This window comes from Lytechinus pictus, chromosome 6 (assembly GCF_037042905.1).
Source record: "Lytechinus pictus isolate F3 Inbred chromosome 6, Lp3.0, whole genome shotgun sequence".
In the NCBI taxonomy this organism is placed as follows: domain Eukaryota; kingdom Metazoa; phylum Echinodermata; class Echinoidea; order Temnopleuroida; family Toxopneustidae; genus Lytechinus; species Lytechinus pictus.
Window position 1 is genome coordinate 13,026,032 of NC_087250.1, and position 72,089 is coordinate 13,098,120.

Below are 72,089 nucleotides of genomic sequence, written 5' to 3' on the forward strand. Positions count from 1 at the left end.
GTTGGTGATTAGATCAGTGCAGGATCTCTTCAGTTATATTGGAGTTAGAGACAGATCGAGAGTTTAATGTTATAGCTTGGATCAATGCAGGATCCTTTGATTGTAAACTTGTGAATTAGAGTACTTTTCAGAATACTTTATCATTTAGAGGTGTTACAGTTTTATTTCCCTTTTAAAATTCATACGTTGGACAATATTGAACTTCGAAGAGAGATGTTTTGATATTGGAGTTTTGTATACTGAAAAAAATTTGTAAATTGTGATTTGGTACACATTGAGTTTTACTTGAATTTTATTTGGAGTCCGCCCATGTGACACCCGGCAGGGACATTTTTTCGGCATCACCAATTTTTCCAAAGGGTAGATAGCTCTGGGGAACCTTGATTTAAGCTACGCCTACCATTGTTCTCTTCATCCATTTCTTTACAATATTTAAATAAAAGAGTTGCCAAAGCTGTTGTGCATGTATAATTTCACACACACATATATATATATATATATATATACATTGAACATGAGAACAATTAGTATAATACATCTTAGCAAGACAATAACTGATCATTTCAAATTTTCCATGTACGTAGGCCTATCGATTACCCCCCCCCCCAAAAAAAAAAGGGATATAGCTCGCTGAATGCTGCCATGCACACGACCTTGATACTACAAGAAGTTAAAGTACTCCATGACGCAATTAACTGTATGTGGGACCATACCAACTTACACGAAAGAAACAACACGCACACGCATGAGTGGTACTTTGTGTCCCCTTGACCGTTTGGAGTACTTTAAAGTGTTTCCGTCGGCCTCAAAAGAGCGCGTTTTTGCTCTGTCTAGTTTTTATATCGATCATTGGGAATGCACAAGGGAAGTCGTTATATATCTGTTTTTTCTTGCAGCATGTTTTTAAAGCCCAAGTAAATCCACAGTAGAACACAACTTAACAAGATGTATAGACCTGATAATAGCTTTATGGGGCGTCTGGCACTTTTTTATTTGGGTGATTTGGTATGTAATTGCCGAATTAAGTAGCTAACCATATTACCATTGATTTAAAAAAAAACACGGAAAGGTAGAACAAGGAAAAATAATTATTAGGAAACAGACGGGATTGATACTGCAGCGTGTTCATCGCGTTGCGAGGACAAATTCTACTTAAGCATTTTAAGTGTGCCAGGTCAATATTCCAAGCTATTTGAACTTGGATCCCACATCCAGAGGTATATCGTCAAGAAAATAATTTGCTTATCCGGGGGCGGGGATAAAGCTCTTCGTAAGTTACGAATGACTGGTTATTCTTGGGGTAAATGATATTAACCAAATGTTCATTGATCAGTGGATGTTCATTTAGCGCCCATCAAAAGGATCACCAATTGTACGTACTTACGAACATTGGCATAAAAGGGGGTGGGGGGGGGGGGGGGCTGTCCCATCCGGCGGATTTCGCATGGAAATATAGAAAAAAAGGAAAATGGCGAAAGGTCAGCAACAACGATTGCACACGATAGTTCTTATACCCCCCCCCCAAAAAAAAAAAAAATAATAATAACAATAATAATATTAAATAAATAAATATAATTAAAATGAAGCGCACATTTGAAGAAATCAATATTCATATACCGTGTGAGTAAAAAAAATCAGAAATCCGATGCATTAATACATTATTACTATATATGCCCTGATCAACATTATTTTCTCCCAAATAATTTGACACCATATTAATGTGGTGTGTGTTAACACTTGGATGATCAGGAGGTATTCTTTGCAGTGATGTCAATCTTGATTTGCGCCCAAGTAAGGCATGCATGACTGCAGTAAACGAATCAAGATGTCAATAATGTCACAAGCCTACAAGGATTGCATTAAAATCCATTTCAAAACAAATTTTCAATAATTTACATTATAGCTGTCTGGTAAACGCTTTTTAGTAACAATTCTCAAGTTAATTTCATTGAAAAGGGATTTACAAATATGTTTACTAACTCATGTATGATTATGACATCATTGGATTCATTCATTGCAGTCATGCCTTACTTCGGGCGCAAATCATCATTTTTCTTAGGGTTTCTGTTACGAGGAATTCATTTATGACCTAAGTTTTTGTTTTTATGTAAGGCAGTCATTGTATTCAGTGGAATTGGCATAATGAGCTAATTAGCATAAGTGATTATAGACTCTTTGCGAATGTACATACAGCAAACACCAAAACATAGATAATACAGCTCTTCTATGGTTTACTATATGACGAGGAATTCATTTATGACAATTATTTCCGTTTTTATGCACTGATATTTACGTAATCAGCATAATTAGCATAATTCACCAATTAACATACATGTGCAATATTTTATTTCTCATTTCATATCCTCAAAACCTGAAAACATGAATAATACATCCATTTAAGGGTTAATATTGCGAGAAATTCATTATGACAATGGTTTTCATTTAATGTTACGGTCGTAATTTGCATAATTAGTATAGCTCACTTATTAATATATAAAATATAAAAGTATTTATGTATCATTTTATATCTAGAAAGTCTAAAACATGAACAATGCAGCTCTTCGAATGTTTTCTAGGATGAGGAATTAATCTATGGCACAAGCCTTCCTTTCTAATCAGTGTAATCATCATTATTAACACAATTAACATAATTTGACCTCTGGAAAGAACAGAGCCATTTTATCAATGGCTCTGAATATAGTGATCCATCCGTATCTTTTTAAGTGTTTACATATTTAATTTTAATTTGTTGTGATTTTTATATGGTAAATAAAACCAAACCAAACCAAACGTGCAATGTCAAGATTTCTTTGTCACTATTTTACCTCGTAAGCCTGAAAAAAAAATACCGCTATTCCAAGGTTTTCTGTGAAGAGAAATTCATTTATCTCACCAATTTTCCTTTTTAAACAAATTTATCATCTGAATTACTAGCACGATTAGCATTATGTGCTAATTAGTATATGCCGTATAGATTTCTTTGCCACAGAATAGAAAGCTTGAAAACAGGAATAATACAGCTCTTCTTACGATTAAATCATTTTTTACACGAGCTCTCCTTTAATAACCAACGAAATCATCGTAGAAAACATCATTTCCAGAATGCCCTATTTACATTTTTACATGACTTGTATTTGCATTAAGTTCGTTTCACTGTATTATATGGAAAGCCTGCATGGAAACTTCAACGATACAGCGTTTTTTGGTTTCTATATGACATGTATGAGGTGTTCACTTTAACACTACTTTCCATTTTACCAATGTAATCAGAATAATATAGGGACGAAGAAATCTATAGGTCCATGTCAATTGACGCACTATGCAAATTATGTCAATTGCGGTGATTGAATTTTGTTAAAAAGGAAAATTAAATGTAAAGTCGTAAATGAGATTCTCGTTATAGAAAAAAGAGTTGTATTATTCATGTTTTGAGGTTTTCTAGATAACACTTGACAACAATGCAATGTATTGCATATTATGTCAATTAGCTAATCATGCTGATTATCCTAACAATGATGAATAAACTTTGTTTAGAAGGAAAATTAGTTTCATAAAAATATTCCTCTAGATAGAAAACCTCAGCAGAGTTGTAAAATCATTTTTGTTTTCAGGCTTGTTTAATTAGATAATACAATGGGAAATATGATATTGCACGTAGGCCTAACGGTTACTTAGCTCATTATGTTAATTATGCCAGGGTGCTACATAAATTTTTAGAAGCACTTGCCCGGTCGGGCAAGTAAATTTTTAAATAGTTGGAATATACTTGCCCAAAAATCTATTTCACTTGCCCCCAAAAATCCTTGAAAAAAGTTTTGCATCTTCAAAAGAAAGTTTTGCGGTTTTATAAACTATTGACCTTTTTCTCTCTTTTGACATGAAGTGTTATTGCATTTCTTTTTCAAAAGTGATTTTATCTTGCCTGTCATGACCAAAATTAGGGTCAATATAATATCATATCGACCCTAATTTTGGTCATACTGTGAGAATTTTGCTTGCCCTATCGGGCAAGTAGTTTTGGTCTTTACTTCAAAGCACTTGCCCGACTCTAACTTTTACTTGCCCCGGGGCAATCGGTCAAGTGCTTATGTAGCACCCTGATTATGCTAATAAAAGCATAAATATTTGTTAGAAAGGAAAACCATTTTAATAATATTAAACCTTAGAAGAGCTGTATTATTCATGTATTCTGGTTTTCTAGATAGCACTTGACAACAAATTCTATGTATTGCACATATATATATATGTATATAAAGCAAAATACATTTATACATATATGTATATATGTGTGTGTTAATTGGTGAGCTAATTACGTAAATGTCACTAAATAAAAAGGAAAACGATTGTCATAAATGATAAATTAATTCCTCGTCTTAGAAAACCATAGAAGAGCTGTATTATTCATGTTTTTAGGCTATATATATATATATATATATATATATATAGCAAAAAAAGTTGAATAAAACAACCGTAGATAGAAAAGTTGATCAAATTTTCGCCCATAGGGCTTCATCAGGAAATGATGAATTTATTAGTCAACAGCACCAAGAAACGCAGTGCGCAAAATGCAAAGCGTAAAAAACAACGCGCTAAGAGGTAAGACGCGAAGCGCAACAGTACAAAAGAAAAGAGAGAGAGAGAGAAAAAAAAAAAAAAAAAAATATATATATATATATATATATATATATATATATATATATATATACAATTACGAAGATATCATTGTAAATTATACATATGTTAAGAATATTGATTATACAAATTATGACAAAAACATTACTAAAAAATGAAAACATTTGCAAGTTATGGAGTCCTTGCCATATCAAACCTTAAAATAGTTGTATTATTTACGTTTTCAGGTTTGTAGATATAATCCAAAAAGATATATGTATTGCACATTGTATTGAGGAATTATGTTAATTGTGCTAATTACGTAAATGTCACTCAATAAAAGGAAAATCATTGCCATAAATGAATTTCTCGTCATAGATAATCATAGACATGATAGAAGAGCTGTATTGTTCATAATACCAGAAAATACGGAAAAACTAACTTTGATTAAAATGAAAACCATAGTTGCAATAATGAATTCTTAAAATGTAGCCTATTATTCATGTTTTCAGGTTTTGTGGATATACATAATGACAAAGAAATATATATTCCACATGAATGTTACTTGGGGAATTGTGCTATGTAAAAAAAGAAAATAGTTGTCATAAGAATTCCTCGTCATAGAAAATCATATAAGAGCTGTATTATCTATGTTTTAGTGTTTTCTATATGTACTATTCTTAAAAAAAAGTATATTACACTTCTAATTAGCCCATTATGCTAATTAAACGTACTGATTACATGCTTCATTTACTTAAAATAAAAACTAAGGTCATGAATGAATTCCTCGTCAAAGGAACCCGTGGAAAATCGTATTCTTTTTGTTTTCATTCTCTAGATTTTTTTTTGCAGTATCTTACTTATAAAAAAAAGTATGCTTATGCATGATGATGATTGTGCTTATTATGCTAATTTAAAAAATGCCCAAGGTTGACAAGGTGGCAACCACTTTTTACTTCAAAACCCATCTAAAACACAAATCAACCAAAAAACTTTGTACTTAACAACTTTCCATGACCTTTGTGATTTTTCATTAGGATAAGCACTATCATTTTCAAATGTAGATGTTGCGTAAGCTTTACCGGTAGAGTATTCAAATTCTAAGAACAAAAGGCATTGTATAGACCAGGTGACTAGAATAGTACATCAGGGATAAAGTTTGGAAATCTGTTTTATTGTCTGCCTTTGGCACATTTGACTATTGTTTAGGCTACTATAAAAAAAAACAGTGATTATGAAGGCTCTATTTATTACTCTTCAGCTTGGATGTGATAAAATGAATATTCTGAAAGGAATACATGAATAATCATCAAATCACAAATGCCTATGTCAGTGAATTTGAAAGCCACCTTCATGGTTTTTCTCAAATGACCTTTTTCTGCTCGTGCGCAGTTTACAACCGTGAACAGGCTTATTTTTTCGAATAATATACCGAGAAGTGCGTATGATACCAGAGAGTTTGGAGTTAATACCAACGAATGGAACAAAAGCATGAATTGGTACCCAATCGAAGATTACATAACTCAAATGACGTGGGCAAACGCCAGAGCGTGATTGTCCACCGGTGTCCACTGGCACTGACCTGATAGGAATCCATGCTATGTACACGCGGTGTAAATTTCACGTTGGCTTCAGTGAGCCCGTGTGGCTTTATATGTAGATATCGCCCATAGCAACTCGCATTCCGCACACAGACCGCATGCTCTTTGCACACGGCCCTTATACTTAGCATAAGCAGTACACCATACACATAGCGAATAATGATGGCGGCTGTACGGTGTTGTTCCTGTTGTGTCGTGTGCATAACTCTTCCTCTCCTCCTCCTCCCACCGTTGTCGGTGTCGGCTGAGGAGGGATTTCCCCGACTTCGAAGACAAGCACACGACCACGAACATGACCACGATTTGGAAGAGAGCTATTTTGCAGGTATAGGAAACTATCTCGTAGATGAGGAATTAACAGCAGAGAGAGCTAATTGCGATTTTGCGGAAAACCACAATGAGAACATCACGTTAACACAAGTCAACATCTTGATTTCGACGCTGTTTGCGAGGGCTGGTTGTGAACACCGCTGGAATGACTGCTCAGAGGTAAGCTTCATAATTGTTATCAATAATTCATTTTAATAAATATTTTGAAAATAAACTATTTTATCAAGATAGCGATATAAATCAAAACCATTGTTAATAATAATTTTAACTCCGTCATCGATATATAGGCCTTTCGAACATCTTGTTTTTAAAACAAAAAAGATATTGGCTATTGCATTCAAAGTTAGTTTAACCTTATAGATTTGCTGTACGTAAATTGAAAAAAAAAAGGAAAAATTTAACGAAACGCACTTAAAAAACCCACATGAAATATGAAAAATTGGACGCCCCATTTAAAACACGTGGTACCAGTCGCCGCGTGGTCATCTACGGACAGTGAACGCCCCTAGATGCATAATGGATAAATTTAAAGGACATAGCCACGTGATCAGTGCGTGGCGGGTGCAAAAATTTAGATTAGAACCTTTTGTGTGTTATAATCACACGCATGAACTATGCATGTGGCCGTGAGGCCTACGTGGGATATGAATTATTCATAAATTGAGTTGGAAGCTGAAATACGCATGCGCTTGCTGCAGAGCCAGAGTTAACGTCCTCGATTTTTTTAACCTCATCCCTTTTACGTTTTAATATGTTTCTTCGTTGCGTTGTACTTAAGTTGAAATTATTGCTTTTAAGAAATTAAACCCTTTGCACGCTGAATAATAATAATTTTTTTTAGGGGGGGGGGTGGAATTGTTTCCATGTTATTTTCTTTAAATAAAAATGTCCATATTGTACCATTGATGCCAATGATTAGTATGAGATTATTGATTATTACGATTGTTGAATTTAATTGTACGAATGTGCAAATGATATTGGTTTTATGAAGAAATGGTGGTGCAATTTTATCTTGTTTAAAACTTTAGCACAGAATGATGTATTTTCAGTAAATATTTTTTTTAATCCAGCCCAGAAACTCGTTATTTAAATTCAAACTTTGTTTCATTAAACATTTTGAATATCTTCACAATTTAATTATATATTTAGACAATTTCTAATGCTAGTTTGGTAAAGGAGCCCTTAATGCAATTTATAATTCATCATTTAAATATTACAAAAGTGTACTAGTCATTAGTTTGAGTTTGATACTTTTCTTCAGTAATTTGTTTTTCATTTTTGGTCTGATATTTTCATTCTTTGTATTATTATTGCTGATCATATGTTATTTCTTTTATTTCGTTTATTGTACTTCCGACTCACTGGACATGCGATATACAGCAGCCACGGTGCTGATTGTTATTATTCTGTATGAATAAATATAAATAAAATTGAATAAGTAGATTATATAATTTTAATCTCCGGCCCCCTCTCGGCAATGTTTTGATTATTTACATAGGCCCTATATATTTTTAACAAAGCCATTTGAACTCTTACAGATTCAGTGGTCAAAATGAGAAAGCTAGTGGCAACAGTACAATATATCCTTGATTTTTCAGTGCATTTAATGCTAAGTTTTATGTAAATGTAAATAAAAAAGGCGTGAATACGCATATTAACAGAAATATTCATCGGACGCCTGTTCGAATTTATGAAATGTTGAGGTACTCGGTAATCCACGCAATAGAACGGTTTTCCCCTTTTTTTTCCAGGGGGGGGGGGGGTCATACACAATAACCGTTTTATATATTATATAATATATATATATCTTTGATTTATGTTTTATATATATATATATATATAAATGTATTTTATATATATACAATTTCGGGGCTAATTAATATTTAGAGCCAAGTATTAAATTAATTGGGATCAGGTGTGTCAGACTAGGAGTCATAATTTTAGGTACCAGATATAATGTAGATATGCCGTTATGGGGAAATCTTTCCAAAAACAGAGCTGCGAGTGAGAATTGTTTTAACTATTTACATTAATACGATCTAATTTTGTGATAGATTTTGACATAATATTTTCCTCAGAAAAGAATGTTATCTGTAACCATATCTGTCCTTTCACATTTTCTTTTTTTCCTTTTTTAATTGGTCGTAAAACTACTTTATTTTGTCTTGTCCCCCTCCTCGATCTGTACGCCAGTAATTAGGGAAGTGACATGCACTTCTGAAGCCGGGATCTACCCCCCCCCCTCCCCTTAAAATAATGGATTTCAAACCTGTAGGAACTAGGAACTGACTTCATTTTAATCTGATTATTTTATTTCAGCCCTACGAAATATATAAACTATACTATATATGTCAACTGAAATGATTTACCCGTCCGAATCATTCGAGAGTTTGCAGGAGTGAATTTAGTACTCCGTTAGCTGATATTAAACTCATCTTTCCATCTAGGCGTTTTTCATCAAATGTGGAAGTATGCTGAGATCATGACGTCTTCCCAACCAACCATCGATGAGTTAAGACCAATTGCATTAACATCATTTTTTGCGAAGATTGTGGAAACATCTATATGCAAAATGGCTTTGGGAAGATATTTCGAACAGATCGAATTGATCAAAATCAGAACGGAAACAGAAATCGAATATCTGCATGTCACTATTTGATTTGCTAGTAGGTCCATGGTTACATGAATTGTTTAGGAATGCTGATAAACCTAAGTCAATATCAACCAACTGATTGATTTTCGAAAGCTTTCCGATCGGATAAATCACAATATTCTTTTTGCTAAAGTTATGTGAAATGCATGTTCGACCTTGTGTTATACCAAATAGCAGATTTCTTAAGTGCTTTGTCATACTTTGAAATAGATGAAGTACCATGGTAGAGTGTAGAATGAATAATCAAACTTCACATACAAATCAATTGCATCAAAATGTTATACAAATAAGTCAATTTCATTTTTCAAAGCAAATTACCTCTTCAACCGCAATTGATATTAATAACACCCCCATTACAATGTAAAGTTCTAGGAATTACAGTTCAGAATGATTTAAAGTGGAATTTTATGTTACCGAAATGATGAAAAAAGGCAACAGATAGTTATACATGCTAAAAAGATTGAAAGCTTACAATCTAACTTAATGTGATTTGTTGACAGTGTATATCATGGTATATGGCTATGTAAGGCCAGTCCTGTGTACCTATTTTCGTTGCTTCTCTTACCTTGAAACAGATAAGTTATTTAAACTGTCAAGAAAATATAGCATGCAAGATAATATTATTTTCGCTTTGAAATTAGAAATTAATGAATTGTACAAAACGCTCTCAACTTAGGACATAATAAATGAATTTGAGGAGATTCCATGTAAAACAAAAAGATTTCAGAACAGCTAGTGCTCTTCTAAGTCTGACAAGATTATTAAATATGTACCATTAAAGTTTGCAATTAGTGTGATGAATGTGCATTATTGTTATCTATCATTTAATTTTAAAATCCATTTTAACTCCATTTTTAATTGCACATATGTAATTTTAATTTGTATATTAATTGTTAATCTTATGATAATTTTGATTATTTTTATATATTGGCATTGTGTAAATTCTCATAAAACAAAGTTAAAAAAAGTTCTCGCCATAAAGCAGCGTCACCGGTCGCCGAGCGGTATCTACAGAGACGCCCCTTGATGAATAAACATTGTGCAAAAAATGGGAGAGCCCGAAAGAGAATTCACTACCAGTCCATGAAACGCCCCCTAATGAATATGCCATTGCGTGTCGGGTGCAGAAAATGGGGGAAGCCCGAAATTGTGCATTTATAATTTTATATTGATCTCTTGTGTTTACAATGTTTGCTATCGTCATTGTAAATGGCTACAGTCTATACTCGATCGTGTTTTGTAATGACCGTAACAAAATTCATGTCCCATATCACCTTTTTTGCTGCAGTGTTCTGACAATTTCGTAAACGATCTGTTTAACGCCCTTAATGTTGACCCGGAGTATGGCCTCAGTGAAGATGTATTCAAAAAAGCAGCACCGCTCTTGCTCTATGCTCTGTACAACTTCGATGCCCTGTGCGCCGCCGGGCCTGGCGGGACAAATCTTGATGAGGAGGTGGTGTACGGGAAGCTTATGTCTGCTGACGTAAGTGGGACGAATTCTACCTTTTCTGAAGGGGACCTGGAAGAAATCTTACATTCGATTAGTGAAGATTACACGGCTACAACCCAAGCAAAGGTAAAATGAAGTTTTAACTTAGAATCTTAAGCCGTGGGCATGGTGGGCGTGGTTAAACTAATTATAGTTTATACTAACACTAACAGTACTATTATTCTAAACGTAACTATATCTAGTAGTATAGTCTACTAACGTTAAAGCCAAGTCCTTTTGAAGCATGGAGACGGATCTAAAAGTAAAATTATGCAATTTTGCTGTTGCCTTTTTTTATACAGTAACATTGTTAACATTTTATATATGCAAGATTGTGTATTATCTTATCGATGATCAAGGATTATTATTATGATTATTGTATTATTTTATTGTTATCATTTATTACTATTTTTATCATCATTTATTGTTATAATCATCATTAAAAGTTTTGTGTGCTATGATATTATTATGAATCTCAAGATCAGGAATTTGATGTTATAAATAAGTTTCGGGATACATTTCAAGATTTCAAAATAATTCAAAAGTTAGTTCAAACTGCAAAGTAGTTTTGGGAAAAGTTTTAAGTCTTTTCAATGATTTAATGCTTGTCATGAGATGTGGCTTACATTTGCTCATTTTTTTTCAGTGTTTCGATGCCACATCAGTCTTTTCCGCTACAGTGGAAAACCATGAAGCCGGGGCGAGCCATTGTGAGGTCAGCGCTGTCTCTGGAAACGTTATCTCAAGGATGTTAGAGGGATACTGTATCGGCGAGGCAAGCTTACCATCTACCGACGACTTCACGGATGTTGTTTTCGATTCCTATGGTACAGATGGAGTTATTCACAAAGAAGGTAACTTTAATACATATTAGTACTAATTTTACTTCTAATAATTAATCGATTCTGATGCTAATATTACTACTACTTATAGTAATGTATAATAATGATAGTATAACCGGTAATAATGATAATAATAATGATACTTCTACTTCTACTACTCCTAATATTGATGATACTTATAATTATAATAATAATAACCAAATAAACAAAACATAAAAATATATAAACTATAACGGTAGATATGGATGATAGAACCAAATTATTGTAAATAATAATGACAACAAGAGTGATCTTTAGATGATAATTGTAGGCTGTTCTTTTTTATTATTTGCCATTATTTGTGGAGGCGTCATGGCGTACTTGGTTCAGTCACTTGACTCTTAAAGAGTTTGAAACTTTATAGTTTCCCTATAACTTAAAGTGTTGTCAATTTGTTTTGATATCAATATGTTACAAACAAAGAAAAAGAAATTTACCTAAAAAGAAAGAGAGAGAAAAAAAAAGACAGAGATGAGGGAGGACTGACAAAAGTAAAGAGGAACATATAGGCCCACACTATTCATATTACAACAGTGCTGACTCTGGGGTGCTCATTCAACACCCATCCATTGGTTTTATTACAACACCTTTTGTTATTTTTACAATGTGTATTGTTATATTAAATCTCTAGGGTTTAATTTTAACACCTCAGAGTGTCATCCTCTAGGGACACCATCAGGTGTCATCAAACACCCCAGTTTTCAGTTTAAATCTATGTTGTCTTTCAGAATTCAATCAGTTACTTTCGGAACTTGGTATCGGGGGCTCCGCGGAATACAACGCTGGTGCTGTCCAAACTGAAGCCCCAGTTGTCATAGGTGACGGCGACCTCAATCGTCGTCGAAGAAGAAACGTGCTGGTGGCAGCGGTGGGATATAAACATCGTGTGGAGCGCTCTGTGGGTGCATCATCCAATAATGCATCATCCGTAAATATGAACGTGTCTGAAGTAAGTGCATATTTGCTATTTAGTCGAGTCAGGGTATGATTTTTTTTTTTTTTTTTTGGGGGGGGGGGCTTTCTTTTTCCACACTAGGGCAATTGCAGAATTTTGGGGGCCTTTTTTCTTTTGTTGTAAAGGCTACTTTTTAAGAGCAATTAGCAACTTATGCAGTAAAATGAAACATCAATACTATGATACTGCCATTGATTTTTCAAATAAGTTTGAGTATTGTTTGTAAAAGATCTTGGGGCGACTCTAGAAAGAATGGTCGCCCCCAAAGCATGCATTTCAGGGGCGATTTTGGCTGTCACGAGGGCAAAATCGCCTGTCGCCCTCATGTAATTCCTATGCTGAGTCGATCACCCGGGGGGGGGGGGGGGGGCTGCGGTAACTTCACCTTGCGTTCTCGATTAATTGTACAGGTATAGTCTTACAAACATACTGGACATCAAAGAAAGAGGGGTATAGTTTGTGTTATCCTATTTTACCCTATAATTCAATTGAGAGAGAGAAGAAAATAAAGCTCATCTCCCCCCATAAAAATATCCCAACATTGCCTCTGCAGTGGTTGATTATTGATATAAAATTCACTAACATAATGAAGACAGAAGAAAGAAACATCATGCAATTGAATGACATCACATAATGTATTGAATTATTATTACCTATTTCATGGAATTAAAGTAACACATCAAAAGTTTATATCATAGTACATCAACACTTTCTGTAGGTTATGTCCAAGTGATAGCCCTAGCTGGAGCAGCAAGATTATGCATAATTAGCTGTTTTGATTTACTAATCCGTCAATGTATTTCTACCAACCAGACATGCTACACGGGGGCGGAACTCCTAGACATTCACGGGATCGACCATGGGTCTGGTCTTACCGAGTCCCAGTATATGCAGTTGTGTCCGTCCTTGATCCAACAGACCCTATCGGGCGTGTGCAGCCAAAATGAAAATCAGACCCCAACTAGTACGATTACAAATGCAGAGAGTAAGTAATGCAATATATCAACAGTTGAAGTGATTACGGTATTGAAGGCGACACGAGTGGGTACCCAGCAGGATTAATTCCTTGAATGCACTGAGCAGTGGAAAGCAGCTGGTAATAATGATAACAACAATGCGCCTCAGAATAGATTATTTCTAGATAGACGGCGCTGTATAAATGCCCTAGGCCTATCATTTTCTTATACCAACATTCACTATCAAATATATCTTCATTATTGAGTGGGCCCACATCGCATATGAGTAATAATGATGATATTAATACAAAAAGCAATTGGTAATTGGAGCTAATACAAAAGAACATTCATTTGCTTATCAAATAAATGATGACATCATCATAGTTTAAACATTGATTCGAAGCAGTTCACAATATAAGGTATATCACAACATCACACTATCAAGTAATGATTATCTTTCTTAAGAAAAGAATGACAATGATATGATAATCCTGGTTTCTCGAATCAATAATGGTGATACTATTACAAATAACTCTAATAAAGCTTTCCTTATTAAAGTAGTTTTGACAACTCTCTGCAAAATGACCTAAAATCCGTTTTTGTCATGTTAAGGATAGTACTCCATTAGGTATTTGTTTTGAAAAAGATGTAAGATTGCCTGGTACATACATACCATTCTGTGATATTCAACTGTAATATATATATATTTTTTCAGTTTGGATTTATGGAAACCTAGCTGTCATCACCATTAGCCTTCTTTCAGTTGTCGGGGCATTGTTTGTCCCCTGCATGTCTGGTTTTGTGTACGAGTGTGCAACACAGACGATGATGGCCCTTGCCGTATCAACACTTACTGGGGATGCCTTGATGCATCTGATACCACAGGTAATTAATAGTCTGCAACCAAAGACTCAAATCTGACACTCAAAGGGGAAGTTCACCCGGACTAAAAGTTTGTAAAAATAGCAAAAAATATAATAAAAGATATTGGTGAAGGTTGGAGGAAAATCCATTTAAGTTTTTAAAAGTTATTAGAATTTTTTTTTTTTTTTGTGACATCATGCAAGCAGCTTTCCATGTATCATGAATTTAAAAATATCGATGAAATGTAATTTTCTAAAAAATTATTTATTTTATCTGCTTTTTTTACTATAAACATTTTGACAGTGTGAACTTCCCCTTTAAAACAATTTCTAATTTGTCAAGAGTGGAGATTGTATTCTCTGTACTGTACAGAAAAGTTTCAGATGATATCATAGCAGAGGACATAAAATAAGGAAACATGCATTAAACCTTTAAACCCTTTAAAGAAAAGGACCTGTCCCTGTTTTATACACAAAGTTTTACTGTTTGTCCTCAAACATGTCAGCATTTATGAAGGCACAACTCTTATGGTTTGATTTTAACTTTGGTTTAACCCTTAAGAATGAAAAAAAAAAATACATAGGAAATTAATTATGTTCCGGCATTTTTTTTGTAGGTATTTGTGAAATGTAAGAATTGATATTTTCAATAAAACTTAGCATTCTACTACATGTAACTTATAACCATTTGGTCTAATCCTCATTTCCTTTCATTCATTTCACCCAATCGACAATTATTTCCAATAATACCAATCACTATTTCGTCTATGACCATCGTCTCATAACCAGTTGGTCTAATATCCATTTCATTTTCATTCATTTTGCACAATTAGCATTAAGTTCAATTAGACCAAATATGGACTAAATGGCGATTGGACCAACTGGTTATGAGACAAAATGGTGAGTGGACGAAATGGCAATTAGACCCCGTGAATAGTGGACGAACTAATAGTAGACCAAATGATAGTAGATGAGTTGGTAATTGGATGTATTTGCATTGAACCAAATAAGCCAGTTCGTAGTTCCTTTTTGCGCATGATCAGAGGAAGGTCATTTGTACTAAAGTGACATGGTGGTTTAAAATCTAATGAGATAAGCACCAACTTTGGTGTCTTGATTATTCATATATTCTTTTCAATTGTGTTTTTCATTTGCATCCACAAAGAACAAAAATGCGTCCACGACTGGTATTTCACTGCAGTTTGTCAAGGACATTGTACAACATGCTATAGTATGCATTCAAAGTAGAAATGCGACAAATACCTTCATGGAGTCTTCAATGGTGTGCTATTCTGGTCACCTGGTATAATTCAATTTCTTCATCCTGCTATGTAAGGCATGCATATGTTATATCCTGCTTTGAAATCTGCCTATCATAATGAAATAAATGAAAGGTCATTTGACCAAAATTGTCCCTGATGTAACTACGAACTGGTCTATTGAAAATAAACCATTAATCAATTGATCTTTTCCCAGGCTATCGGACTACATGCTCATGGTCATCATAACCATGCCTTCCAAGGCCCACTCAATCCTGAGCTAGCCTATGTATGGAAATGCCTTGTCATAGAACTTGCCATCTATTTCTTCTTTCTTCTGGAGAGGTTCTCTGCTATTACTGGCGTAAGTATATAAATAACTGGGCCCTGTATTACAAAGAGTTACGATTGATCCAATCCATCTCAACTGTATGGAAATCCATCCATGCCATAATTTTCTCTACAGGAAATTTGTAATTAGTAAACAAAGAGAACTGAATATATATAATATATAGAAAATATTTTGATCAAACATGCATCTTAGATATTGATGTTGCTGGCCATCCATAGTTGTGGTTTAGCGAATCAATCGCAACTCTTTGTAAGACACGGCCCAGGTCTATTTTCTAAAGTGAGCAAGGACCATAGAATGACTATGAAAGTGTGTATATTACTGTGAGGGGGTATGTTAAGTTAGGCCAAACAACTCGACTTTAAGATATTTCATCCCCCCCCCTCCAAATATTTTTGTTTATTATTATTATTTGTTCTTTATATTGTATTTATATAATTTCATTATTGATTGTTATTTTTTTTATTTGTATTGTTTTTGTTTTCTTTCATGCTATCCTTTTTGTGGATTTATCTATTTAATTAGCTTTATAGTAATCATTGTTTTTAATTTCTATTTTTTATAGTCTTTCAATTGTTTTAGTCCCCCACTAGTAATTTCATATTTTTAGCAAGTAGTTAGGATCATGGTTATCTATTAGTTATTCTAAGAATATAACAGTATTATGGAACTAAGTTGGTCCTTCATTCAAACAGATTTTATCATCATGTCATAGTACACACATACAGCTGTTAATGTGTTAACTTCATCATATTTGCGTAAAATTTATGATTTGTTTTCATGTTCTGATTTTGTAAATTTTGTGAATTTGCATTAAGGAGTTCCTCAGGGTTCCATATAAGGACCTATACCATGAAAATTTTCTATGAAAGAAAAGAAGACCAACATATTTTTTGTGTGTTTTCCTCCTACTAGTACACACATACAGCTGTTAATGTGTTTGGTTTATCATATTTGTGTAAAATTAATTATTTTTTGGGGTAAATTTTGTGAATTTGCGATACAGAGTTCTTCAGGGTTCCTTATTAGGACCTCTACTATAAACAATTTCTAGGAATATGTGTTTTTTTCCTACTATAGTGTGGTCATTCCCACTTGCGAGACCATGGACAGGCCCATTACCTCGACCATGACGCAGGCATGGGAATGGATTCGGTCAAGACTCCTATGAAGTCGTGTCAAGGGTCCGCAAAAGTGTTTGACTCCTCCAAAAGTCTGGTAAGAACACACTAGGTGCCTCTCAAATGGGTTCCATCACATTTGCTCCGGCGACAATTGCTCCGCTGTAAATCCCACACAATAATGGAAAATACCAAATTCAATCCTGGATTGACATCATACCCTTACCCTAAACGTACTTTCATTTAGTCTGATGCCATTCCGTCTTTTCGGTCTAACAACCATTTGGTCCACTAACCATTTGGTTCAATCATCACTTCGTCAAATAACCATTTCGTCTGTAATCATCGTCTTATAAACCAGTTGGTTGAATATCCATTTCATTTTCATTCAGTTTGCACAATTAGCATTGAGTACAATTAGACCAAATGGTATATGGACTAAATGGCTATTGGACCAACTGGTTATTAGATGACATGGCGAGTGGACGAATCGGCAATTAGACCATGTCGATAGTGGACTAACTGATGGTAGACCAAATGATAGTAGACGAGTTGGCAATTAGATGAGACAAATTGGAAATAAACCCACCTAACATTAGACCCTACCGCAACCCTAACCCAACTCCATATCTTAGATCAAATAAAGCCAGGAGCAATTGTCCCCAGAGCAAATGTTGTCTCACCCTCATATCCTCCCCTTTTATATCCTAAGTAGTATTTGATTAAATATTGATAAGTTCAGTCATATATATTCATTTGATTTTGTTTTTGTGTATTTTCCAAACTGAAACGACATTGAATCATGATGATTTTAATTCCTGCGCTGCTAAGAATATCGCACTGTCACGGTTTGTCAAGATGAATGGGGATATGGAGGGAAGGGGTGCATTTGCGATAAATTGAAAAAAAAAAATTATTATTAAAACATGCAGAATGATAATGAAAAAGACGTAGTTCCTAAAATTTAGTACGATTTATGATTAGTTTACGGGACAAAATATAAAATGATCATGGCAAGTGGAATAGTATGGAATTTTCCAAAGGCTAAATTACGTGCACATGGTACTATGTCCGTAATGTGAGCTTGTTCGACTGCTTAAGTGGTTTTCAATAATCCCAAGTCTTAGTCTCAAGATTCCTAAACCCAAATAACAATAATAATGAAAGCTGAATTTATAAAGCGCTTTTTGCCCGAGGATACAATACAAAGCACTACTATTGTTACCCCGGCCTTAGCTGTGCTGCCAGGTAGGCACTGAAGCATTCAAGGAATTTCTTCATACCAGGAATTCATTCACCTCACCTGGATCGAGTGCAGCACAATGTTGGTAAAGTTATTGCTGAAGGAAAACAGGTCATGGCTGGGGAATCGGACCCACATCGCTCAGATGGAAATATGAGAGTCATAACCACTAAACCATGATGCCCCCATGATAAATAACCATTCTCCATCATGCTATATGAAATCATGTGCACAGAGTGGGTGATGTAAAGAAAAGATATCCTCACAGTGAGAAGAGTGATTTCTCAAATAATGTTGAAATTTTATTTTTGCAGGTGAAAGTTGAAAATGGCCTGGAAGAGAAGAATCGCTGGACGAAAGGTAAATTATGAAAAAAAGTGTCTTGAAAACTTGATTACTTTCATGACAGCATGATCTGGGGAGTTTTGTTAACAGCTGCACAGACACCTTCTGTACTGTGGATAATCTATTGTCAGATTCCCTTCGTAACAATAAAGTCTTTGACGGGTCGTTGAAAGGTAACAGCAGTTTCGTCGGTGACTCTGGAGCAACAACATATTGGTGATTGTTTTTTTTGTCAGCTCTGAAATGTCGATGAAACTGCTGTCCTGATTCACCGAGCCTTGACAAAGGCTTCATTTGATTTGACTTGCATTTTCAATGCATTTGCTGCGTTGTAGATTCATTCTGCATTGCGGAGCGAAAACTTCCAATTGCCTAAATGACAAAATGTATTATTATGGTAGCAATGCTGAAGCAGGGTTAATAACATTTAGTGCTTAGAATATTGTATTAAGTGCTATGAATATGTGGCGTATTATACTATATTATTATTATAGTATTACAAATGTAATTTTTAATAAAAATAGGAAAGTTAATGACCTGTAAGTTCATTACATTCATTTCCCCTCCCTTCTTCAGGTTGTGGAACGGTTCCTCTGATGATCGTCTTGGGTGATGCGCTGCATAACTTTGGAGACGGGCTTGCGATCGGAGCCGCATTCACTATTTCGATCTCGGCCGGTCTCAGCACAACTATTGCGATGTTCTGTCACGAGTTACCTCACGAGCTAGGTACGTTGTCATGTCATGTTTTAACCCCATCTAGACTTGGGTATTTTGGGAGATCATATGTCCCGAGGGGGGGGTGCGTCGCAGGTTCCCCCTTGAGATCTCAGCCGTTGACCGTGCGATCGCACCAAGAATTGGCATGCAGGTTGTCTAGGACATAATCTACATAATTGTATGATAAATTATTTCATGCAATTTGCTATTAATTGATTATGCTAATTTATGCGTAATTAGTATGTAAAATCGTACTTTTTGCATAGTGTGCTACGGGCTTAAGGTTACAAAGGATTTCAAGAGTAATTAGTGATCCTTTCCTAGGTGGAGCTATATCAGCAGCAATGAAAATTTGTGATATATCTTCCACCTCAAGAAAAGATCACCAATCATTGTAGAGTCGCTCCATGTTAAGAGTATTATCACAGCACCATTATGTGATCCTCCTCCTCTTTCATTGTAGGTGACTTGGCAGTTCTTCTCAGTCAGGGTATGCGTCTATCTACAGCAGTGTTCTGGAACTTCCTGTCTGCGTTAACTTGCATTGTGGGACTGTGGGTCGGCATTCCTCTTGCACAGCATCAGAATGCTGCTGCCTGGATTTTCGCTGCTACCGCCGGCACGTTTTTCTACGTTGGGCTTGTGCATATGGTGAGACCATCTGAATCTTGGATTGCATTGCCTTGGCATTGCTAATTTGACACAATTTTTCACTGGGCCTTATATCCTGTGTGGAGGCTGCATTTATAGGCCCGTATTCTGAAGTCAGGTTTAACTTAGACCATGGTCTAACTCTCTGCTAAAATTATGGGAAGCCAAAAGTCTCAAAATTTTTATTAAGTTGTATGTTTCTTATGTTTGCTGAGCTCTTTCCTGATTCATCAAAGGTGAAGACAATCATCTATTTATACTTCCTAGACAATTATGAATGATTTAAGAGCCAAAATGAGCTGAAATATGATATCTCTACCATTGGTGATTTATGTAACAATTGGCTCTCCATACTTAAACCACAACTTTAAACCCGAGTTTAAGTTAAACCCGACTTCAGATTACGGACCATAGGGTATTGTGTGAAGTTCAGGGTTTGGTTTATTAGGGCAGGGTCCAGTGTAAAGTCCAGTGTCCCGTCTTACAAAGAGTTACGAGGATCAATCGTAACTCTTTGTAAGACAGGGCCCAGTGATACAGTTTGTCATTCGATGAGTGTTTAAATTTGTAGTAGAGTAATATATCGTCGCCGATTCAAATGACACGATCGCTTGGATGCAGATGTGGGGATGCTATGATGAAATTAATTACATCTGCTTCAAATTGATGTCATACCAACTAATTGGGAAAAATCTATTATTCCCTTTAGCTGCCCTGGTAACTCCCTATTCTCCCTACCAGTGTATTTGTATGTGTATTCCAGACCATTGCACAATATAGACACTTTTTCCCCCTGTTTATGGAAAATTGAAACCTCTTTTTTTCAATATCAAGTGCCCCTACCCGAAATGTTTGTTTTTCCTGGATAAAAACCTCATCAGCGTGTCTATTACAAACTTTGTGATTGGGTATCCATAAGTTACAGACAAATACCATATTCGTTGAGCCTGTTCTGTGCTTAGGAAGGGGGTTTATGTAACAAAGCAACAAAAATGCAGATGTTCTCCTTTGATTGGGCAAATAAAGTTTCATGTAAAATTTAATCATTTATTCAGTGGAATACATTTTTATTTATATCCCAATTATACCGGTGTGTTGGTTCAGTTGGTAGAGCGCCCAGGGAGGTCGGGAGTTAAAGCCCCGGCTGTGTCATATGTAAATACGTTAAAAAGATGAATCGCTGCTACCCTGATTGGCGTTGAACGGATCAAGGGATTGAGCACCTTCGATCTGGTGCTGCACAGTGGCTGGAGGGCCCACAATATCAATAGAGTAAAAAAAAATGGGAGTATTTATGTTTTCAGATTTTATTTCGAACAATAAAATATGGGTTTTCATGACTGGTGTTTATTTGTTTTTACTCTTTCATCTTCCAGCTCCCGATGCTTCATTCCTACAATGGCAAAAATAAGGGACTCATCTTCTTTCTCCAAAATGTCGGCTTCTTGCTAGGCATGGGTATAATACTGGTTATCGCACTCTATGAGGACGCAATCAACGTCTCAATTTGAGCAACTATACACTCCGCCTTCCACAAGCCTTTATGAAGGGCAGCGCATGTTATTTTGTCAATTTTTTTCCTAGGATTTTGTTTTTTTTATGATCCTTTTTTTCATTGGATCTTTTTTCGTAGCATTTAGTTTTTTCTGTAAGATCCTTTTTTTCCATACGACCTTTATTTTTTATTATCCTTTTGCGTAGGATTTTATTTTCGTAGGATATATTTAGTAAGAGTAAGAGATCATCATGGTCATTTAATAAGAAACCAAGAATACTGAAATTCTAGAAATTTAGATGCAAATATGCATTTTAGAAATTAATCTATTTTTGTCGAACAAAGTTCAATCATGTCTTTTTTTAGTACCTGATCATAATTTGCTGAGATTGTATATATTGAGGAGAATAAAAAAGAGTACTATCACATTTTATTTGAATTATAATCAGGGATAGATCAACCCAGTTGGTCACAATAATAGAATATGCAACTGTTGCAATGTCAGTCATTTCACTCAGAACACGTTATGCAATTATCAGTAAGATAAGGAATGGTCTTCCACTTTTCAGTTCTTATTAAAGCTCAGAATGAATTTGTAATGTTTCAAAAAGTGTGTATTTTTGGATATTGAAATCTAGCTTCATTACATGGCATATTCTGAATTGGAATTATGAGAGCAAGTCCTCCCCACAAAGTTGTTTTGAATAAAGAGAAAAATCTTGGAAATTTCGTTCCACTTCACAAAACGGTTTTCTTTTCAAAGGATACCAAGGGAGATGATGTTGTCACACACTCGACTGTCTTTTCAATGTCGTTGGTATCTGTGATTTAAATCGTATCTACAAAAATTGTGCCTTTTGGATATTGAAGTCTAGCTTCATTACATGGCATTTTCTGAATTGGAATTGTGGTAGTTAAGTCCACCCACTCAAAATTGCTTTGAAAAGAGAGAAAAAATCTTTGAAATTTAGCTCAGTTTCATAAGATGGTTTTATTTACATACGATACAGAGGAAGCTCATGTCATCACATGACTCGATGGCCCCGTCTTTCACCAACTCCCCATGTCTTTTCGCTAATATTTTTTTTCATTCTTCATTTTAACCCTAATAACGCACTTACATAATTTTGCCTAATTTCAGAACCCCGTACCCACGGGTGACGCAATTTGGGTCTCAAAAAGTTGCACGAGGCAAGATAGTAAAAAGTCGGTGAGCAAAGTGGTAAAAAAAAATTTGCGCAGCAGATTTATCATAAAAAATGGCCAAGGGGGGGCTTATTCAGCCCCCCCCCCCTGCCAGTCTTCTAAAGCGTCGAAATAGCCCAGTGTGTTTACAGATGAATTCCAGTTGTGGTAACGATCTCAAAATGAGTTCAAACAGAATCCAATAAATTTACCACCCAAGTGTTGTATGTATAAACAAAAGATATGTGCCAAATGGCTCTGGAAGAAAATGCTCAATTGCTGTGATATGGGAGCAAAATAAGCACAGAATTCCATCAAATGTCTGGTATTTTTCCAATCAATATTCATACACTGTCCCAAATATACTTTTTTTGTCTTAGTGATCATCAGAATTATCGGTTTTGAGCCAAGATTTCATGATTTCACAAAGATAAGTTTATTTCAATGTACAATATCTAATCAAATACATTACTAAGCTATGTGGCTAAACTATCCTTATTATAATAAATGCGAATTTAATATCTGGTCGTAATGACGTCATAGCAATCGTAAAAAGCTAATATGGCCTTTACTCCAAAATAAGAGCTTGCAATCATCCGAAATTGTGATTAGTATTATTTCAGTTAATCTTAACTTGAAATAGAAAGATCCTTTGAATTCACATTTTCAGAAAATATGCAAAATGCAATTTGTTTGAAAAGCGAATCATGGTCCAGTCGTAAGGTGTGCAGTGACCTGAAGAATATGCTGATAGTTGACATCAAATTACCATTGGCGGCGGAAGCCAAAAATTTTAGGGGGGGACGCAGGAAACAAAATTGACAAGCAAAAAAATAAAAGGTTATCAACCAAAATTTCAGGGAGGGACTACCAAAAAATTTTGACATGCAAAAAAAAAAAAAAAAAAAAAAAAAAAAGGTCAACAGAATTTAGGGGGGGATCGTCCCCCCCAATCCTTGTCCTCCCCGCTTCCGCCGCCTATGCAAATTACTGAGCAACGTGTATGGCATGCAAGTACACGTCAGTAATAAATTAATGCAGTTGAACTATGCAACGTTATGGCAGAATGAATAAAAAAAATGTTTGATTTTCATGTCTTGTGACATGACAATTCTAAAGAAAATCAGCTCATTGTTGATTTTGTAAATGTTCATACTTGTCCACAGAAATCACATGTTTGGTAGTACATGCAATTAAACCGAAATGTTGCAATTTGAAATGGAGTAAGGTTAGAATTTGGGGAGCGTTTCATGAAAGGACTTGTCGGACGTTTTATCCGACAAGTCACATTTTATCCGACAGTTACCATAGTAACAGTACCTCTCAGCCAATCAACATCAGAGAAAGATGTCAGATCTGACAACTTGTCGGATGAAAATGTTGATGAAACACTCCCCTGATATATTTACAAAACAATAGGAAAATTCTCTTTAATTTTGTGCAAATATTTTTTGTATTCATGGTGGAGGTTTCAATAAATTTCTTTAATTAAAAGTATTATGTTTCATGTTTGCATTTGTTAAAAGTGTTTCTCAATGGGAACTTTTATTCATTTCATTTATTTATTTTTCCATAAAATACAAAGCTCTGGACAATTACCTCAAAAGACTTTGGCTTGCAAAACAGGGATGCCCTTAAACAAAATATACAACATCAAAACTACAAAAAGGAGCTGTAGAATCAATATGCAGCTATTTTTTTATATTTTGATTTTAATGCATATTTGTTTTAAGATGCAAAAGCATTCCATGTACATTTAAAGGTAAAGTTCACACAGAAAATAGTTGAATTGAATCAGAGAAAAATCAAAGAAACATTTAGTGTTGAAAATTTCATCCAAACAGGATATAAAATAAGAAACTTATGACATTTTAAAGGTTCGCATATTTTTCACAAAACAGTTATGTAACTCAATGACAGGCAAATGAGAGTCAATTTCTGTCACTCACATTTCTGAAGTAATCTATATTTAAATTTTACCGATATCAAACTAGGGCAACCTGAATGAACCATGAAATATTAAAGCAATGGCAACTCCACACGATCAGAAAGGAAACGAAAAACCTTGTTTCACATCAGAATGAAGAGAAAATTAGAATATTTCTATTTCATATCATATATATATATATATATATATATATATATATACAAAAAAATAGTAACATCATTTGCTCTCATTTTGTGAAAGAGCGAAATTTTAAAATGTCATTTATTTATTTATTTCACTTCCGATTTGAATGAAATATTCAGTGTTATGCTTGTATGAAATTTATCTTTTTTATTCGAATCAACTTTTTATTAGTGTGGACTTGGACTTTGTAGATAAAGAAATGCCTTGAATTAACAGTACAGTCTTGATTGTGACGAGGATGGGAATGATGGTGATGTCGACGAAGATGATGGTGATGATGATTGTGATGGTGATGATGATGAATATGATGATGATGAATGGTGGTAATGATGATTATGAAGATGAATGGTGATGATGATGTTGCATGATGATGATGATGAAAATGTTGATGATTATGACGATATAGGAAATGATGAAAGACTTGTGCGAATAACTGTGTTTTTAGTGAATATTTGAAGGTGATAAGAAAAGAAATATTGTGGAAGATTTATTCCATAGGAATGGCCCAGCATATTGAAATACCCTATGAATAATGAGTATCGGATGAAATAGCAGACATTATACTGCAGTCACAGTAAAAAAAAATCATACAACGCTGTTTACTATATGAACCTTACAGTAATTGTTAAAACAGTTTAAACAAGTGTTTAAATCTTAAGCAACAAAGTTTAATTTTCAATATCTAATCTTCAATAAATTAAACATTGTTTAAACGGTTAAACAAATACTGTAAGGTTCATATAGTAAACAGCGTTGTATAAGATCTTAAACAGCGTTTTTACTGTGAAATACGGCGTCCGTAGTCGAAAACACCCGTTTTATTCGAGAAATATGAAAACATAACATTTATAACGATTGGAGTACTATTAGGTTTATCGAAAGCTTTCGATTGTATCGACCATAATATGTTAATTGATCAGTTATCATGCGGGTTTAGAGGCATTCTACTAAAATGGTTAATGAGTTACTTAAGAAAGCGTATGCATCAATACAATTTATTCAGAGTTTCAGGATATTACAGAAGAGGTACCCCATGGGTCTAACCTAGGTCCTCTTCTTTTTTTCTATTGTTCATCAATGACCTGCAACATGCAAGTGACATTTCTACTACAACCTTATTTGTAGACGATACAAGTTTATTTTATCTGGTAAGGATCCCATCCAATTAAATATTATCCTAAATTCTGATATGGAAAAAGTTTATTTGTGGTTCCAAACAAACAAACTTCAAATAAACACAAAGAAGGTGTCTTTAAAGATTTTTAAGCCCATAAATAAGAAAGTTGAAGAAAATAAAATAAGATTATATATCAATGATGTTGAAATTAAGAAAGTGCAATATACAAAGTTCATAAGTGTCACAATCGATGATAACATGAATCGGAAACAAATAATATTTCTTTGAAAATCTCTCAAACCATTGGCGTACTAAATATAATTGACTTACCTTTATTGTATAATACAATAATACTAATACATCTTGGCTATGCAATATCGTATGGCGCGGGGGGGGGGGGGGGCTGTGCAAATCATTTAATGTTGCAATTATTTCGCGGGAAATGATTAAAAAAAAAGTAATATCAAATTCTCCATACTTAGCTCATTCCTACTTGCTCATTCCCATCAATTCTTTGAATTAAAGATTCTTAAAACAATGATATACACACCCTTCAAACTGCATGTTTTATGTTTTCATACTCCATGAACAACTTGCTTGACACATTCAATGGTTATTTTATAAACAAGGTGGTTCAAGAACCACGAGTCTCGCCTGATATCGCGATCGATAGAATATGCAATGTGATCTTTTGACCTATATATTATCATCCTCACTGGCACACGTGTGGTATTAACCAATGGTTCTTTGTACCAAGTGTAAACACAATTGATGCAAAAATGAAGAAATAAGAGCAATTTGAACAAAAACACGACATTTTGACCCCCAGATGACCTTTAACCCCATCACTCTCATGGACACATATGCGGTATTACCCAAGGATCATATGTACCAAGTGTCAACATAATTGATGAAGAAATAAAGAAATAAGAGCAAGTTGAACACTAGAAACTTGTACATTATCATTTGACCTTTTGACCCCTATATGACCTTTGACCCCATCACCCTCAAGAACACACATGTATTATTACCCTAGGATCATATGTACCAGTGTCAACATAATTTGAGGCAAAATAAATAAGTGAGTTGAAAAAAAATTTAAGGTCAAGTCCACCCCAGGAAAATGTTGATTTGAATAAATAAAGAAAAATCAAATTAGCATAACACTGAAAATTTCATCAAAATCGGACTATATAAAATAAGAAAGTTATGACACCAAAAGTTTTCGCTTTTTTCACTTTGACAAAACATTTATATCCACAACTCAATTCTATGCAAATGAAACAGTCGATGATGTCCCTCACTATTTCTTTTTTTTATATCGTTTGAATTATAAATACAATATTTCATTTTTTACAGATTTTCCAATAAGTACCAACTTGACTGATCCATATGGTATTAAACAATGCTAATTCCACATGTTCAGGGAGGAATGAACCTTTTTTACACTCGACAATGAGGAGAAAATTATAATATTTCATATTATACAGATATTGACTGATGGGGTGTGTAACATTGTACCGCCGTATTTATCACAATGGAAAATATAAATCCTTCAGGCGGTCCAAATTATTATTTTTTTTACACACCCTATCAGTCAATATCTTTTATATTAGATAGCTTTGAATGATGAAGATACATGTAGATCTAAAGTAATTAGGTCTATGATGAGTGCAGTAGATAAATTGCAGCTGTACTGTTTGTTGGTGGTGGTCCTGATCTTTCTGTTGTCGAGCCAGGTCCAGGACCAATTCTAACTAGATCTAGATCTAATATTTCGTTAGCACTAACCTACGTTGACGTTAGCAAGATTTAACGTTAGATTTCTCTAACTTTTAGACTCTAGCCTAGATCTAACACGTTAAAAAGTTAGACCTAACTTATAGATCTGTAGGCCTAGAGGTCTAGCCCTAAATCTGAATTTACTTACCCAAAGTAATTTGATCGTCCAAAAGCTAATCTTACTCCCCATTGCTCATCAGACATCACCATATGTCATAAATCTTTGACGTTAGACCAAATCCAAAACTAAACGTTCTAAAACTAGACTGAGCTTATCTTCATTCTCTATCTGCTATACAGTATACTCCGTTGATTCCATCTTATCCAGAAATTGTTAAATAAATCTCCAGAATTTCAGAAATGACGGTTACTCCTGTCTATACACAAACCTAGGCTCCATTTTAGTAACTGAAGAAGGCCTAACGTTAGATCTAACGTTAAACCTAGCTTACTCGTAATACACTGTAGGCCCCTGATCCTACGTCGTCGTCGGACTCACCTTCCGCGGTCCGGTTCGAAAATTTTGATTGTTTCCAACTGATATCTAGTGTTGATCGATTGCAAACGATCGCTATTTTAGTCCAACATACATTATGTTATTGGTAATATTAGATAGCCAAGCGCGATTGGTCAATTGCACGTCACGTGAAATGATCGAAATCAGTGTATTTTCCCAACCGGTCCACCTTCGATGGATATATTGACCAGCTGGTCCATGAATATATTTTTATGCGTGTATGGCGTCCTCTCATGGATTAGATGTTACCAATTACACATAAATAACATATGTGGGACTATAAAGTAGCGATCGTTTGCAATCGATCAAAATCAATATTGCAATATTTTTTTTGGGCCGAGTACCGCGTAATTTAAAAGCGGTGTAGTATAGTGCAGTGAGTCCGGTCGAGGTCCAGTCCCAGTTTAATTCAACAATACTTCAATACGGAGGCTAGATTTGTGCTAATGAGCAATGAGGAATTAGACCAGCTTTTGGACAATAAGGATTCTAATTCTACTAAAAATGTTGTGAAACAGGCGATAGATATATTCATTTTCTATTGTTAGGCAAAGTCTCTTGACTTTGGAAAGTGGAGACGGAATACTCGGAGCGCGAGCAAGAGTTATGCGAGTGCATTAGATCATTCTACGTACGCAGAGGTGAAATGGCCATGTTACGCAAAGAGTTCCATGGTCTCCAGAGGCACTTTCTGAAAACAAAGGCAATTGACATTGTGAACAGTGTTATTAGACGTGCAAACGACATGTCTGCTGCAGTTCTCCATAAACTGAAAGCTGAAGGAAAGGGTTTAATAACACATAAGGATTCTATTAGTAAGGACGACTTAAAAAAAAATGACTTCGCGAGCCTTGGACCGTTCTACTCCGAGAGGTCTTCAGAATGCTGTGTTTGTGAATCTCATGTTACACCTGTGTAACAGAGGCAGGGAGAATCTTAAGTATCTAAGGACAGACGACTCCGCTATTGCTACATATTCTGGCAACAGGAGATATGTTTATCTTGCGAAGGATAAGCTGACTAAAAGTCACAGAGGAGACAAAGATGATGACTCAAGGAGCCAATAAGGTCGGATGTATGAGGAGAAGGATGAAAATTGTCCCGTCAAGTCGTTCTGTGAATGTGTTTCGCATCTGAATCGTGATTTTCCGTATTTTTGGCAACGGCCAAAATCAAGTGCGCCTCAAGAGACCGTCAAACTTGGAAGCGGTCCAGGACCAGGGACAGTAGAAGAAGACTAACAGAATGTGCCATGGTATGATCATCAGGTTGTTGGTAAGAATGCATTGGGGAACAACATTAAAATCATTAGCATTGAAGCTAACACGTCAAGGCCCTGCTACAACCGATAATGTCGCACCAACGCATTATGTCGCAGATTGCGACATATGCCAATCTGAGCGTCCGACGCATTTTATAATGTCGCAGTCAACGCATATAATGTCGTAGTTTTTCTAACGCATAACGTCACATGTCGCAACGCATAATGTCGCAGCAAATTTCTAACGCATAACGTCACATGTCGCAACGCATAATGTCACAGCGGTATTTTCTTCAGGACTCGAGTTACATTTAAGATATATGCTTTCACTAAGTATTTTGAGACACGAGATAGCTAGAGAATTAAGGTGAGAGCAGTCTTATACATTACTCTCCATTTGAAGGACACAAACGACAAATGAGCTTATGCTTGTCAGAGAAATGTCAGTCGAAGGTTAGGCTTTCTAGTCCAAGTAGTACAAGGTCTAAAGTTAGTAATTTGTCCTGGTCCTGGATCTGGTTCAGCAAAAGAAAGATCAGGACCACCATGTATGATGGGGTGTCCAAACTTCGCGCACTTTTCAAAAATATTCATCAGGCTTAAATTTTCTCACAAAATATTCATAATTTATACAAAACCAATTCAAGAAATAGTTACCACATTGACGGCAAGATCATAAACTATAAAATCATGGACGAAAATGTAAAGTAGGTCAAGGGGATTCGCCGGTATTGCGATCTCAAAATTCTATTCCGATCGGCGAATGCGCGCTGTGCTGGAAAACCGTTCAGAAAAAACGTGACCTAACTTCGCGGACCAGTTTTTGTGGACATTTAAACAAAAACTCAAGCTAAAAAAGTGAAATATTTATATCAGATTGATGGCAAAATGCTATAGAATCGGTTAGTACCACATTTAACTTACATTTTTGATGATTTCTGCTTGCAAAATGGTGATATCGTGATGCTTGTTGAGAATATCAGATTTCTTCAAAACGGGCGCTAACGGTGACAAATTTGCCGATCTTTTGCCAATATTTTTATGAATACTGAACTCATCCTAAAGAAAGTTTCACCAAAGGGTAATTTTAGGTCGCTTTTCACGTTGATGATGTCAGATTTTAAGGATATTGTCTAGTTTTTTAGATAATGACCGTCCGCGAAGTATGGACACGCGCGAAGTTTGGACTCACTGCCATACAGTCAGCAGGCCACTACCTAGTCCTGTTTCAACTCATCCATTCACCACCCGAATCTGCACCTGATGTTATGGCTCAGCCTCGGGATCTACACAGATCCACATTGGGTTCTGGACCAAGTCCTGGTTCGACAACAGAGATATCAGCCTCAGGAAAACCTTGTACAATCAGTAGGCCGCCGTCTAGTCCTGTTATATCTCATCCCCAATTTTGTACATCTAATGTTAGGGCTCAGAATCAACATGGATCTCGGTCAGCCCTGTGGCCTGGACCGGGACCGGACTCACAGTCCTAACCTCAAATGAACTTTGTATCAAACAAATTGGATGTGGACCACAAAAGGGTCGTACAGTACCATACTTCCGTCAGTGTACTGTAAACATAATAAACAAGTAGACAATACTGCATCGTACCCTATGTAAATATGTTGCATTCGTATTTGTTGTTATTACGTTGAACAGTTGGAACAGAATTTTATTGGAATGTAGACTACCACTAGGACTGTTTTCCTTATTTTTGCTTTTGGCTTTATCTCTGTTGGAATTGGAATTTTTGCAAGAAATGGATCTGGTGAGTTACATTCTATATTTTGTTCTAAGGCCTATGTAGATCTAGATTAATCTAGGCCTAGGTCTAGTTCTCTACAAATTAGAGTCTAGATAAAGAATCTCCATCATATCAGGCTATCTAATGTAAAAGATATTGACCGATTGGGTGTGTAAAATAAAAATTCTTTGGACCGCCTAAAGGATTTACATTTTCCCTCGTGATCATATTTTCCAGAAGCGCGCAGCGCTTCTGGAAAATATAACCCCTCAGGAAAATATAAATCCGGCGGTCCAAAGAATGTTTATATTACACACCCCATCAATTGATATCTGTATAATATCTAATCCACAAGAGGACGCCATACACGTAGAAAAATATATTCTTGGACCGGCTGGTCAATATATTCATCGAAGGTGGACCGGCTTCGAAAATACATTGATTTCGATCATATCGCGTGACGAGCATGGACCAATTGCGCTTGGCTATCTTATAATAATGAAACACAAAAGAAATAGTGTTGACGTCATCAATCACCTCATTTCCATACAGACCAGGATGTGCATATATACTGTTTTGTGAAATTAAGCGAAACTTGAAAATGTAAAATATTCTTATTTCACATCCGATTTTGCTGAAATTTTCAGCGTTACGCTTGTTGGATTTTTTCTTTTCATTAAAATCAACTTTTTGTTGGGGTGGACTTGTCCTTTAACATTTTTGGAACAGACATGACCTCACTCCATTTGACCTTTTGATCCCTAGATGACCTTAGACCCATCACCCTCATGGTTGAACAAAAACTTTTTCGAACAGACCAACGGACTAACAGACCAACAGGAAAGGTGGTCTAAGCATGGACCTTATTAGGGTCCCTGCTAGGTCTCTACCGAACTTCGTTCAGGTGGGACAAAAATTGCAGCATTAAATAAATAGAATACGAGAAAGTTTGATAAAAAGTTACAAATTCCTTATATCACCGTTTCAATTTCTCAAGATCAGTCATAAGTTACAGTGACCACTACGTCATGTACTTCGTTCAGGCGAGACAAATATTGCAGCATTAATAGATATAATGACGATAAATTCTGACAAATTTCACATTCTCTTGACTTATTTCAAATACAATTTAAATCATACATTTGGAAAAATGACCCTTCTCAAGTTTCTCGATGAATAAGCTTGCATGTTGTATGTTTTATGATATTTTTTATTTTGTTTATTCAAATTCTTTACTTCTTTGCTGAATTGGTTGAATTTGAAATTTTTATGATTCTTACAATCCAAATAATTGGATTTTCTTGTAATATTAGTAATAATTATAAAGAAAGGAGTAGCCATGATAGGCCAACGCTTTTTTTCTACTCCCTCAAATCCCGTTCATTACCTATTGTTTTTTTGTCGATTTTCTTTTACAATCGAAATTGTTTTTTTTTCCTTTATTATGGAATTGATTTCGTCTCGATGTATTGTATCTTCTTCTTTATTAGATGTAAAAAAATGAATTTGATTTTGAAATAAGTTAAAAAACCATTAGAAACCATTCTCATTTCTTTCGAGAAAATTATATATAAATGATTTTAAAAAATCACGATACGTGACTGTGAACCTGCTCGCGTGTGCCATCACAAATGAAGAAATTAGAATTATGACACTTTTAATCTTTGATGGATTTTCCTCAAACCTTGACCACTATTTATTATTATTATTTTTCTCCTATTTCTACAATAAACTTTTGGTCAGGGTGAACTTCCCCATATAATACCTTCCCAAAGGACGTCGATAGGCCATAGCTAGGCACACTGCTGTATAACTTGGAAAGCGGGTTGAAATCTCGACCAATCGTAAAGTTTTCCTGTCGTTCGGGAACTTCTCCTGTCTCACAAACGTTGTCAGCGTTCGTCATTTTGCTCAGTACTACCATAGGTGGCGCTATTGTCGGCATGAACCTCATCAGTACAACTCTCTCCCGAGGGTTCATTTTGCTGACGATCCATCCCAACTTTGCTGTGACGGTAGCCGTAGGACGCGTAGATGGTCAATCCTGAAATTGGTGATCATTGAATAAAATGATTAAGAAAAAACTGGAAAAAAAAGGATGAACCATAAAGAGCAAGGAAATTAAAAGCAAGGAGCAATAAAAGACACGCCCAAATCTTAAAAAAAAAAAGAGAGAACATGAGACAAAGAAGACAAAAAAAAAATTAAAGAAAGTGTTGAGTAGATGCTTGATAGGGAAGAACACAGTCTTGAGTAATCACATATATGTGCTCCTCCAGCACGCTGGCACGCAGCTGTATATTCCCGCAATCGCACGCACGAGTTCGTGCCCGTGCGGGGGAACCTCATTGCGTGCAAGTTTCTCCATCAATTCCGAATCTTAATGATACTTCATAATTATCATTATAAACTGTTATGTACATTTATACCCACAGTATACGTCTAAAAAAATATAGGCCTACACTTTTGAAACGGCTGCCTACTAAAAAATATGTCACCCTGATGGGGGAAGGGCTTATACCAGGGGCCGCGGAACGGTTTTCAAAGTGGGGGGGGGGGGGGCTGACCATGCTAAAAAAAATCACAATCATATGGTAATTTCTACGTTTTTGTACACGGTTTCGGAAAAAGTGGGGGGGGGGGGGGCTTATATAAGCCCCCCCCCCCCCCAGCCCCCCGGTTCCGCGGCACCTGTATATATATCGAAAGCCAATAAACTCAACTTTGAAATGACGCCAAAAAGATTGAAAACCATTCATGCTTCAGTTAGCACTGCCCATTTAAACAAAGGGTATGGGAAATAGGTTGGGCAGGAATTAGCCTTCCATTTTCATTTACTTTAGGTTCTGAGATGTGAGTCCATTGGATCTTCAAAGTTTAGGATGTTGAGATAAATTTATGGTTGTATCAACTAATCATATGAGTTATTAAATTGTAATTTAGCGCATGGGTGAACAAGAATAGCAAATTACAATAATGTAGCATTTTAACTTTATGCTGTGGATCTCAGCAGTGTGTCCATGGGAGTAAGGAAAATGTGAATGGTACCTGTTGCATGGTCGAGGATGAGATAAGGTAAGAATTAAAAGGACATTCTTCTTCTTGTATCACACTTACACCCGCCCCCCCCCCCCCCCCCCCCATCTCCCGCACTCTCCATCTCTTTTTCTCTCACTCACTTCCTGGATGTGCAGTTGATCAATTATTTTTCAATAGTCAATTCATGTGCAGTGGTTTACGCAAAAATATTCAGAACACCTTTGCCTATACTGAATTCTATCATAAGGATGGATGGATCAATTATTACCCCCCCCCCCCCTCTCCATTCCTCCCTTTTCCCCTTCTGAGAGACTGATTGCTATTGCATAAGAAGTCCAGAATTTTCAGCTATCACTATCAGTAACGCATCAAGCAATCTGACCAATTAAACATTCACTCATCATTCAGCTATTCAGTAAATATTTCATAAATCATTCATAATTAGATTTGAAGTAATTATTCATTAAAAAACTAGCCCATCTAATATCGGTCACTTGAATAACACAAGCTTTTAAAAACACAAAATTGTAGGACGAACAAGAAAAGTTTGTTTGTCTTATTGTCATTCTGTACATTTACAGCCATGTCATCTATCTTGTAAAAAGAAACAAAACATTATAAATGTGTAAGATTAAAATCAAAGTCTTTCATGTCAGTGATCAACGTGGCCACCTCCTCTTTCCACACACAGTCTGCCTCTCTTCACCATATCTTGCACTGCTCTTTGGACCTTTCTTCTATCTTGCTTCAGTGCACCCATCCCGTGGGAGATTCTTCTTCTAAGTTCATTCAAGTTGAAAGTAGGGATGGGGAACATTTTCGATTTCAGGTATTCCCACAAGAAAAAATCCAGGGGTAAGGTTGGGTGAACGTGGAAGTCATTCATCATCTCGGTGCAAAGAAACAATAGGATTGCCCGACAGTTTGGTGAGACGCTCTGTCACTGCTCTTGATCGATGACATGGAGCCCCATCTTGTGCAAACGAGACTTGTTGAAAGCGACCGTTCCGTCGACCTCGAGCCGAAACTGGTCGACGGCAGGAACAACTTCTTCGTTGATCATCATTCTGGAGGTATGCATCACCATTGACATTGTTGTCAAAGAAGACCGGTCCGACAATGCTTCCATTTCCCAGTTTCCTGTGAGTCCGGTCCAAACTGTCACCTCTGAAACGTCTGGAGGGTGACCCTGCTCTCGATATGCTCTCAAGTTGTGAGTGTTCACTTGGACATTCAGCGCAAAGCTGGACTCATCTCCTACGATAAACTCACGTAGGAAACTGGCAGGCTTTTCAAGTAGCCATTGACAAAACCTCAAGCGACGCAGGCGATCATATTGAAGCAGTTCATGGCGCTTGATCATCTGATAGGGATGAAACGTTAAGTCCAATTGGGTTATCCTGTTGAATTTTGCGTGTGGAATCCCTAATCCATTACGGCGACTGCTTCTCGTTCAATCCCCACTCGGATGTGATGTCATCTTCTGATCTGCCAGTTCTTTTCCTCCCGGATCTTGTTCGATTTTGATTGTGATTGATCCCTGTAACGCGATATTTTCTGACGTTTTGATAAACGGTTGCGTGTGTGGGGCATCTTGTATCAGGAAAGACTTCCCGAAACCTTCTAATGTCGGACAGCAGTTGCACTGTTGGTGCGATGGTATTCTGTCACCATAAAAGACCGCTGCTGTGGTGAGAACTGAGGCCTATCCATCTCAAGCTGTCATCCCAACATCAATGACGACTCGGTTATATCATACAGACTTAAATAGTCCAGTAAATTCATTGTGTATTTTCTGTCTTGCCACTGTAATTTTATCTATCTGTGACTTTGAATAAAAAATTAAATGGACAATTAAGAATCTTACCCAGCATTCCAATAGTTGTAAGATTACTTAAAAATGTCATTGATACTATACCCAGGTGTAAATTAATAAAAAAATTGACTTTGCATTACTGTTAATTGAAAAAGGGAATTCAAATGAAGTTGGCTGATTATTCTTAAGTTCAATGGCTATTCGTGCTCATCAACTTTGAAGATGATAGAATTTAGGATAGGCAAGATGTTCTGAATATTTTTGGGTAAACTAATGCACATGAATTGACTTTTGACGAATAAAACAACTGCACATCCAGGAAGTGAGTGAGAGAAAAAGAGGTGGAGAGTGCGGGAGAGGGGGGGGGGGTGTACGTGTCAACAAGAAAAAGAAGAATGTCCTTTCAATTCCTACCTTATCTCACCCTCGACCATGCAACAGGTACCATTCACATTTTCCTTACTCCCATGGACACACTGCTGAGATCCACAGCATAAAGTAAAAATGCTACATTTAATGTGCAATTCTTGTTCACTCATGCGCTAAATTTCAATTGAATGACCCATATGATTTTTTGATACAAAGGGGATATCAACATAAATTTATCTCAACATCCTAAACTTTGCAAGATCCAATGGACTCGCCTCTCAGAACCTAAAAAAAAAAAAAAAAAAAAAAAAAACCGGAAGGCTAATTCCTGCCCAGCCTATTTTCCATACCCTTTGTTTAAATGGGAAGTACTCACAGAAGCATGAATGCTTTTCCAACTTTTTGGCGTCATTTGAAAGTTTAGGTTATTGACTTTCCATATTATACAAGTCTTTTCTACAAGGATGACATATTTTTTAGTTGGGAGTCGTTTCAAAAGTTATATTTTTTGAGATGCACTGTATAATGACCGGTCTTATTGTTTACTACCAATATTCTCAAATCATTATGATGTTGTGTACTAATATTCTTTAAATGTTCTATTAATTATTATTATTACAGACCCCGGGTACAGACAGTCTAGGTACTTGTAGCTTGGTCGGGAGGGAGACCCTCGGGTCACATTTATCAAGTTAGCTTTCCCCAAACCCAGGCAGCTAGTCTACATGTACCCAACCACTGTTCTGTTTTCATTCATATTTTGTTTAAGCCTTTATATTGTAATTGCCGAATCGATAGTAGATAAATAGACACACTCACCCTCTCTCTCTCTCTCACACACACACACACACACACACCCTCTCACACACACACACACACATATATATATATACATATATATAATGCCTGTAACAGCGAAACAGAAGTAAAATAATATCTGGGGAAAAAAAGGTTTCTGACAAAATATTTATTTTCTTTATATCACAAATTGCTGTCATAGACCTCTGTATAGTTTATTATGAATAAAAGAATGGGGAAAATAAATTTCACAAGAGCGAGCACTAAAATGCGCGTTTGTGATCTGTGAGTGACGTACTGTCTGAAATCATAATTGCTAACGTCATGTACGGTATATGTGGCAAATGCATTATTTTGATTATCCAAACGGCTGCCATACGTCCCCAACGAATATAAACAATTTGAGCGAGGACAAATAACTTGTGTTGTATGCGTGAAATATTGCCTAAAATCATGATTCCTAATGAAATAAAGCGTTTAACTGTTTTGTGAAAAATAAGCATAACTTAAAAATATCATAACTTTTTTATTTTATATCCGATTTCGATGAAATTTGCAGTGTTGTGTTTGTTTAATTTTTCTCTATCGATTAAAATCAACAATTTTCTGGGGTGGACTTGACCTTTAAATATTGTTTAAAAAAAATGGATGTAGAGAACAATGGTAGGCGTAGCTTAAATCAAGGTTCCCTAGAGCTATCTACCCTTTGGAAAAATTGGTGATGCCGAAAAAATGTCTCCGCCGGGAATCGAACCCGGGCCCCCAGCTTTGAACACCGGTGCCTTATATATAATATTTATATATAACACAACCGTACAAGTCAGCAAGGAAAGGGGTTGTTGAGTTCAACCGGCATGCAACGATTACCCACGTTCACGTCACGTAATCACGTCACATTATCACGTCACGTTTTTAGTACAGACTTTCTTTTAAAAAAATCCCCCTAAAAATGAAACAGCGAAATTTAGTACACCATTTTATTGTAAAACCTTAATACTTTACAGGTATGTATTGAAAATAAAGCCGAGGCTGGAATGAACTGATAAAAAAAAAAATGATTTGATTCTAACTTGCGTCCCAAGGAAAAGGGGGGGGGGTCGCAAATTCAAAGTGGATTTAGGAATGTAGACCGGTACAACGCAAATTAACCAATAGTGAATCGATTATTAAAGCCACAAAGATTCAATTTTCTTTCGTTTAGTACAAAAATGCTAGAATTTACCGAAACGCAAATAACAGGATAAGATAGGAGATTAAGCTGCGTCATAATAAAGGGTGAAACTTTCGGACTTTTAATATCGCACACATACAGTGCGATCCTTATGTGGTTGCATTTCGGTGAGTAACGTCATGATTAGTCTAACAAGCGCTTGCAATTCTAAAAATGTTGGGGAAAGTGCGTAAAAACTCGTGTCATGTATGTGCAAAACTGCGACTTCTCGTGGTTTACCGGCGTACAAATTAACAAATTGAAGACCTTACACCTCATAGATTAGGGGGACTTTTTTTACGAAAGTCCTCAAAACATGACGTGATAAAGTGACGTGAACGTGAGTAATGCTTGCAAGCCAGTTTAATCCCCCTCTTTTGTAATTTAAGGATACCCAAGGGGAATGGGCTAAACACCGAAAGGAATGAATACAGCAATGGCATTTCCTTGTTTGGGGACAAAAGCAGTGTCTACCAAACCACTTTATTTTGGAAGGGCGATAGCGTAGGCTACGTAAACTACGATGACGTCATGAAAGGGAAATGGTGACTTACCAGCTACGAGCCAGACCAGATACCGAAGCCAAGTGACCTTTCTGAGTTTGAGCATGAGAACAACATTGCACACAATACTGAGCCACGGCAACCAAGGGACCAGAGGAACCTGCAAGGAAAGTGTTAAGTGCCCAGTTAGAGCTCATCAAAATAATAGACCTTTACTTTAGCATATGACATCATAATCTCATTGCGCCCTCCCTTAGAGGCTATAGAAATACGCGTACACGGAGCTGTCAGAGATGCGCCAGCTGCAGATCACCAAAGCGTGCAAGGCAATGGCTTCATCCTTTAAGATCACGGCACCATGACGTCATTGCAAAATGTATATAGACACATGTGATGTAGACTAGTCTTGATACTCTGATTCATAATGTTTTTCGAAAAGATATTGTGACATTAATCTTTTACTTGCTACTACTTTTTGTTCCTTGCAGGAAAATATAAATATTTGTAGATGAAATCTATTATCCCTTAAGTTTTTTTACCCGGCTAAATATTTGTGTTATAAAATGTTGATCAGTTTTTCCTAAAAGAAAACCTATAAACACCAAATCCTATTAAAGGTCAAGTCCATCACCAAAACCAGTTGATTTCAATAGACGAGGAAAAAAATGCAAAGCCGAAATAAGTGAAGTGTGACTTCTAAACATGCATACAATTGAAGGTAATTTTCACGTTCTTTTTACATGGCTGTGCAAAATATTTTGCTCAAGCCCCCATTTACCCCCTCCCTCGGTTGCGTGGCCCCTGTGAAGTCATGGTGGGGTGGGATTGCTTACCCTGTAGTACTGTTTTGTATCTTCATTCTGATAGTGAAGCGTGATGATGAGGAAAGTCCCGAGTGCACATACGCCAAAAAGGAGGAGTAAAATAATCGCCCACCATTCTCCTTTTGCAATCTCCAGGGAAGCATGTTCTATTACGGCAATGCTACCAAACAGAAATAGAATCGAGAAGAGTAGACTGGCCTTAACAGCTACCCCTGACTCGAATCGTAGGAGCTCGCGTAGTAGAGGGGTTGAACGAAACTGATGCTTCAGAGTTCCAGGAGTTTGTATGGACGTGGTGTCCAGGAGAGCGGTGCTATCATTGGCTGGTCCGCTGTTGCTATTGGTTGGAGCTTGTCCTAGGGATGACAATTCCACCCCATCCATGGTACTTGCCCTCAAGTCTTCTGGTCCGTATCGGAGAAAGATGATTGCACCTGCTACGAAGGCATACCCTACTAACACTCCAATTGAGATAAACTCCACTAGTTCTACGAGAGGAACAAAAGTTGCCGGTATGGTGGCAAAAAACATTGCAAGAAGAGTGGCATACACGGGGACGTGCGTGTAGCTGTTGATAATGCTCAAGCAACTGAAGAGCAGCCCGTCCGAAGAAATGGCGTATAAAGTTCTAGGGATGCAGTAGAGATTCATGGCTAGGGCTGAAAACATGGCGCAAATTGCACCTACACTTACTAGCCACCTCGCCCACTCTATCCCACGGGCTTGAAAGGCGCTGGCGAATGCCGACTGTTCGTCCAATTCTGTATAGGGCACCAATAGGGTTAGGACAGCTGACGCAAGAATGTAGCAGGTGCCGGTGACAAGGATAGCTAAGAATGTAGCCCTTGGAATACTTTTCCGTGGATTCATGGTCTCTTCGTTTGCCATTGCTATGGCATCGAACCCGACGAAGGAAAAAAAGAGCGTGGCTGCTCCTGCTATGATGCTGGAAGTTCCATTTGGCACAAAACCACCATTGTCCTCCCAGTTGTTGATATCGGCTTTAGCGAAACCCGTTACAACTATCACGGCAATGACACCAATGTTGATAGTCATGCAAACTGTTGTGACCCATGAAGATATCTTCGCTCCAGTTATAATTACGATAGCCACCAGAACAACCGCAACGCAAGCGAATATATTAGGATAAGGTGCAAGATATGGAATATCCCACGTTTGACCCTCCATCAAGACGTTTACGGTGAAGTTTCTGAAGGCATACCCAGTCAAGTTGTCCAGGTATCCTGTGATAGATGAGGCCAACGCTGCAGCGGTGATAACGTACTCAAGAATCAAGTCCCACCCTATAACAAAAGCCCACAGTTCTCCAAGAGAGATGTAAGCGAAAGTGTACGCCGACCCTGTCCTTGGGATTCTGCAAGCAAACTCCACGTAGCAGATTGCGGACAGCATGGCAGCAACCAAAGCTATTGCGTAGGATATTATGATGGCAGGTCCGGTGACTTCTTTCACCTCGACGCCGGTGAGGACGTAGAGACCAGAACCAAACATGGCTCCCATGCCCATGATACAGAGCTGAAAGGTGTTCAGGGACCGTCTCAAAGGCGTCTCAAAGAGCTCCTTGTCGCTACCAAGCGGTTTCCTTTGACTGATCCTAGATAAAAGGTCTCTGCAGAAAGTCATTCCGGATACAGGTCTGCACGCAAATGAGTTAGACTTACAAATATTTATCGATGATGAGTCTTACGAATCTCCATATAGTGGGCAACTTTCTAATTCGTAAGGCGGCTAGCGGTATTGGCGAATCATCCAAAGAAATGCTGTCCCGAACAACGAATCTCAAAAATTTCTTTCCGTTGAGTTCCTTCGACTGATCGCGGGCAGGATGAAGATTTGACGTAGGAAATTGTGTGGAGCAAGTCACCATGCATGGTACGCCTTTATTCGCTGTCAAAGTCCTATAATGGGTGCCCTGGAAGGAAAATAATGGGGAAAAACAATAAAAACTACCTTCATGGCTCGCTATAAAAAGCCTCACAAAATATCGCCAACAAAATTTTAGGAATACACGTACTCCTTATGCGTAGTGTCATAGCACCTTCCCCCGGAGGCTATATGAAAACGCACTCGTCAGATATGCGCCATCTGCATCAACGTACGCAAGGCAATACTGCTGACCCCTAAGACCCCCTAACTAAATTGCCATGATGTACTACCCTATCAAGTGAACATAAAATTGGGTATAAAATAAATCTACCTGTTTTAAATTTTTTTTTCTATATATTAAAAAAAAAAACATCATTGTGGACCTAACCCCTTTTGCATGTAAACTGAAATGAATCCAATCTCTTTTGATTAAAATAGAGATTTTTCTTTGCCGCTTTCAATCACGTTTTCATTTGAATTTCAAATTGTCTTTGGTATCATCAGAGTGACTAAAGATTTAGAGGTTTAGAGACGGAAAACAGTAAAATTTATGAAAAATTGACCTAACCCCTTTTGACAAATGAGTTCTTCAGAAGAATTTGGTTGCAAAAGGAGTTAGGTCCACTCCAATAAAATAATTTTTTTAATTCTCCCATATTGCAATATTCTTAATATGCGAAACTTAATTTTCATGATACCCTACCATGAGAACATAAAGTTGGGTATAAGAGAAATCTACCTCTCTAAACTGAAATGGACCTAACCCCTTTTGAAAAAAAAATTGATTTTTCTTTGCCATTTTAGTTCACTTTTTAATAGGAATTTCAACTTTTCTTTGGTATCATCTTATAGAGCTAATAACAATCTATACATTGAGACATAAAAATCAAATTTAATGAATAATGGACCTAACCCATTTTGCAAGTGAGCTCTTCATGTGTCAAAAGTCTGTTTTAAACCGATTCACGTGATATTTAGCTAACACATCGGTCTTGGGGTGATACTGGGTAAGACATATTTTTCACTGTGTTGGAAACTGTTGCCATGGTAGCGGCGATCATCGGGGGTAATACTCACCTTCAGTGAAAGTTCTAGTTGTTTTGTTTTTTATTGCTTGAATTGCACAATAGTTCATTTTTTAACCTATTTGACCTTAAGGACCAACTTGATTGAATCACAAAATATTAAAAGAAATGTAATTCCACGTGTTTGGGGAGGAAGAAAACTCTCTTTTACATGACAATAAGGAGTGCAAAATACAAAATAAATAGTAAGTGGATGATGTCATCCTGCTCCCACTTCCATACCCACCTGGGGAGTGTTTCATCAACATTTATGTCCGACAAGTTGTCAGAACTGACAACTTTCCCCGATTCTGATTGGCTGAGAGGTACTGTTGCTATGGTAACTGTCGGATAAAACAGGACTTGTCGGATGAAATCCTTTCATGAAACGCTCCCCTGGATGTGAATATAACTGTTTGTAAACATTGAGCGAAAATTAGAAATTCCATAAATGTCTTATTTTCATCCAACTTTGATGAAATTTCTATGTTATGCTTGTTTTATTTTTTTTTCGCTTTTTATTTCAATCAACTTTTGTTAGGGTGGACTTGTCCTTTAACTCTGCTTGTCTTGTTCGACTACAGCAGACCCGAGTTCGACTCAAGTCACATTCTATTCACAAGACACACAGAGTGCATTAAATCTATTGTTCACACACACATACGCAACAGCGATATGAACATCGCATTGTACTGTGTACACACAAAGCTATTATTTACAATAAATCACTCAACTAGAGAGTAGTCCATGCAAATCCCTTCGTTAGGTTGAACCTTAAAAATGAATGTGGCTTATATAGGAGTGATTCTGACTGTGGCGGGCAAAAAATTAAACGATTGAATTCAGATTCGTTTTTTCTTATGCTGCAGCCCCCCCCCCCCCAAAAAAAAAAAAAGAAGATAATATTCAGTGTGTCCCGTCATGCAACATTGATATTCCAAAGGGCAGCATTTTCATTATTCATTATCATGAATTTGTTTAGTCTGTCATATATTGTCTACATATTCCGATCATTGTGTTTGAGGAGGGCGTCTCCGAGTATACATGGTGCATCATAGGGCAGACCCCATTCACTCACGTGTTAAATCATAGCAGACTGCTCATCAAAAAATAAATCCCACGATAGATTTTGCTTTAATTTACTCAAATTAGTCACAATGAACATTACAACAAAACTAGATATGTTAACCAGGTACTTGTCCAGCTCAAAAAAGTTAAATGGCCTGAAATAAGACTAACCATAATTTCGGTCAATTCACTGTAAGAAAATCTGGAACTGCATTTTGGATAATGAGAATTAAAATGAAATACAAAATTGCAGTCTAGCCTCCCCAAAGGACCTAATTATGAAAGAGTATGAAGATGACATTATTTCTATCATTTATGTTTTGATATAAAAACATTTTGTCTTTTGTTATGAATTATTCTAATCAATAAAGTCATGTGATCTTTACTTACGCCTGTCCGGCATGCTTTGAGTGCAGATGAATTACTCTGTGTGCCCTATAGATACTGCGTCTTTGTCCTCTCAAAACGCACACAATGCAATTAGATGCGACGCGATTTTTTTTTTAATAAATCGCATTTTACATGAAATTTGAAAGTTCCATGAAGTAAGAATATTTCATTTTAAGTTCGGCATAATGAGTGAGTGTACAAATTTGTCTGTTGTAGAACGAGTTATTTTCGAAAGAAACCAATGTTGTGCCATTGATAGCGGACAGATTTACAAATACGTACAGGTGATCCGATTTAATAGACTTAGACATTTGAGAATAAAAAATAAAAAGGAAGATTGCGGCATGCCAGAATGAGGATTTGGATTACCGGAAATAAAAATAGAATCTATGTTAAGTTTACTTTATTGAGATTTGGAGCCAACGAAAACATGACCCCACATTTACTGTAGCTTAATTGCAGAGAATTTGATTTCATCCAGGTGTCAATACGCATGCTAGGAGAAATGCAATTTGCCAAAATGCGCTAAGTTTGGGAGACTTCAATTTGGTCCGTTAGAAAAGAGAAAAAAAATGTATATCGTCAGCATAAATAAGATACTGAACAGGGTGATGATAAAAAATATGGCAAAGACCGTGTAGATAAATTGAAAATAAGGTCGGTCCGCCTACAGAGCCTTGCGGTACTCCAAAACCTAATGACCGCAAGGAGGATGTAAAACCGTCAAGAACGACGGACTGTGACTGGTATGATAGGTGAGATCGAAACCACTCAAGAGCCTGGTCCTGGATACCTAAGCTTGTATGAGCATTTACAAGTATCAACTGTATCTAAGGCCAAAGACAGATATAAAAGGACCATTACTCTGCCAGCTTAATATTCTGCAATATAAAACTAGAAAGGTTTATGAGTAGTCACAACCAGGGGCGTCGATCCATTTTTCAGATTGGGGGGGGGGGCAAAATCATGAATCAACTTTCCAAAGGCACTCGATGACACAAAACAAACAAACAAACTCACACACAAATATGCCTATATATATATATATATGACTCATGAGATAGAGACACATCTCACCAACAAATTAATGCAAGCGCGAAGCGCGAGCTGAAATTTCTTTATATCCTGACCTGAAAGCTTGATATTCTAAGCATTTTTGGTACTACTGATTAGGATGGGTATCTAAAAAACAATAGATGCGAGCGCGAAGCGCGAGCTAAAAATTTTGATATTTCGATCTGAAAAATTGAGTTTAATGGACGTTTTCAATAAAGAACAAGATATATATCCAACAATATATTATTGCAAATCGAAGTGGGAGTTCTTTTGAGGTCTAGAACTGAAAACGGGACATTCTATTCACCTATTTAATCATGAAAAGTACAGGTTTTTGCTACAGAAATGATGCGAGCGCGAAGCGCGAGCTAAAAAAAAATTATATTCCAATCATTTTGAGCACGATTTTTGATAAAGAACGAGTTGTGTATTTCAATCTCGCTTGCTGATTTCTGAGTAACTTAACAATCTTATTTTTTTTTGCACATGCGGAATTATTGGGGGGGCAAAACGATATGTTTGCCCCCCCCCCAATATTTTAATTGGTGGAGCGATCGCCCCCCTGCCCCCCCCCCCCCCATGATCGACGCCTCTGGTCACAACTATGGTGAGGGCCGTCAGCTGACTGGAACCGGTCAGGTAAATGTGTTTTATCCAATATCCGTGCAGTCGAGTAAACACGACTCTCTCAAGCATCTTAAACAGAAATGGAAGATTACAGACTGGATGATAGTTATTCAAATATGGACAAAAACTGCAAGCCCTCTTTCATTTCCCGTATTAATCAATATCAAATTATTACATGTATTTGATAAATAGTTTATATAGAAAAGAATGGTTCAGAAAATTACTAAACTTAGCCTTTGGCCCTTTCATTATGAAATATTTTTGCCAAATTGGGACAGAAAAGCGTGTACAACTCTCGAACGCACACACTGGTCACGGAATGACCCTGAGTGCGATCAGCTGACCGAATTAACAAGTTGGGCATGTTGGGAGTAATACATTCTTACGATATGACTGATCAGACTCTCTGAAGGGACTTTCATTCACTCATAACAAAGAAATGTTCATTACAATACTCATGTTAAATGCTCTGATAAAAATTAGATGAGTTTCACATTCATTCGAACGAGAGGACAAGATTATTATATACATCCAGTGCATTACGCGTACTACCATTGCGACCCCTGCCAAGCCATTGGTTCGGGCGCGACTACCCTGAATGACGTCACCGATAGAGACCTCAGTGTCAGAAGAGCCGATTTGACAACTACCTTTATGTTAAAAATAAAACACGGCACGAATATCACTTCCAATGGGACATGGCTTGCATTTTCGGGAAATAGACATTCTGTTCTATAAATATTTTCTCCGTCGTTAAAGGGGTACTCCGGTCTGAAAATATTTATATCTAATTAATATAGTACAATTTACAAAGCAAAATGCTGAAAACTTCATCAAAATCGGAAAATAAATAACGAAGTTATTGAATTTTTAAGTTTAGCAATATTTTGGGAAAATATTTATATGCACATCATCATGATCATTAGATGGGCTGATGATGTCACATCCACACTTTTCCTTTCTTATGTTATTACATGAAATCATAATTGTTTCATATTTTGTCATAAATGTGTGAGTAATGTATATCCTTTATAATGAAATAAGTTGCAGCAATGAATATCCAACGCACTTTATCAGTTCTCAATCCACTTTTTTTCAGTTTTTGGTAGAAAAATTTGAATAAACCTAATTTCATATAATAAAATACAAAAGTACAAGTGGGATATGACATCATCAATTTGTTCATTGGATATTCATAAAGACATGCCTAGAACTGTTTCACCGGAATAATGCAAATCATTAAATTTTCATAACTTTGTTATTCCTTGTCCGATTTTGACCAAATTTTCAGTGTTTTGTTTGTGTGATTTTTCTTTATATGTTTGAACCTGAATACTTTCAGCCCGGAGCATCCCTTTAACTGCCCATTCTTCCTCAAAAAAATGAGGAAACGAATACAGCATGTTTCAAAATTTGTGAAAAAGGGGTGTATTTTCAATATAAAATTTTCATTAGATGGGATGAATCATAACTGGAATCAGTTAAATTTAGTGTCTCCTCTCCTTATTACCGAGCTCCCCGACTTGGTACGATTAATTACCCCCCTCTCCATTAGCTTTTAAGATAAAAAGGTTCATAATTTTCGAAGAAATGCCATGGACGACCGTGCGTACGAGCAGGAGGAAGCCAAATGTCTCGTATTTTTCATAATGCGTGAAGAACCCCGCGGTTGTTCCGAAAGCATGCGTTAATTTTACACCCCTCCCTTAACCCAGCCTTTCGAGAAAAGCTCCTCCGGTTTTCTCGAAAAGGTGCGGCCACCCCCGCTACGCGAACTCGAAAGATCGTCACCAGTCGAGGAACAAAATCCTCTTCCAGGCTGTGATGTTTTTTTTTTTTCAATCTATTTTTCAGATTTATGATGACCTGGATTGCAAAAAAGGCAGAAATTCCTTAGTAAAATGAAACTTACCAGAATTCAAACTGTTGACACGACATTACCTCCTGCGACCATTGTTCCGGTCTTAATTTCTCAGAAGGCATAGAATTATAGTTAGGAGAGTAATATAATTTTTGATTCAGAATAATGTAAAGATTAGGATTAGGGTTTATTTAGTTTTGGAGGTTAGATTTTATGTTTCGCTTAATGTTCAGATTTTCCATCGGAGTAATTGTCGCCGAAGGAAATATCATGGAACTTCCAAGCTTAGGCTGGGAACAGATTTTTGAAACAGAATTTGTATAGTACACTATAGGACTACAAAATGTACCTTTCCCCTGATTTATGCAGAGAAACCACTGGATACATACTAAAAGCAACATGGTGTTTTATAATATTAAGCCTGTGAGATATTAAGCCTGTATAGAATAAACTATACAAAAGAAGGACCTGGGAAGCGAGGGTGCTGGGGGTACACCCCCAAAACTTTCCTTGGGGGGGGGGGTGCTGCGTGTGTTATTTAAAAAAAGGCAGCACCCCCTGGAAATCTGGTAGTTATGACGAATGACAGAAATATAATGAAAAAAATGAACGACGTTTTGTAGAAACCTTCTCCCCCACTTCAGAATTTTCCTACACAGTACTTGAAATAGTGTTCGAATTCACCACTTTTCAGATCTGAATATATGCTCGCGCTTTTTTTATATATACATATATATATATATATTTATATATATATATATATATATATATATATAAAGTCTTCTTTTGTTTCTACATTATGACGCCGACGCTGAACTCTTTGATTATATATATATATATATATATATATATATATATATAATTATAATAATGATAATAATAATCATGTTGTTCAGTGTTTACCATGAACACTTTTTTTTTCTTTTGGGCAGTTATGTTTCTTACAATGCATATTCATTTTTATTGTTACCATTATTTATATATGTTTAATCATTTCCTACGTTGTATAATTCAGCTAGGTTGAAATGAAATAAACCAAGCTTGAACATGAACTTGAACGAAATGTTTGAATAAATGAAACGTAACCACATTCAATGTCATAGACGATTGACTATACCAACTTTATCTATTTAAAAATATGGGCAGTTATGTTTCTTACCGCAATGCACATTTATAAATTTTTATTGTTACCATTTTATATATATGTCTAATCATTTCCTACATTGTATAATTCAGCTAGGTTGAAATGAAATTAACCAAGCTTGAACATGAACTTGAACGAAATGTTTGAATAAATGAAACGTAACCACATTCAATGTCATAGACGATTGACTATACCAACTTTATCTATTTAAAAATATGGTAGAGATATATACTACCAGCAACCTCTTAGGTGAATCAAAACAAGCGTAGCTAATGATATGCGCATATTCTTCTTTTTTAGCACTATATTGAAAATAGTGTTAGTGGTAGTAAAATTAATAGCAGTAAAATTAGTAGTCATAATGATAGTAGTAAAAGCGTGGAGCGTTGTGGCCCAGTGGATTAGTCTTCGGACTTTGAAACAGAGGGTCGTGGGTTCGAATCCCAGCCATGGCGTAATTTCCTTCAGCAAGAAACTGATCCACAATGTGCTGCACTCAACCCAGGTGAGGTAAATGGGTACCGGTAGGAAGTAATTCCTTAAAAAGCTGTGTGCGCTATGAACGCCTAGCTTAGCCGGGTAATATAGGAGCGCCTTGAGCACCTAATTACAAGGTGGATATGTGCGCAATATAAATACCCTATATTATTAAAAGTAGTAAAAGCAGTTGCAGTAATACTACTACTACTAATCATAATAATATTAACATGAATGATGATAATAATAATAGTGATAATAATAATGACAATAACAATAATAAAATGATATGATGTAGTAATACTTATAATAGCAATGATGATTACGAGAAAACTACTGAAACGCAAAGTTTATCTAGCACTTGATATGATTCTTTAAGCGATACATACTATTATGCCGTCTTTAGCACGGCTACCCTGATCAGTCGCCCGAGCATTCCAGGAATTCCTACAGGTCTTAATTACTACACCGAGGTGGGGAGTGGTAAATGCAGATAAACGTCTTGTTACAGGACGCGAGTTCTATAGTGGGAGTCGAAAATAAAGTCCTGATTTTTTTTTTGATGGGAAGACAAGAAAATATAACATAAAATAAAATTACCAAGCATATCATTGGGGAGGACTAGGGTCGCAAGGAACCAACAACTTTCCTGAAATTTCGAGAAATTTCTATAAAAAGTTTCCGGGAATTTTCAACTACCGGAAATTTCGGAAATTTTCAGGATTTTTTTTCCTCATTTTTTTTACACGAACTGAACATTTGTGTTTTTAAATACAAAATCAACACTGACATTCTTTTATACTATACGTTCTACAAATATACAGTAGTTATTTTTTCTTTGAATCGCTCAGGGTACAGCAGTGCAGTGCATGACTTATCAATTAGTTATACAAAATGCAGTGTTCACTGCAAAAACTCCGGTGTTGATTTAACACCAGCCCGGAATCTCTATTCTGTCCACACCAGAGAAGTATTGAAACAACACCAGTTTGGAATCAAACCGATGCTGTTTTAATACTGATTGGTGTTGTATAAAAACCTTTCTGGTGTTAGACCAAAACGAAACTGGTGCTGTTTATTAACACTTGTCTGGTGTGGACATAATAGATTCCGGGCTGGTGTTATATCAACACCGGAGTTTTTGCAGTGTATACATTAACTATAGCGTGTATGTTCAATGTAAGCCCCATCCTTAGAGGGTAGTATACGAAAGGATGCTAATCAAGTGAACATAAAAACGAAATACCATCGTAATGCAATATATCTGGTCACATTCACATATAGCTGTATTGTACAAATGATGTCAAACGGGTTAATAGCGCACATGGGAATGCATTGTGAGGGGCGTCGTGGTCTGTTGGTTATGACCCTCGTCTTTCAATCTGAGGGACGTGGGTTCCTAGCCGTGGCGTGCTTACCTGCAGCAAGAAAGTTACCCTCATTCATGTATCATGTCATTGTGTTGCACTCAACCCAGATGAGGTGAATGGGAACCCGGTAGGAAGGAATCCCTTGAACGGTTGATCGCCTATAGGTAGCCGAGCTAAAGCCGGGGTAGTACTAACAGCACACAGCAAAAAAAAAGCTTTTGATTTTAGTGGGGGTAATGTTGAAAGATCCCCATCCACAAGAACATTTGTGTCAATCATCCCCCCAACCAAGAATACCGATCGACACCCATGGGTGTGGTCCTCTATGTACACAAGTTAGGACATTTGGGAGTGGTTGATATGCATGGTGTTCTTGCAGTGGCGTACCGTGAGTCACGGCATGGGGGGGGGTGGGGGTACCAGCAAAATTTTTGAGTCACTTAGTGAGCGCGCGAAGCGCGCTCAGTTTCCAGGTATATACTGACCTAATACATGTAATAGGGACATTTTAAGGACAGTGCCATTAAACGGATATGTATCTTACTGCTCAAATAATGCGAGCGCGAAGCGCGAGCAGAAAATTTTTGATATGCAGACCAAAAAAGGACATTATAAGCAAATTTTTGTAATCATGATACATACCTGTCTCGCTAAACAAACAATGCGAGCGCGAAGCGCGAGCTGAAATTTTTGTAAATATTTACCCCAAACAAGGACATGTTAAGGACTATATTTTAGGAATCCATTAAGAGTATACATATCTCACCATAGTCATCTAATGCGAGTGCAAAGCGCTTGCTGATTTTGCTACATCTAAACACATGAAGCACTTTTTGTAGTCATTGTAATCATGATAATACGCATCTCACTCATCAAATATTGCGAGTGCGAAGCGCGAGCTGAAAATTTAGGATATTCAGACCTGAAGAGAGGCATTCTAAGGCCTGTTTGTAAGAATTCACTAAGACCATACGATACGTATTTCACTAAACAAATGATGCGATCGAAAATTTTTGATATTCAGATCAGAAAAAGGGACATTTTAACCCTTTGCGTGCGGACCCGCGAAACCTGGTTTTTAGGAATTCATGAAGAGCAGTCATATGTCACCAATCTACTTGTGCGAACGTAAGCACGGACGGGAAATGTTTTATATTAACACCTTAAAATGGGGCAATCACTTTAAGTAGTCATGAAAAAGAACCATATGTCACTACATAAAACAATAATAAGTCGAAGTGCGAGGAAATATATTTGGTGTAAACGTTAAACAGACAATGCGAGTACCGGGAACAATGAAGAAATCTAGGCTTGAGCAAAATAAAGTTATGAAAAAATGTTTCTTATGTATTATAACATAACATTATTATAATATAACATTATAATGAACAATAATTTCTTCATTCCCAATACGTTTCTCTTCCTTTCTCCTCTTCCCCGTTTTTTTTTTGGCCAGCCGATTGGCGGGCACGTGCCCCCATGCCCTCCCCCCCCCCCCGTAGTTACGCCACTGTGTTCTTGGAAATTATTTCATTATTGCAGTGTACTGTACTTATATTTTTTTTTTTGAAAATTCAATTTGTGTTACAAGCAAGCCTATTCTAAACTCATACGAAAGAAAAAATGACAAAAATTGTCTGGACCATGTACAAAGTGATCTGTTTATTGGACATGATGTATACAACTTCTCTCTTAAATATAACCCGACTGGCGATATCTTTTTTCTTCTTAATGCATGATGATAAAATGCAGATTCGGACAAATTAAGACTAGCACAAATTACAAACTGTGTGGCTTCTCGTGCGCCATCGGGCTTACCGTCATTCCTTAGACGATTTTAACCCTGGATTTTTACATGTTTTAAATGCTTTATAAGTGCATAAAACAAAAACAAACATAAAAACAATCAAAACTCAACTGTCATGTTATGATATTTCTCCAACATTTTCTTGAACCATCAGTGTGTAATATCAGCTAATATATGTGTTAAAATGAAATTTACGTACCGCATGAGTGTGCTCATATAGAATGCAAAACTATCATCCCTTTCCAAACTCAAAAGAGATGTCTTTTTGCCAAAATAAGAAAGAGCCAATCAAGTTTAGTTATTCAAGTCCATAACAATAACAAGAATAACATGAAAAAAAAATCCGATGTTCATATCCGAAGATACGCTTTAGAGAGAAATTAATGATTATTCTTTCTGAAACCATTAATTGATTTCACTTATTAAAAATTGTAAAAATATGATCATATTACCACTGGTGGGATGGAACACCCTATCAACAAAAGTTGTTTTTCGTCGGGGTCCTTTTATGTCATGTGTTAAAAAATATCATATACGTAAACATTTCATTCTTTTTCATCTTGAACCTCCACCCATCTGTTTAAAAGTCCTGGAAAATAATGTTTTTATTTAATAACAATATACACAAAGTGCGAGGGAAACCAGTTGATTGATGGCATACTATAATCATCACTATAATCATCATGATCAAACTTTTACATTTTTTCATCATCATTATTATAAATTTTCTACCCTAAATTATTGGGGGGGATGATAATACAGGCCATCCCCCCACTTGAAATATTGGGGGGGATATATCCCCCCATCCCCCCCCCCCCGTGATCGACACCCATGACCACACCAGTTATTTTACTCTGGTGTTAAATTGACAGTGTTAGTTTAACACCTAAAACTTTGGTTGTTACATGTACGCTCATTGGTGTTATGTTGGATCTCTAGGGTGTAATTTTAACACCTCAGGGTGTGGTCCTCAAGATACACCAAAAGGTGTCAGTTTCAACACCAGAGTTTTTACAGTGCAGGGCCCGCTGAGAGAACAGTTTCGGGACTGAAGTGGCTATCATACCCTTGTTATTATAATCATGATTATTATCATTATAACCATTATAACCAAATTAATGTTATAACACAATATTTCACATATATATACCTACAAATGTAACATAATATAAAAGACTATAAAGTAGTTGCGAACAAGTTTTCTAATGAGAATTTTTAAATCAGCTTACCTTTTACAGTTAGCGGTGCCTCGCCATGACATATGAGGAATTCAATTCGCGAATAGAGGCAAAAGCTCAATTGCTGTTACGACTGAGAGCACACATTCAGTGCGCCTTCTGCAAGAGTACGTGGCAAAGCAAACTTGATAAGCACGGACAATAGCAAAAAATAACTAGTTTTGAGTTTTATCATGTTTATAGCGAGGGAGAAGAAAACAGAACTTTTCGAAAATTCGACAAGGGCCTCGTTCAGACGTGAGTTACTGTTCGATGGTAAATATTTGTATAATTATGTATGGATTGAAATTCCAACGATATATTTCTAATCACGACCCAGAAGTAAGCTGTTCAGTGTGAATGGATGAAGGGTTGTAGGGTCGCATTTTGTAAAATCAAGGCAAATCGTAAAATTCAACGCAAAAAGTAAAAAAAAAAAAAAAAAAAACGCATATCGTAAAAGAAGAAATTAAAGAAAAAGCCGCATTTTGTAAAAAATTTGTGTCGCAAAACGTAACAAAAATTAATGCATTTTACGTTTTGCAGTGCTTGAAGACTGCCGAAAAAAGTAAAAAAAAAAAACAGTAGAATTTTAATAAAGACAATGATGTTTTCCACATGCAAAGGCCCTCTGCTGGCAACTACATAAAGAGACTCGAGTTATAGGCAGAGGACAAACGAGACGGTACCCACCTCACCCTTCCCCTCAGTCAACAAAAAATGAGCAGAAAAGTGTCTAAAATCCAGAAATTGGGAGATTTGCTGGCCCCCTTGTAAGTGTGTGTGTGCACGTTTAAAATTCTCGTCCTCTCATTTTCTTACCATTTCATATGCGTGTATTAGTGAGCAATTTTTAAAGAATCATTGGTCCATGGTCAAATGAATGTCGTGTTTTCCTATTTTGAGTTCAGGTTCTGGCCTAAATTCGCTCGACCCTCTTCGTTAATTTCACATTCACACACCACTCATATTAATCAAAATGTGTGTCTCACCTGAAAAAAACACTTCGCGCAACTGTACACATTGACATTGCATTGCACACACTAATCCACTATTTTACAACTTAAAGATATTGAAGATTAAGGATATTAAAACATACCAAATAGCCATATTTTTTTTAATATGTCATCTAACATTATTCCTACTCCATTTTGCAATATCTTTGTATATAACAAAGATATCCATACTTAATATCCAACGCGTCATTCAACAGATATCCACTTAACCAACCCCAGAATATTGCTCACTCATAAAACAATACGCCACCATGCATGGTCCAGATATTTGGAATACCTTGCCACATAATATCAAACAGTCCGCGTCTCTTATCTCTCTTAAAGCATCATTGAAAATGTTTATTACTTCTAAGTATACATAAATGTACCACCTACACTAATCCACTCGCTCGCACGTATTTACCCTTCTTTTGCCATTATTACTTTATCTTGTCTCTCCCCACCAAGTTTCTAAATTTGGACACTTTCTACTTCGTGACATCATTTCATCAATATGTATAGATATATATATATATATATGTGTGTGTGTGTGTGTGTGTGTGTATTATATATAAAAATAGTCTGCATATTATATATATATATGTATAGATATATATACAGTTTACCCAACTTACCATTTATATGCTTTATTTATAATACAGTTTTGAGTCTTATACATTAGCTATCTTTTCGATTTTCACACAAAAAAACATGTATTCATTTTTATCATCGCTATTGTATAAATGTGTTTATTTGTAATTGATCTTAAATAAACTGCAGAAAATCCTTCCAAAAAAAAAGAAAATTAATAATGTTTATTATTAAAAAATACAAGATGTATTGAATTAAAAAACTCTTTTATTGCATAAAGGAACAAATCAATATCCAATCACTATTTCATAAAGATTCGTTGGTATAAATTACTCATGTGTACATGCGGAACAGATAACAAATATTGTATATTTATGGACCAACAATATCATGCTTTAAGACAATGAGGATGAAGTAGGCCCCCCTTGTCAGCGGGCAACTGCCTTTATAGATGTTGCTCTTTGGAGGGTTTAATTGCAGCACGTGCCAGAAGTGTAAAGAAGTGATGATAAAAACAATTCCAACGTGTTGACAATGTGCTTCTGTTATGACTTTTGTCATACAGTGTGTACAGTAATGATGAAAATTTGTACCGAGGGCCTAATATATTTCCACTTATTGAGGCCAAAAATAAGTGTCAGTTGTTTCGGACTGACGCGTATTGGTAGGTCTTGCGTGAAAGGCCCAAAGCCAAGCAACATTTTTTCCCCTTATTCCTTTCTATTAAATATATGTATATATATTTATATATATATATATATATATATATTCATATATATATAAATATATTTATAATCCGACCTATCAACCGATCAAAACAGCCTACGTCTGGGTCGTTTATACATGTATATATATATTCCGTATATATACATATATATTCCGTATATATATATATATATGTATATATATATTCCGGCCTAGATCCGCGCCTGAATGCAACAGTGTATACAATGCAACAATATACATGATATAGCTCCACCTCCGAGTGTCGCTAGCTTAAACTTTGCATAAAATTTATTGAAACATAATTGTCTTTGAATTTTACTACTATCGCTTTACGTTTTGCCTAGCGAGAACCTTGATTGACACAATTTGGCTTTTCCTTTTTTTTTTGGTAACGACATGCCTATTATTTCTTGTGTTGATTTTTACACGATTTAATAATAATATAATAACGTTTTATTTACCCAGGGTAGCGACTTCCTTTAGGAAACTACTTTCCCATGTCTACCAGCGGGCCCTGCATAACATAATATATTATTATTACCCTTTCCCAATCTAAATGCTGAGCGCCTAGCAAGGCAGAAGGTCAAAGTTTTTAATATGACTCGGTCGAGGATCGAACCCACGACCTCCCGTTTATGAGGTCGACCAGTTGGTCCAATAACCATTTGGTCCAATAACCATTTGGTCCAATCATCACTTCGTCTAATCACCAATTAGACCAAATGGTATATTAGACCAACTGGTTATCAATGAAATGGTGAGTGGACGAAATGGCAATTAAACTATGTGAATATTGGACGAACCGATGGTAGACCAAACGATAGTAGACGAGTTGGCAATTGGACGAATTGGCATTGGACCAAATGAAAATAAGCCACTGCTCCGACCTCTTCTCCAACTGGGCTTCGTCCGACCTATCCACCGATCAAAACAGCCTACGTCTGGGTCGTAATAAGATAAATATCATTGGAATTTCAATCCTGCATTGTACAATTTTACTCCGACATGGGGACAACGTCTGAACATGGATAGGTCCATGGTCTGAACTAGGCTTGTTGTGTTCGATTAACTTTAACGATGTCAATTGACGTTAACGAGTCCTCCGCACGAGTGATTCCATTCGTGTTATGGGTTGTTTTGGTTCAACCATAGAGCTAGCTCTATGGTTGAAGCGTGGATGCTGCTAGGATCCATTGTTGAAGTCTAGGAAGTTTATTAGCTGTGTGTAGGTTTGTATTATTTAAAGCCCCCATCACACTTATTCCGAATCAAGCAGAATTGGCCTGAATGAAAGGACTATTGTTTGACCACCAATTGGTCATTTAAATCTACTTCCAACATCGTTCGAGAATACCCCTCGAATGTTTTGAACGTGACCAAAACCTTCGGGACGGCCAAAAGAAATGACAAAAATATTTCGAATGCACTCAGAATGCAGTCAGAATATTTAGAATGTCCAAGAACGTAGCACGAATTATCAATCTGACTCCATTGCGGTTCATTTTGACTAGTGTATGATGATACACCTGGTCAATTTACTGAATTTCAACTCCAGTTTGATGAATTCATAAGTTCCTCCCAAAAATTTCTAGATTTTTTGAATGATTCCGAATAAGTGTGACGGGGGTATAAAGGACAAGTCCACCCCAACAAAAAGTTGATTTGAATAAAAAGAGAAAAATCCAACAAGCATAACACTGAAAATTTCATCAAAATCGGATGTAAAATAAGAAAGTTATGACATGTTAAAGTTTCGCTAAATTTTCACAAAACAGTTATATGCATATCCTGGTTGGTATGCAAATGAGGAGACTGATGACGTCATCCACTTACTGTTTCTTTTGTATTTTATTATATGAAATATGAAATATTCTAATTTTCTCCTTATTGTCAAGTGTTACAACGATTAATTCCTCCCTGATCATGTGGAATTAGCGTTATTGAATCCTAAATGGTTCAGTCAAGTTGGTCCTTATTGTCAAATCTGTAAAAATGAAATATTGTATTATTCAAACAATACAAAAACAAAGGAAATAGTGAGTGATGGACATCATCGACTGACTCACCAAGTTGTGCATTATCACTGTTTAGTGAAAAATAAGCGAAACTTTAAAATGTCATAACTTTCTTATTTTACATCCGATTTTGATGAAATTTTCAGCACTATGCTAGTTTGATTTTTCTCTATTTATTCGAGTCAGCATTTTCCTGGGGTGGACTTGACCTTTAACAATAATGAATAGAAAGGGGGGGGGGGTATAAACGAGAGAGAGAGAGAGAGAGAGAGAAGGGGGAGGCCGGTGTATGGGTCTAACAATATTTTTTTTCCTGAGTCGGGGGGGGGGGGGGTAGCATCAATGGTCCCATTCCTGATTTTGTGGGTGATCTTTCTTTACTCTGCAATTCTTAATTGCAATTGAGGAAACTTAAACAACCCCCTTCCGGATATTTGTGAAAATTCGTCAGAAACAATTATGTTTTAAAAGTTTATGATGAGGATGGGGGGGGGGAGGGGCACTCTTCGCAGACCCTAAAATAAGGTAGGAGGAGACAGATTTCCAAATTTTCCAAAATTTGAACTTTATCATAATAAGTATAATTATGAGCCTCACTGCCATTTAATAGAAAAAAAACGAATATATCACGGTAAATCACTTTCATTGAACAACAAGTGGACAAAATGACAAAGTAATGATTCAAATGAGGATGCAAGTTACTTAACCATACAAAACTATTTATTGCAAAAATACATTACAGTTCGTGACAAAGTACAAGTTTGCCGATAGATGGCAGTATATAACAATGGTTCGTATGACAAACTGATCTCTCGCACTCAATTGCAATTACGTAGTAAAACAGCCAATGACGGTGTTATTTAAAACCACGTTCTCTATTCGTAATGATTTCGAGCATCATGAATCAATTATTAAAAAGCGATGTTGACATGCGGAAAACTTCATTCATTCATTCATGGCGGTGGGGGGGGGGCAAATAATATTAAATTCTACACATAATACATTTGGCTCTCTTCCCAAAGGAGAATGCCCTTGACATATTTATCATCCTATATAATTTGTCAATCGGCAAACAATTTTTCCCCTTTTGCCGTTGATCATAACTACCCCCTACCTCATAAAACAAAATGACGGAGACCTATGAACGTCGTTGATTGCGTATGAAGATAATACACTAATATCATGTTTCACGATTTTCCAACTTTTATGACAAATCGCAAAGCCTGGTGTAGCATCGTTTATTCATTCTTAAATGCGTCCGATTATAGTAATATAACACTTAATATTTTACCATAAATTTTATTTATATTACAAAGATTAATTACCAAGAAAAAGAATAAGTATTCACAAAAAAGAAAATAGAAAACAAATGCTTAATAATATTCAAATTCGAAAGAATATTAAACATCATATATTCAAATATGGCAAGAAGTTAACCTGTCAAGAAATAAATATTGCTACATATTCAATATACATATGGTACAGTCATATAAACGCCCTCGATAAACTAACCGATAGTATACCAGACGAAAATTTATTCGGTCTGTTTTAACAGCCGGTGCAACTTGGGTATTAACCATTAATACTTCACTTTGTGACGTCGACTTCGGCCTCTGATGCACAAGCCGCATCCCATACCGGCTTTGAAGCCACCTCATTCCTGCAATATGGATGGTGATGCACCAATACGCCGAAAAAGAATGAGGCCGCCTTGAGATATTCCGAACTTTTCGCATTTCCTAAGAGGAACTCACACCTCACACCACTTCCTTTGAAAATGCAATTAAAATCACAATGGAGAGTTGAGAGGCTTTTGTCGAAAATTAGTGGACTGGGGCAGATGATCATCCGAAGATTTACGTACACCGGACGAACAATTGCAAATACATGTATGTCGTTGTCCAGCGTCAAGATATTCCGATGCTGTCCCGGTCCATCAACTTTCTACAAAAGCTTCTCTGCTCTTCATTGTGATTTGACTTGCATTTTCAAAGGAATTGGTGTGAAAAGTCTGGATTATCCCCCTGAAATGATACGCATAATTAAGCCAGCTATTGAAACGAGACTATTTCTACTTCAGCATGTTCAGTGGTCAAGACTGCCTGAGTCCACTTGAGGTGATACGCACAAGTCGCTGGCTTCCGACGCTGGCTTCAGTTCACTTTCGATGTATCACCATCCTAATTCTACAAATGTCGACTAAGGAATTATTATTTCTATTTTCGAGCGACCACTGACTAGTAATAAATGTAAAGTATGCAGACCTACACGTAAGTATACAGACGAAATGGAAGTGTAAGTTTTCTAACAAGAGAGAGAGAATCATTTAAATAATGAAAGATGTATGCGATATACGTGATTCAATGATAGTTGGCAAGATTTTCACTATTTAGTTTTCTTCATCAACAGCTACTTCTGTTCGATATTAAACACGAACCGACTTTAGACTGACCAACCTTTTGTCATTGGTAATAACATAATGAATTTGGTAGGGAACCATGGTTGTAACTGACAGCTAATGTCGGAGCGGATCTCAATAAGCCTGTTCACGGTTGTAAACTGCGCACGAGCAGAAAAAGGTCATTGGAGACAACCATGAAGGTGGCTTTCAAATTCACTGACATAGGCATTTGTGATTTGATGATTATTCATGTTTCCTTTCAAAATATTTATCACATCCAAGCTGAAGAGTAATAAATAGAGCCTTCATAATCACTGGTGTTTGACAGTAGCCAAAACAATAGTCAAATGTGCCAAAGGCAGACAATAAAACAGATTTCCAAACTTTATCCCTGATGTACTATTCTAGTCACCTGGTCTATACAATGCATTTTGTTCTTAGAATTTGAATACTCTACCGGTAAAGCTTACGCAACATCTACATTTGAAAATGATAGTGCTTATCCTAATGAAAAATCACAAAGGTCATTTGAGAAAAGTTGATCATGAGCTAACCGTGAACTGGCTTATTGACAACAGGGAGTTTTCGCTTCCACGACCCTTGACGCCTTCCAGAACAAAGATTCATCTAGGAAGAAAGAGTTGTTTAAATTATCTTTAACAGTGTGCGCTATATAGCACCAGTTTATTATTATTGTTATTATCATTAGACAAAGTCGCTGTATCCAATGTGGTATTGGACTATCTGAGAAGCAGACCAACCCCTTGTAATAAAAGTTAGCATAAACCGTTCGCGCATATGCACAACAGCATTTTGCTCAAAATCGTGTCTCAGAAGTTGCGTCAGAAAATCTAAAACGGTCCGTTGTTTATAATATGATCTCATTCTGTAATATAAAGTTGAGTTGAGCAATAATGTGCTATATTCTGATTATGCTATTAAGAAACAGATATAGGCCTAACTGATAATTTCCCATTCAGTCATTTCAATAATTTCTGACAATTAAAACATGGAAAAGAAAAGTGTCTATTTTGCGTAGGGACATGATATATGCTTTATAAATCAAACATGGCTCTCATATAATATTGATTTATATCTACGGCCATGCCCATGCCGAGTTGGTCTTCTGCCATCTTCTTCCCCCATAATGCCTATTATCGATACTGGACGGGGTGTTTCTTCTGGGTATTCACTTCCAGAGGCCACATAAGCAGACGACGGACGCACATTACGCTTTGCTGGTTTCGGTGCAGGCGTCGGCACTGGACCGTTCCTGCGTGAGCGTCGATAATCCTGTTCGTCTTGCAGTGACATTACTGGATTGTCGTACGTACCATCGTATGTGTGGCGGTATGACGGTGGCGGTGGACGGGCGTGGTTTTGACGACGAGCGACGACGGCGTAATCGTGGGGCGTGGAATAACGGTCATGCGAACGCCGCTCGTAGGAGTTGTGATGCGCACGCCTCTCGGGACTTCCACTGCGGTTTCGTTCATCATGCCGATTGCTGTGACGTTCGCTTCTTTCTTGACGTTGACCGTGTCTTCTGACATCGTCTTGATTATCATCGTTTACCGCGTCGGTCCTTACCGCTTCGCGATTCGTCTCTGTATGGTCTTCACCGCGGTCGCGTGGTACGTCACCATTAGCCGGTTCGGATGGCGTGGCGGTAGCCTCGGCTGCCGTTTCTCCCTCATTCCGCCTCGTATACGAGGTCAACTGCACCTCCTCATTCGTCAGAAACTCGGTCTCAAATTCGTGCGAAGCTGTCAATGTACCCGACATCAGCTCCCCGTTCGCTGTAATCGTCTCCTTCCTCATTCTCTCTGCGATTTCGGGGATGATCTTGTCCAAGCGTCGAATGTCGCTCTTGTTACGCTCAACTACGAACCAAAGGATGAGAGTGCAGAGTACGGCGAGGACGACGACGACTGCTAAGCAAGCGTAAATGATCGCTTCCTGGTGTGTGTTGTGACCGGGGTCCTCATGAGGAGGTATAGCTGCGCGCTCGTCAGTTTCTCCGAGGTATTGTGACGTCACCCCTTGGACCGATAGCAGGAATACGGGTAGCACGACTAGAAACGATTTCATTTTGTCGGTTGTACAATGGAGTTAAGGAGAGACACACAGTTTACGTCCGGGTTGGTTATTGGTTTCACGGGGGAAACTAGGGTGAACGAGGTCTACAACAACGATTTCATCTGTGTATGGAAGGAAATATAAAGGAAGAAAAAAAATCGATTAAAAGGCTATGCGTAAAAATACTTGTAAGCCTGGAAAAGGTTGACCTTAGCTTATTTATTGTACTTTACCCCTTATAATATTAATTTGGAGGATAATTTCACAACACCTTTCCAGTAATCATGAAATTTGTTCTTGACCAATAAGTGTAGGCCTATGGACCTATTGATATACTCCGGTTATTTATCTTACATAACCTTCAAGCGAATAGATTGCAAAGCGGTATCCACTGTTAGTGTGTTTACTTCTTTTAGAATAAGCCTATAAAAGTTTGCCACTGTTCGCAGGCCATTGTCACTTTGAGACCGGGAACCGGTTTGCTTCACCGACTATTATCCAACCATTATCCGCCGGATATCCGTTTCAACCTTGAATAACAAAGTGGTGCTGTCAAAATAAGGCTGAAAAGTGACAGTTCAATATTTTATGTAGTTTGTAATAGTTCACGTGTGCAATTTTGTATGTGCATGTTATTGTAATCTTAAAATGTCTCTCTTTTATCAGGGGCGCGAATTGCTAGTTTGTTTTTCACCTCATTTGCATATTGTGTCTGAAATTAGAAATATTGTTTTCATCTTCTAACTCACTCTCCCCTCTGAACCCAGTCCAATATATTCCCAGGTTGCAACATTCAGATTGTCAACTATCGTATGTTATGATCGCTTTCTGTTTAGTACATTGTATCTAACAGTTTTTCCACATAAAATCCGTATGTTAGTTTTAAAATATGTCATATTCTCTTCACTGTAAGTTTGTATAATCAAGCAACTGAATTTGTATATGTATCTCAGATTTCTTGCTAGTTTACTTAAATTTTTATGTCCTTTATTGATTATATTTTTATATTGTAACATTCAACTGTTTATTTGACATAATATATGAGAAATAAGTACACTTGAATTGAACTAAATGATAAAGAACAGTATTGTAGCACGTAAACAGAAATTCCTTTCATAAACCTATATCATGCCGTCAGTGGCGTACCTAGGATTTTCCACAGGGGGGGGGGGGCAAAATCGGCCGCCAAAAAATTTGACAAAAAAAAAAAAAAAAAAAAAGGTCTTCAATAAACAAAAAAAAAGGTTTTCGTACCAGAAAAAAAAGTGACAAGCAAAAAAAACAAAAAAAAAACTCATCTGGGGGGGGGGGGGGCAATAAAGGTCTTCAAGCTCGACAGGGGGGCAAAAAAGGTCTTTTAAGCTCGTCAGGGGGGGGCAGGTATATGTCTTTTGTATGGGTTGTGGCTCGTCAGGGGGGGGCAGAGTGCCAACCCCTGCCCCCCCCCCCCCCCGTAGGTACGCTAGTGCATGCCGTGCTGTGGGATTTTAAAAAGAGAGAGGGGAACAAGAAACTTAAGTGTCGCCATTTTGTCAACCAAATAATTGGAATATCGTAATAGTTGGACTATAGCCATGCATCTCTTCTTTTGATACCCTATCCACATCAATTATTATTGATTTGCTGATTTCTGTTTATAATGATTTATTCAAGAGGGTGACCGTTCAATATAAAATAAGTATTATGTTCGATGAACATCTTATCTCGACAGATAATTCTGTTTTTCGCTCGTGAGCTGTATGCCCATGCCATAACGAACAAACAAACGAACAAATAAATGAACAGACAAGATACGTTCAAATAGCTTTTACGCATACGATCCCTCTATTTTATTATGTACTATTTGGTACGAGGAAATTAAAAAAATGGAAGCTAGCAATTTACTCTGTAAAATAAATTGCGGTAAGTCATCAAAAGGGGAATAAAGGGTTAATGTAAACAACACACTTGCTAACGACCGTGGGAAGAACGTCGACAAAGAGCATAAATATGCTATTAGTAATATATACTGTAGCTATTGCAATTGATAATGTTAATATTTGTATGTTAATTATCATAAGAGGAGGAAACAAATTTATAATAAAAGAAAACCATCGGATGAGATAAGGGGGGGGGGGCAATATTCACTGCAAAGACACCGGTGTTGATTTAACACTAAACCCGGTATTTATATTGGGAAACACCAGAGAGGTGTTGAAACAGCACCAGGCTTGCGTTAGGCTAATAGTACCAGATAGGCATTTAAACATCAGTATCAGTCAGTTTTAGAACAACATATGTTTGATTCTAAACTGGTATTGTTTCAATACTTCTTTGGTGTTGTCCGATATAGATACCGGCTGGTGTTAAATTAAGACCGGTGTTTTGCAGTAAATAGGATTCGTCGTTTCATAACACCCATTTCAATATGCGGTTGGTGTAAAATGTTACAACATTTCAGTTTGAAATGAATCTTCCTCTTGCTAGAATGATGAACAGTGACATAATGAGCTAAAAGAAAAGATAGACAGAAAGACAGAAAAAATAAGAGGCCATACATGGCATTTTTTCACCGAGTTGCGAGCTAGAGAAACGAGCGAACAAAATGCTGACCTATTTAATATAAAGTTTAATTATGTGAAACATATTTACATAAATTTTAACAAATGGTATCATATTCCATGCTTTTTATTTTCCCTTTCTGTTATTTTATCTTCTTTTTCTTGATCGCTAAATTTTATTATTATTACATTACTATTATATATATATATATACACACATTATATCAGTATATATATATATATATATACTTTTGGGGGATTTATTTTTTCTATCTGTACACCAGTGACAATAACTAATCCGATGGAAAAGGAGAATGACTATTATAACTCTAAATAATGTCATAATATTTCTTTCCGTTTCACTCCCTGATTTAAGTGGTTACTGGAAAATATCAGGACATTTTATTTTTAATACAAGTGACGTTTATATCACTCCTGGGGCAAAACGGAGGCGGGTCATTTTATAGAACGCGCCAATAAACGTGATAAACTATATAACATTTTGTCATGACAATATAAATCATGGGAAGACAAATATATTAAAAGAATGACATAAAGCTGGAGTCTGATAATGATAAAGGCGCATGTAAATAGTATCTTCAATTGTCACAGGAGTAACAAAAAATACAAAAATTACATTTTTTTAATCATGGTAAAAATAAATGTTCGCGGGTCAGCAGCACGCGCTCCTACCAGAGTCGTGAAGTTTCGTGCTTATAGTGCAGTTGTGAGGTGGGAGTTCAGGCATTATCTGTATACTTTAACCACCCCTCAAAAATCAATAATAAAAATGATAAATAAAACAAATAAATACATAACCGAGATAAAAATGAATTAGAAATAATTAGAAAAGGCGTAAACATTCTTTTAGAATAAAAATCAAAATAAACACCAACCAACCGACCGACCCGTCATGCCAAAATAAGTCAAATTGACTGGTTGGCAACTAATGAAAAGACCCCCCCCCCCCCCTCCAGTACCCCAAAAAGCCAGTACCCCAACACAAGAAAGTCAACTATGACGAGATTTTCAATTTCATTTTCGATTCAATAGGCAATCATTTCGCTGTCATGATTTATGAACCCGATGACCTTATCGCTCTCTGATAAGACAAATATGAGAACTGTCAAACAATATCTGGCCACTCATGATGAATGACAGTTCTGTACAACATCTTACCTGCATTAAAATTGCATCCTTGGTTTTCTATTAAAGTAATGCGACTCATCTTCAACTGAGTATCAATTCAAGATTCAAGATTAGAAAGATTCAAAATATCTACTGTCAGTCAAAACACAGTTTAATATAATCTTTAATGCTAATATATAGAACATGCTGTGCAAGTATTCTTTGAATTGTGTCTGTTGAATAGTTTCCAGTCATTCACACCAAGAAGGGCTTTTCGATATTATCTTACAGATAAAAACAAATAGTAATAATCGTATTCAAGTTATTGCGGCATATATTGAGAGTTAATAGCGGAACCCAATGAAGGTATCATCAATTGAGCTAAGGAGGGCAGCGACGCCCTTTGTACCCGGAAACAATGCCCTTGACTTTCAGCAGAGTTCACATAATTTAACCGGAAAGACCATTATTCTTCCCGATGGATCATCAGGATGGTGAGTCCCACGATCTAGCAAAGTGTAGAGTAGAGGAACTGTTACACCAACCGTTTTCCCCTTTAAGTCCCGTTTTTCATTTTTTTTCTATTACAAAAAAAAAACATATTTCTTGAAAACATGCATTCAATTCTTGATATCAATAATAATTTTTGATTAACAATACAACATAGCTAGAATTTAAATTCGTTATCATGAATGATAATTTTTGTGTTAACAAAGCGTATTCCTTGATTTAAAAATGGCATGAACAAACCAATCTTATATTAGAAACTTTAAATTCTTACGATATTGTTAAGCAATGACATAAGCCCTCACTACGTTTTTTCTATTAATGCTATTTAAATGATTCACATGCTTCAAATTTCTGATCATTGACTTGAGAGCTGTTAAGAACTTAAAGGAATAAAAAAAAAATCAAATTGATAATACAGGATTCCGTTTACAAGGTATAGGTCTTTATAATTATCGCAATATATATTTGTGTTTATGCTTCTACTGCTAGGACTACTCAAACTCTCCTTCCTCGTTCTCCTCCTCCCCCTCCTCCTCCTACTGCTAATACTTATACACATACGATAATAATAACGATCAAGTTAATCATTGAATACATTGAAAATGATGAAACTAAGATTTAAGATGATATACAATATTGTGTTAATGGACTTTATGTTGGCGTAAATGATATGATATGGAAAGCACTGACGTCATTTTTCGTTGAGCATTTTGCCCTTGTTGGTAATCGTAAATTTGCGGAATAAATCTGTAAATGAGATAAACTTAAGCGTGTGTGACCTCTAGCGTGACCCGGGGATAAATCTCCCCCCTTTATGACTTTACCAAGAGCTCAAGTTAAAGGTTGAAGTCAATCCTGCCATCAACGATAAAAATAGTAGCAATAATGCTTTTCAAACATATAAAAAATACTCAATATTGCTCTCACTCGCAATATTTAGCGCACACTGATTCTATTTTTTTTTCGAAATCTCAAAACATTGAAAATTAACGTTATTCATACTTTCCAAACGGCCTTTATGTATAATTCTATATCAATGCTTTACCTAAATCCTTTCAAAACATGTTTTATTTACAATAGCGACATTCATTCATATCCTACACGTCACTCCTCAGACATTCATTTTACAAACCCGAAAATCATCTTAGCACCCCAAACATGACAACAAAATACGACGGCCAAGATTTATGGAACGATATACCCAATAATGTTTTCACTCAAAATTTCACTTATTGACTCACTTTTCTTTTAAGCTTCCTTGAAAAAGAAAGATTATTCACGTTTATTCATAAATCTCTTGCCTGCACTCGCATCCACTTCATTTGGTCAAGATTTGTGACATTAAATTTATTCTTACAGAGCCAATTAATGTTATAGGTTTTCATGTAGCCCTTCCCTTTTTGGCTGCTATGTTTCTATATTTATTTATTTTTTTATTTATTATTATTATTATTTTTTTTTTTTTGGGGGGGGGGGCTTATATAGGTTGCCACTGCATTTTTATATATTAATATGTGCTTAATACATTGTGTTTTTGCTTTTATATGTACAGATCCTGTCACAATTAAATTGTCGCTTTAATAGTTATTTGTATTTTATTCTATATTTTGATTATGTTCATGTAATGTAGATCTATTCTGTATATCATATCCAAGAAAATTAATGCAGAAAATCCCCAAATCCCCCAAGTTCCGTATTAAAAGCAGTATCGGGCCCGATAGAAGCAGTAGTAGAAGTGGTAGTAGAAGTAGTATCAGTGGTAGTAGTGGTAGTTGGATAGTAGTAGTAGTTGTAGTAGAATTGGTAGTAGTTGAAAAAGTACTATTATTAGTAGGAGTAGTAGAAGAAGTGGTAATAGGAGTAGAAGTAGAAGTATTATAATTAGTTGTAGCAGTAGTAGTAATTAGTGGTAGCAGTCGAAACACAAGTAGAAGAATAAGAAGTGGTGGTGGTAGTAGTAGTAGTATTAGCAATCAGTGGCGTAACTACGGGGGGGCATGGGGGGGCACGTGCCCCCCCCCCCCCCAATCGGCTGGCCAAAAACAAAAAAAAAACGGGAGAAAAGGGAGAAAAAGAGGGAGAAGAATTTATTGTACATTATAATGTTATATTATATTATATGTTGTGTTATATTACATAAGAATTATTTTTTTTCATTACTTTATGAAACATAATGTGCTCAGGGTCTATTTGTTCATTATTCCTGGTACAAGCATTGTCTGTTTAACGAGATATACATGTACAATCATGTTGTACCAAAACGTCCTGTTTTCAAGTCAATATGCACCAAATATATATCATCGCACTTCAAGTTATTATTGTTTTATGTAGTGACATATGCTTCTTTTCATGACTACTTAAAGTGATAGCCCCATTTTAAGGTCTGTATATAAAAAAAATCCTTGTTCGTGTTCGTGCTTACGTTCGAATTAGTGGATTGATGAGATTTGTCTGCTCTTCATGAATTCCCTGAAATCGGTCCTTAAAATGTCTCTTTTTCTAATGTAAATATCAAAAATTTTCAGCTCGCGCTTCGCGCTCGCATCATTTGTTTAGTGAAATACGTATGGTCATAGTAGATTCCTACAAACAAGCCTTAGAATGCCCCTCTTCAGATCTGAATTTCCTATATTTTCAGCTCGCACTTTGCGCTACTGAGATGCGTATGATAATCATGATTACTATGACTACAAAAAGCTCTTCATGTGTTTGAATGTGATTCTAACAAAATCAGCAATCGCTTGGCACTCGCATTGGATGACTATGGTGAGATATGTATACTCTTAATGGATTAAAAAAAAGAAATAGTCCTTAAAATGTCCCTGTTTGGGGTCAATATATACAAAAATTTTCAGCTCGCGCTTCGCGCTCGCATCATTTTGTACGTGAAGTACGTATGGTCTTCGTAAATTCCTACAAACAAGCCTTAGAATGCTTCTCTTCAGGTCTGAATTTCCTAAATTTTTAGCTCGCGCTTCGCGCTCGCAATATTTGATTAGTGAGATGCGTATTCTAATCATGATTACAATGACTACAAAAGGTGTTTCATGTTTTCTAACAAAATCAGCAAGCGCCTGGCACTCAAATTAGATGAGTATGGTGAGATATGTATTCTCTTATTTGATTTCTAAAAAATAATCCTTAAACTGTCTCTGTTTGGGGTCAATAAATACAAAAATTTCAGCTCTCGCTTCGCGCTCGCATTGTTTGTTTAGCGAGACAGATACGTATTTTTTTTTTTATTTAATAGCTTATTTTGACCCTTTTTAGGTATGAATTTCAAAAATTTTCAGCTCGCGCTTCGCGCTCGCATCATTTGATCAGTGAGATACATTACATATCCGTTTAATGGCACAGTCCTTAAAATGTCTCTATATAAGGTCAATAGGCCTATAGCTGGTAATTGAGCGCGCTTTGCGCGCTCACTGAGCGACTCAAAATTTTTGCTGGTGCCCCCCCAATGCCGTGACCCACGGTACGCCACTGGTAGCAATAGTACCAAAAGTAGTTCTAGTAGTACATGTAGTAGTAGTAGAAGTAGTAATAAAAGTAGTTGTAGTATTTGATATCAGAAGTAGTTGTAGTAGGCCTAAAGTAGTCGTAGGGGGGGGGGCAAGAATACGAAAATGTGAGGGTTTTTTTCCTTTTCAATTTAACTATAATATGGGTAAACAGCTTAGACCTCCCATTTTATTTTCTTCATAATTTTGTTTCTTCTTTTTCGTTTCACTTATTTTTCTTTGTTTTATTTTTTCTTTTTGTGGCGCGACCCTTGGTGAAAATGTAACCCTCAAGCGTTTTATTTATTTACTTTTTTTGTAACATAACATTATAGTTAACATATTTTTATGTTTCATTTTAACCAATACTGGGTATTGATTTTAATCAACATGCTGTACACTGTAAAAAAAATAAAGAAAACAAAAACAACGCATGCAACTGATTTGAACGGGCAAAGTTCATTCGCGGGTTAAGAATGTCAAGCTATTGTTAATCACCCATCTCAGATAATAATATAATGATAAAAATAGCTATTTATTGTTACTGTTCAGTCATCGGAAATGATTGTCATGTTAGCTTCCGATTTTCGAATTCCTATTTGGACACCTGGAGATAAAAAAAAATATTAACTTGAAAGTTACAAATTTGGTAAAGTATACCATGAATACGTTTAGCCATACTTTCTTTTATCCTATGTTCTATTGAGAAATTAATATGTTCTAATTTAATATTATGACTGAAGTATTAGTCACGCGCATTGACCATTGTTTCTAGCCATTTTCAAATAGGCTATAATTGATCTTATTCTATATTTTCTTAATGATTACTAAAAAATCAAAATAGAAATCAAAATGAAATACATAACCTTTAAAATCTTGATATCTTTATTCATAAAAATTCCCATAAGATATATACATGATATATGGACATATATGTATATAGATATATATATATACATACACTACAAATGATTACAATTATAGAGCAGCAACGTTGGCCTTTTCAATTGCACAGCAAGTCTACTATGCCCGAAAACAAAAATCTCAGAATTTCCATTTATGATGATACATGTAAACCTTCAAACTCTTGTGCCCTCCACGTTCCACTCCAAAACTCCCTCGCTATGCTAACCCTCAAATACAATAGGAAGCCTCGCTCTGTTATTTCAGGAATCTAACTATCCTTTTGTCACGAGTGTCTGGTTTTGTTTTTGGTAAAACGACCACAAATAATCCGTAGTCTGTGTTCCAGTCCAAAATGAACCCTTATCAATCAATGTTTAGAATGATATTTGACAACAGTTCGGCAAAACGCATCGTCATCAATATGATTTTATTATATGCATATTGTGTTCTCATTTATATAGTTGATTTGAAATGATTAATGTGATTATCAATATCAATACAATTATCAATATCATTATCAATATTTTGCAGAATTACTATATTATTATTATCATCTTTATTATTAATGGTATTATTATCACTATCATTATTATTATCGTCATTATTAATGTTATTAGTATCATTTCAACTACCATTATTATCATGTTAAGGAAATAGTGATAATAGTAGTATCACATGTGTAACGTTATGATCAGCATTTCTTTGAAAAAAAAGCCCTCTCATTTTACTTGATAATAGCAATCTACATTTGCTTTTGTTTAAACATTGATATATCCCTTCTTCAAGTTTCATATCAATGCATTTATTTTATTCTAATTGAAAATATCTTGGCGACGTCTTTGTATTTTAGTGAATTTTACTTTATCAACATTTCAGTGATATTCTATGATCTTCCTAAGTGTATGT

General features: G+C 36.2%; 3 protein-coding genes across 3 annotated transcripts; 1 reads left to right on the forward strand and 2 right to left on the reverse strand.

The window, feature by feature from the left end:
* Window positions 1-5,731: 5,731 nt before the first annotated feature.
* LOC129263331 (zinc transporter ZIP12-like) lies at window positions 5,732-24,207 on the forward strand. Its single transcript, XM_064100941.1, has 12 exons — window positions 5,732-6,701; window positions 10,484-10,774; window positions 11,334-11,541; window positions 12,297-12,517; window positions 13,337-13,508; window positions 14,195-14,364; window positions 15,819-15,965; window positions 17,034-17,171; window positions 18,632-18,677; window positions 19,239-19,391; window positions 19,846-20,033; window positions 21,410-24,207. The coding sequence occupies exons 1-12, from the start codon at window positions 6,372-6,374 to the stop codon at window positions 21,542-21,544; spliced, it is 2,199 nt and encodes a 732-aa protein (XP_063957011.1). The 5' UTR covers window positions 5,732-6,371; the 3' UTR covers window positions 21,545-24,207.
* Window positions 24,208-32,377: 8,170 nt separating this feature from the next.
* On the reverse strand, window positions 32,378-43,189 carry LOC129262932 (cationic amino acid transporter 4-like). The gene is made up of 4 exons (XM_054900904.2): window positions 43,023-43,189; window positions 39,834-41,757; window positions 39,052-39,160; window positions 32,378-33,309 (listed from the first exon to the last, which is right to left on the reverse strand). Exons 2-4 carry the CDS (start codon window positions 41,466-41,468, stop codon window positions 33,158-33,160), a joined length of 1,896 nt encoding a protein of 631 aa, XP_054756879.2. The 5' UTR covers window positions 41,469-41,757; window positions 43,023-43,189; the 3' UTR covers window positions 32,378-33,157.
* A 15,628-nt stretch (window positions 43,190-58,817) lies between these two features.
* On the reverse strand, window positions 58,818-62,722 carry LOC129262930 (uncharacterized). Its single transcript, XM_064100942.1, has 2 exons — window positions 61,094-62,722; window positions 58,818-60,661 (listed from the first exon to the last, which is right to left on the reverse strand). The coding sequence occupies exon 1, from the start codon at window positions 62,609-62,611 to the stop codon at window positions 61,583-61,585; it is 1,029 nt and encodes a 342-aa protein (XP_063957012.1). The 5' UTR covers window positions 62,612-62,722; the 3' UTR covers window positions 58,818-60,661; window positions 61,094-61,582.
* Between the last annotated feature and the right edge of the window lie 9,367 nt (window positions 62,723-72,089).

What these genes read in the sequence shown, in the direction of transcription:
- LOC129263331 (XM_064100941.1), top strand. Translation starts at nt 6,372, where the DNA reads ATGATGGCGGCTGTACGGTGTTGTTCCTGTTGTGTCGTGTGCATAACT. An exon ending in GCTGGAATGACTGCTCAGAG is followed by an intron (nt 6,702 to 10,483) that starts GTAAGCTTCATA and finishes TTTTTGCTGCAG; the next exon opens with TGTTCTGACAATTTCGTAAA. An exon ending in TAAATATGAACGTGTCTGAA is followed by an intron (nt 12,518 to 13,336) that starts GTAAGTGCATAT and finishes TCTACCAACCAG; the next exon opens with ACATGCTACACGGGGGCGGA.
- LOC129262932 (XM_054900904.2), bottom strand. Translation starts at nt 41,468, where the DNA reads ATGACTTTCTGCAGAGACCTTTTATCTAGGATCAGTCAAAGGAAACCG. An exon ending in ATACAAAACAGTACTACAGG is followed by an intron (nt 39,161 to 39,833) that starts GTAAGCAATCCC and finishes CTTTCCTTGCAG; the next exon opens with GTTCCTCTGGTCCCTTGGTT. An exon ending in TCTGGTCTGGCTCGTAGCTG is followed by an intron (nt 33,310 to 39,051) that starts GTAAGTCACCAT and finishes CACCAATTTCAG; the next exon opens with GATTGACCATCTACGCGTCC.
- LOC129262930 (XM_064100942.1), bottom strand. Translation starts at nt 62,611, where the DNA reads ATGAAATCGTTTCTAGTCGTGCTACCCGTATTCCTGCTATCGGTCCAA.